This window comes from Spermophilus citellus (genome assembly GCF_964194105.1).
Source record: "Spermophilus citellus genome assembly, chromosome: 5".
In the NCBI taxonomy this organism is placed as follows: Eukaryota; Metazoa; Chordata; class Mammalia; order Rodentia; family Sciuridae; genus Spermophilus; species Spermophilus citellus.
In genome coordinates, this window is record NC_138186.1 from 161,319,430 (window position 1) to 161,391,518 (window position 72,089).

General features: G+C 40.0%; 2 protein-coding genes across 2 annotated transcripts; one reads left to right on the forward strand and one right to left on the reverse strand.

The window, feature by feature from the left end:
* Nucleotides 1-17,137: 17,137 nt before the first annotated feature.
* On the reverse strand, nucleotides 17,138-18,628 carry LOC308649532 (sperm motility kinase Z-like; the record flags this gene model as incomplete). Its single annotated transcript, XM_081295066.1, has 1 exon — nucleotides 17,138-18,628. The coding sequence occupies one exon, from the start codon at nucleotides 18,626-18,628 to the stop codon at nucleotides 17,138-17,140; it is 1,491 nt and encodes a 496-aa protein (XP_081151192.1).
* A 2,538-nt stretch (nucleotides 18,629-21,166) lies between these two features.
* Nucleotides 21,167-22,657, forward strand: LOC308649533 (sperm motility kinase Z-like; the record flags this gene model as incomplete). Its single annotated transcript, XM_081295067.1, has 1 exon — nucleotides 21,167-22,657. The coding sequence occupies one exon, from the start codon at nucleotides 21,167-21,169 to the stop codon at nucleotides 22,655-22,657; it is 1,491 nt and encodes a 496-aa protein (XP_081151193.1).
* Nucleotides 22,658-72,089: the final 49,432 nt, after the last annotated feature.

Sequence of the window (72,089 nt, forward strand, 5' to 3'; positions counted from 1 at the left end):
ACAGAGGGGAGAAAATTTCTGCAGAGACAGAAAATGGCTGCTCTTCTAAGTGGCTGCATTTATTTATATCAGTAGGTTACATTAGGCCACTAGTGCTTTAACTTCATTATTGTTTATCCTGTCACTAAGATCACTTATTCTGCAGTTATATTCTACAGTAACAATATGCAATGTTAGGAGCTTTGTGTAACTCTTAAGAAAGTCCATTGTTTGGAGTTGCTGTTAGGCAGGCAGGTCCAGGTGAAACATTGTAGTTATCTGGCAAGCAAGTTCCTTTACTCCCAGGAGCTATCAAGGTCATAAGACTCTAACACAAAGCCTCCTCATGGAGGACATTACTATAGCAGCTAGGCATTGCACACACATTAGTGATCTTACTAGTTCCTGGGAGAAACTGCAGAATATTCCAATTGTGGGAAACAAATCAGCTGTTATTCCCTGGGAGTTTGCTCACTAGAGGAAACTTGCTGTCTTATACATTTCCACAGTCAGAACCCTTACAAGTTTTGACACTCCTTCTCTTGCTTGCTTGTCAAGAATCCAATTTTCTAAAATATCACTGGGTTCTAACAGTGTTCTGAAATCCTGCTACTATTAACTGGAAAAAATCCTTAAAATGTCAGTGTCTCAAACCCTTTCACTTTAGTTTGACAGATATTTTTTTGCCATCTATTTAGACTTCCTGTTCCTTCTCCTGCAAATGCCCTGCCTCCCCACCATGTCTTTTCGGTCCCAATCTAATGAAGGGTAACCACCTCAGCCTGTGCTTTTCAGAAACAGACCCTGAGATGAAGCATTTGGGCACAGAATTTCTTAAAGTGCTCTCAGGAAAAAATAGTGAAGAGTCTGGAGGCATCCGAAAAAATGGAAGAGGCAAAAGCAAAGGAACCATGCCAGGTGCTGTGGCAGCTGCAGACAGTCTTCCGGGGAGCTCAGATAATACATAGTACTTAGGAATGTGTCCCTTCTGTAGCAAAGGAATCTCCTTTTTTTAGCAGTGTATTTCCAGCTCAAGTCACCAAAGGCCATTCTCTGCAGATTACAGAGGATCCCCAGGGATGGGCTTGGGATGGTGCTTTCATTCTGGTTGTGATGCAATGATGCAGGCTATGTAAGGTATCCACGGTCTGCCCGACAGCATTGACCTGTGACTGCAGCGACATCCGAACGGCACTTTATCTCCTGCCTCTCATCAGCTCTTTTCTATGTGTAAAGATATGCTCTGTGTTCTAAAAACGACCATGGCAGCCATTCTATCCTAGGCTCTTCATCGCTTGATATCACTAGGCTCCATCTCGACATCTTTAGTTATTCCTTAAATGCAGATCATTTGGTGTTCTCTGGATGAATGAAAAGAATAGGAGACAAAGTTATAAATTGGTAACAACAACAACAATGAAACCCTCAGATTTTATCTATTTCTATAATTTATTTCATCTGTGCAGTACAAATAATAATTGATCCTACTTAGTTTTAAGGGTGGTCTTGTTTTAGGATAGAATAAAAATAGAGATGTGGATATAAAATGAATATCCAATCCTGGTAAATTTCAGAAACATCCCAATTGGATATGGCACTCCCAAACCCCCTCATTTCCATCGTTAAATGCTTGTAAAACTTGGTAAAGAAAGTTTTTTTTTTCAGTAAAGAAAAATGAGAGCATGACAAACTAATTTGAGGGAGTGCTATCATGGAAACACATGATTGCTTTGATGTTTTCCCTTCTACAAAAGAGAGAGGCTTCCCTGACCTCCACAAAGGTTCCCAGTGCAGCAGCCCACGCTATGGTTACAGAGTAGATAATTTACCACAGCAGCCTGCATTGCTAATGTCATTTGTTAAAGATCAGTCATAAAGTAACATTCATTGAATTACATCTGAATTATAAGATCACTAAATGTCCTTTTGTTTATATCATTTTCCAGAAAGTGAAAGGGACAATCAAAAAAAGGAACAAAATTCATATAATTTGACTTCCCTTAGCCAATAATGGAATATGATGGCTGATTTAAAAATTAGGTCATATTTATTAAGCACCACATTATAAGTGGGGGTATATTAGCATCACTCCCAATGAAAACAAATACAGTGTAAATAGTGTTTGTTCATTTTGAGCTTCCTAATGATAACAATTGAGCAGAAGAAAATGTGCTTTTTCTAAAGGTTACTTAAAACGTTCTATGTCATAAGAAAAAAAATTATACGTGTTTTTGGCAAAACATAGGCAAAAAATAATTCTGTGATAGTCACATTTGATTAGTAGCATCTGGCCTCTGTGATAGTAGGGCTGGTGCATATCTAGCCATCAGCAATCTTCAAGCTGCTGAAGTCTGAGAACTCTTCGAAGCACCCTCCTCTTCCTTTCTACCATAAGATATTTGAAAATCTAAAGCAAATGATTCTCTAAGTGTCACAAACAAAAATTCCTTAATAGTAGAGTGACATTCTCTCCTAATCTTGTTTTCATAAGGCATAGTTACTCTCAGAAACACAGCTGCTTAAGATTTTTAGGATATAGTACCTAACCCTTGTACTGTTACCAAACCTCTCCTGGTAAATTTTCAAAAAACATAAAATAAAATAAAATATAACAAATTCTGGGAAGGATGTGGATAAAATGAACCCTTAATCACTGTAGTGGCAATATAATGGTTCATTCATTAGAGATAAGTATGGAGGTTCTTCAAAAAAGCTGAAATAGAAATAACTTATGATCCAGCTATCCCACTGCTGGGTAAATATTCATAGGAAATTAAATCAGTGTACCTAAAAGATATCTGTACACCCAGGTCTATTGTGGCTCCCTTGCCAATAGCTGAGGTATGGAATCTGCCTAGTTGCCTGTCAACAGATGAATGGATAAAGAAAATGTGATGTATACACACAATAGAGTATTATTCAGCCATAAAAAGGAATGAAATCCTGTCATTTGAAGCAAAATGGCTGGAAATCTCATCATTTGCAGCAAAATGTTTTAAGTGAGATAGATCAAACACAGAAAATGAGTACCTCATGTTTTCTCTCATATGGGGGAACTGAAAAAGTTTACCTCAAAGTAGAATAAAGATTAACAGAGATTGGGAAGGGTAATGGGGGTAGGAAGGGGGAATGGATTTGATCATATGAAAATATCATATTTGACCCAGTTGGTATGTACCATTAGCACAAGTTACTAAATTTGATTTTTAAAAGCTCTAAATGGGGTCTGGAGTAGTGGCTCAATGATAGAGCACTTACCTAGCATGTGTGAGGCACTGGATTCGATCCCTGGCACCACATAAAAATGAACAAATAAAATAAAAGTTATTGTGTCCATCTACAACTAAAAAAATTTTTTAAAAACCTCTGAATAAACAGTTAAAAAAACATGAAGTTGCATAATTTTTCTAGAGTGCCTGTAATTCTGGCTTTAAATGACTATGATCTAAATAAAAGTCAATCTTTTTACCTTTTGCACTTCTTTGCACAACTGAGATGTATCAATGAAAATTTTATATAGCTGCTTTTCTATAACTCAGCAGGATAAAGGAGTTGGATTTTCTTTGAAGCTAAAGTTAGTAGTAACATGTATAGATATGCTGGTTGTAAAAATATCTTTAGAAACACGTTCATGAATACCTGCTTCCTAGAAAGCTCCCGGGCTGGGGATGTGGCTCAAGCGGTGGCGCGCTCGCCTGGCATGCGTGCGGCCCGGGTTCGATCCTCAGCACCACATACAAAGATGTTGTGTCCGCCAAAAACTGAAAAATAAATATTAAAAAATTCTCATTCTCAAAAAAAACAAACTCAAGTTAAAAAAAAAAAAAAACCTAGAAAGCTCCCTACCCCATCTCCCAAGTATCAGATTCCTCATGGGTCTTGATTACCTGATGATCCTGCACCTTCCTCTAAAGTCACTAGGCCCTCTATCTTTCATCAACCAAAGGGCTACCAAAGCAAGATGCTTGCTGTAGCAGTGGTAGATGCCAGGATCCTGGATAAGTCTCATATAGGAAGATAAACTACTCGGGTTGGTATTCTAAAACGACATACATTTTTAAAAAATATTTTGTTAGTTGTAGATGGACAAATGCCTTCATTTGTTTTTATTTTTTCATGTGGTGCCGCAGATCGAACTTAGTTTCTCATGCATGCTAGGCAAGAGCTCTACCACTGAGCCGCAACCCGACCACAACATCCATTTTTAACCCCCTCATTAAATGTGGACTTTTGAACCAATATATTACAAATGTTCTGTTTTTTTATTTATTTTTTATTTTTTTGATAAATGGAAGTACAAATGCACTTTAGAAATTTTGGAGTACTTATGGTATTTATACTATATTTATTCTTCTTTTTTGAACCAGGGATTGAACTCAGGGACACTCAAACACTGAGTGTGTACAATCAGCAGCCCTATTTTGTATTTTATTTAGAGACAGGGTTTCACTGAGTTGCTTAGTTCCTTGTTGTTGCCGAGGTTGGCTCTGAATTCGTGACCCTCCTGTCTCAGCCGCCTGGTGATATATTTATTCTAAATTTGATTTGTGGTTCAATTTTAATTGGGCTGCCTTTTATGATTGTTTTGTAAGAATTCTTCATAACATTTTGAATATGAAATCTGTTTGAGATTTAGATATTGTGGCCACTTTTTTCCAGGATGAGGTTTGTCTCCTCATTTTTTAAATAATACATGATGATAACATAATTAATTTTGCTGGAATCCAATTAGTTAATTATTTGGAAGGTTAGTACTTCTTTTGTCCTGTATATGAAATCTTAACCAAAATTTTGTAATTGTAACGTGTATTGAGATAATTGTAGATTCACAGTTATTTAAAAAAAACACACACACACACACAATACAAGTAGATCTCTTGTACATTTTTCTATTTTTCTCTGAATGGCAATCTTGTGAAAGATAGTACAGCATCACAATCAGGCTCTGGCCCGAATGCTATCCACTGCTTTGCTCAGACTTCCCATTCCATCTGTGCTCATTGGTGCTGTGTACACGTGCACATCGAATGTGTGAAGTTCTACACGATCATGTCATCTGTGCAGGTTCTTGTGTTTACCACCATAGTGAAAGCCGAACAGTTCTATCAGTACAAGGATCCCATGTGTTACCAGTAATCTTTCTCCTTTTCTAAAATTCTGTCATTTCCAATACCATATTCCAGTGGAATAACACACTACGTTAGCTTTATCCCCAAGGAGCTAAGTCGCCCTGGAGATGTATCCAAGGCACTTCATGCATCAGGTTTGCTATTTTTTTATTGCCAACTGGAGTTCCAAAGTATAAATAGACCACAGGTCACCTAATCAGTCACTAGTGAAGGATATGTGGGCTGACTTCAATTTTAGATGCTAAAAACAAAAAAAAAAAAATGCTGCAAACATTTTTGCACAGATTTCTGTATGAACATTAGTGTTAATTTCTTAGTGATAAATGCCCAAAGATACAATTTGTGTGTTGTATAATAATTGTGTGTTTAATTAGATAAACTACCAATCTTTTTTTTTTCCCAAAGTGTCTGTACCACTCTTTATTCCCATGAGCAACATATCAATGATCCACTTCTCCACATCCTCACCACCATTTGCCGTTGTTCTCACTCTGGTCCAATATACAAATGACCTGTCATGATGGATGTACTTCTAGTGATCCATGGTTTCCTTGTTACAGATACTATTTTCCTATTTCTTTGCACAACTGAAGATTGGCTCTATTGAGTCTTATTCATTAGGTGTTTTACATGGTTGATTGCTTAATTTTGTTGTGTTCTTTTGAGTAGTGTTTCAGTTGGTCTTGGCAGGCAGTTAAGTTACTTGGTATCAGTTTAGTTCTTCTGAGACTTGAAGTGTACAACAGATCCAGATGATCATTTAATCTAAGGCTAATAGAGACCTACTCCCCTTTTGATGTCTGTTTCCACATCCCCTACCTCCGCCAGGTCTTTCTACTGAGGCTGATGAGAAGTGTCCTCTTATCTCCAGAGCTCCAGGCATTGTTTGGTCTGAGTTCTGGTAGCTCTTTTCAGCCTTCGGTATTTCCCTCTGACACAATAAGTAATCAGTGCTCAATTATACACCCAAGGGGACTCCTCTACAAAACTCTAGTTTCTTCTTTGTTCAGCTCCCTTCTGTCTAGTACTCTGCACCACAATTCCATCTCCTTGAGCTCGATGTACTATCACTGTCATCTCCTCAGATCAGCAGGACAACGAGTCCCTGAACCCAGGTAACTACTTCCCAGAAGAAACACAGGACAATTTCATAGCCTGTTATTTTGTTTCCCTTTTCTCAGAGTCCACAGCCCGCTTCAAACCTGACTCATGAAGATTGTTGCTTCATCAATTTTGTATAATTCTTAGTTAATTATACCATGCTAGTTAAACTGATTTCTTCTATTTTGTCATGATGGAATGATTGAAGTTTCATGTATTTCTTTTTAATTTATGATTACTGCTTTCTATGTTCTTAAGAACTCTGTTCACTCTCCAAAAACCATTCTCTCACATTTTCTTGAAAAGCTTCCTTCTCCTAGCTTTTCTGTCTGTAATAATAATCCATCTTCAAATAACTTCTGTATGGCATGAACTAGCCACTGAACCAACTTGCTATTGTCCCCTATGGAGAGCCATTGATTCCAGCAATGTGTTTTAAAAAGAAGCTCGTTTCTCTCACTTTATCGAATTCATGACCTAATGGAAAAACAAAAACTCCTGTGACCTCATCTCCTGTTTCACTTCATTCATCTATATGCTGATCCTTACACCCACGCAGCAGCACGAGAGTGAGTCTTTAATTTAGATAGGATATGTCATCCAAACATGTTCTTCTTTTACACTACTTGAATTTGCATGTAAATTTCAAAACTTACATTGTGATTTATCATGCATGAAAAGCTTACTTTGATTATAATTGGAAGCCCATTAAACCTTTACACTAACAAGAAGAGAGTTAAAATTTTAATAAGATTTGATCTTTGTGTCATTGTTGGAGAAAAGGAGGATGGTAAAACACCATGTTCCTGAAGTGCCCCTCTCCGTTTCCAAGAACCGAGCCAACTGGAGAGAACAGAGAGAGTGGGCTTAGGCCAGGATGTCCAGATAAACGGTTGAAGGACACTGGCTTCCTCTCATGAAAGCTGGAAATTAGGGCAACTTAGAGCTATCCGTAGAAAGCTGTTTTCTTGTTCCAAGTTCTTTGTCAGGCTGCTCATACAATGGGGACAAAGCAAGCTAATAAGCCAAAGCTGTCCTTGTAACCCAACCTGTAAAATGCCCTCCCTGTGTTAACTGGGACCCAAGAACCACAGAGAGGGAAGGCTCCAGCAGCCACTGGACAAAGCATTGTGGCAGGTGGGGGGTGCTATTTTTTTTTTTTTTTTTGCAGAGAGCACCAGAGGCGCTCTGTAAAAGAGAGGTGCACCTGTCTAGCCCATCCCAACTGCATCTTCCTTATAAGCGTTTTTCAATAAACCTGTGTCTCCCATCTCATCTCCTGGTGTCTCCCTTGGTCTCTTAGTACTGCCCTAGCACAAATGAGCTGGGGCAGATATGTCTTCATATACTCAGGACTTCCTTGATTTCTCTCAGACATATTTAATAATTTGGAGCAAAGAAGCTACTACACATTTCAATAGAACTGTCACCAATCATTTCATATTTCTTAATGTTATTTTTAATAAAATTTAAATTTTTTATTATTTGTGCTGCTTAATCTCTAAGTATATGTAGGTTTATTAGCTATCTGGTTGATCTCTAATCCAGTACACAAAATCTAAAAAGAATTCACCAATGAAACATCTATTTTGGTGATTTCGAATGAAGTTTCAATGCCTTTGTATATTACCTGTTGTGTACTCATTTTTCTGCATCAATTTTGTTCACTTGTGTTTTTCTGTAAATATTTCTATTTCAAGTGGAGCTACAGTTTTTTTGTCACAGAATGGTTTTTGAGAGCTCTTTGTGGTCTCTTCAACACCTGTAGGAATATTGGAGTACCCTCCTTTTTATTTATGAGTTGTTCTGTTATTAGTCTATTTTCTGATTTGCAATTTTAGTTATTTTTCCTCCACATACTCTTCAGTGTTTAATTTACTGATTTTTCCTAACTGCCTGAGGTGGATGCTCAAATGCCTGATTTTCTTTTACTTTTATCTAATGTTCACAGTTAATAGTATAAATCCAAACTTTGGTTTGAGATGAATCCAACAAGTTCTCATATGGAATAATTTCATTGTTATATAGCATAAACTATTTTATTTGTGGCTTCTTTGATCCAAGATATGTGGAAGTATATTATTTGAAAAACTGTGAAGATCTTATCATTAGGTTAATTTCATTGTGATTAGAATATATATATTGTTTCATTACTCAAAATACCATTGTGGGTCAGAATATGGCATTTAGTAAGTATTTTATGCTTACTTGGAAAAATATCTGTACCTTTGAGTGTTGTGTTTTTATATAGAAATTAGTTCTATTTTGTTGCTTGTTAAAAATTTCCTTATCCATGGTGATTTTTTGTCATAAAGGTACTGTAATATAATTTCACAAAATGTTTTAGGAATTATTTATTTTTCTGTTTAGTTTTTTTTTACATTTATAATCATGTATTTTGCATCTACATAGAAGCCAAAAATACATTTTTTTTCTGTATAGGTGCAGATAGTAACATTTTGTTCTTTCAGGACATATACTCTATGTTGTAACTATCCTATGTCATAAATCCATCTATAGATAATATATCAAGATGATAGGAGTGACTGAGTTTTATGCTGTAAATAAAACATTATTTACAAAAACAGGAATTGGAACATAGTTTAAAATTGCTGGTATATAGTATTGGGACATAGGCATTTTTTAATAAGACTTTTGACTTTAAAGTAAATTTTATGTGATATCATATAACCATACCACTCAGGGTCTGGGGGCATGATTGGGGTGAAATAGAGTATGCTTAGTGTATCTACTTTAATGTTGTTAGTCTCATTTCTCTTTTTCATTACTTTAAGGTATCTTTCTAATAATTTGTATATAGTGGCCTTTGCATTGTTCAACATTTATGCAAATTTTTTACTTTAACTTGATACATTTATTCCAATATATTTTAAAAATTGCTAAAATAATTGATGTATAATAATACATCTATCATATTATATTTGCCTTCTACTTTTCCTACCTGTCCGCTGCTTTCTTTTCTCTCTTATCTAGCTTTCTTTGGGAATAATCAAATTAAATTTTATTATTAAGTTTTCTTTCTTATTAACTTGGGAATTGTACATTTTATTATTCTTTAGTTGTTTTACTAAAAATTACAACGTGAAATCTTGACTTAAAGCTCTTAATATAAACTAGTACTTCTCTTACTTCTCTGACAATATGAGGTTTGAAAAATATGTTCAGTATCCTACCCTATGCTCACATCTGCACCATATTTGAAGTGTATTTTAATTTTATATCACAATAGATATTTAATTATTATTCTGCTGAGTCAAAACTTATTTACATTTACCTATTTATTTACCATTAATTATCTTTATTTGTGAATTTTTATTTATTTCTGGGATGAGTTACATTTCCTCAAAAACTCCCTTAAGCAATTATTTTAATCCAGCTCTGCTTATTATAAATAAGCAATTTTTATTTGTATTAAAACATTTTAATTCCACCTTCCTCTTTGGAGAATATTTTTGCTGGTTTTCTAAAATGATGTCAACAGCTATTTTCGTTCATCATTTTGAATATGTGATTCAAATTTTCCCCTGTATTTTGTTGTTTTTTATTTCATAATAATTAATATGAAACCTAATTAATATGAACCCTGTATTTTGTTGTTTTTTATTCCATAATAATTAATATGAAACCTTCAGCTTATCAAGAGTAGTAAGATCTTCCAAACAAAAGCTGAATAAAGAAAATCTAGAATTCAATAACACAATCAATAACTTAGACTTAACTGACATATATAGAATATTTTATCCTTCAGTGAGTGAATACAGATTCTTCTCAGCAGCACATGGATTCTTTTCTAAAATAGACTATATGTTATGCCACAAAGAAACCTCTTAACAAATACAAAAAAGTAGAGATACTATCCTGTATTCTATCAGATCATAATGTAATGAAACTAGGAAACAATGATAAAATAAAGATAAAAACTACTCCAACACCCAGAGACTAAATAATATTCTACTGAATGAATAGTGGGTTGCTAAAGACATCCAGAAGGAGATTAAAAAATTCTTACAGGTAAATTAGAACACTGATACAACATATCTCTGGTAAACTATTAAGGCATTTCTAAGAGGAAAGTTCATTGCATGGAGTTCATTCCTTAACAGAAGAAAAAGTCAAAAAATAAATGACTTAATATTACATGTCAAAGTCCTAGAGAAAAAAGAACAAACCAACATCAAATGCAGTAGAAGACAGGAAATAATTAAAATCAGAGCTGAAATCAATGAAATTGAAACAAAAGAAGCATTTGAAAAAATTGACAAAAAATTGATTCTTTGAAAAAGTAAACAAAATTGACATACCCTTAGCCATGCTAATAAAGAAAAGCAAAGAGAAAGTTGAAATTACTAACATACTTGATGAAAAAGAAAATATCACAACAGACACTACAGAAACACAGAAGATAATTAGAAACTATTTTCAAAACTTGTACTCCAATAAAATAGAAAATATTGAAGGCATTGACAAATTTCTAGATTGCTATGATTTTCCAAAATTGAATCAGGATTATATACACAATTTAAACATATGTTTCAAGAAATGAAATAGAAGATGCCATCAGAAGCCCATCAACCAAGAAAAGCCAGGAATAGATGGATACACAGCTGAGTTCTTCAAGACCTTTAATGAAGAACTAATACCAATACTTATCAAATTATTTCATGAAATAGAAAAAAGAGAGATCACTTCCAAATTCATTTTATGAAGCCAATATCACCATGATTCCAAAACCAGGCAAGGAAACATCAAAGAAAGAAAACATCAGACCAATATCTCTAATAAACATAGATGCAAAAATTCTCAATAAAATTCTGAAAAGTTGAATACAAAACATATCAAAAAGATAGAGCACCACAATCAAGTGGGGTTCATCCAAGGGATGTAAGGTTGGTTCAAGATATGGAAATCAGTAAATGTAATTTGTCACATCAGTAGACTTAAAGATAAGAATCACATGATCATCTCAATAGATGCAGAAAAAGCATTTGACAAAATACAGCACCCTTTTATGTTCAAAACACTAGAAAAACTGGAGATAACAGAACCATATCTCAACATCGTAAAAGCTATCTATGCTAAGCCCCAGGCCAACATCATTCGAAATGGATAAAAATTGAAAGTATTTCCCCTAAAAATTGGAACAAGACAGGGATGCCCTCTCTCACCATTTCTATTTAACATAGTTCTTGAAACATTGGCCAAAGAAATTATTGGATGAAAAGAAATTAAAGGGATACAGATAGGAAAAGAAGAACTCAAATATCACTATTTACTGATGATATGATTCTGTATCTAGAAGACCCAAAAAATTCCACCAGAAAACTTCAATAACTAATAACTGAATTGAGCAGAGTAGCACAATAAAAAAAATCCACACTCATAAATCAAAAGCATTTCTGTATATCAGTGACAAATCATATGAAAGGGAAATGAGGAAAACTACCCCATTTACAATAGTCTCTAAATAAATACTTGGGAATCATATTAATGAAAGACTTCTACAATGAAAACTACAGAACACTAAAGGAAGAAATCAAAGAAGGCCTTAGAAGATGGAAAGGTCTACCTTGTTCTTGGATAGGCATTATTAATATTGTCAAAATGATCATACGACTAAAAGTGTTCTATAGATTGAATGCAATTCTAATCAAAGTCCCAATGACATTCCACACAGAAATAGAAAAGGCAGTAATGAAATTTATCTGGAAAAATAAGAGACCCAGAATAGCTAAAGCAATCCTTAGCAAGAAGAGTGAAGCAGGTGGTATAGTGATGCCTTAAACTATACTACAGAGCAATAGTAACAATATCAGCATGGTATTGTCAGCAAAATAGACTGGTAGACCAATGGTACAGAATAGAGTACACAGACACTAACCCACACAACTACAGTAATTTTAAATTAGACAAAGGCACCAAAAACATACATTAGAGAAAAATAGCCTCTTCAAAAAATGGCTCTGGGAATACTGAAAATCCATATGCAATAAAACAAAATGAAACCCCTATCTCTCACCATGCACAAACCTACACTCAAAATGGACCTAGGAATTAAACCGGAGACACTGTGTCTAATAGAAAAAAAAGTAGGCCCAAATCTCCATCATGTCATATTAGGCCCCAACTTCTTTAATAAGATTCCTATAGCACAATAATTAAAATAAAGAATCAATAAATGGGATGCATTCAAACTAAAAATCTTCTTCTCAGCAAAAGAAAGAATCAGTGAGGTGAATAGAGAGCCTATATTTTGGGAGCAAATTTTTACCACATGCACATCAGATAATGCACTAATCTCTAGGATATATAAAGAACTCAAAAACCTTAAAACCAAAAAAAAAAAAAAAAAAAAAAAACCACACAAATAACCCAATCGATAAATGGGCCAAAGAAATGAAGAGTCACTTCTCAGAAGAAGATATACAATTAATCAACAAATATATGAAAAAATGTTCAACATCTCTAGCAATTAGAGAAATGAAAATCAAAACTATTCTAAGATTTCATCTCACTCCAGTCAGAATGGTAGCTATCAATACAAACAACAATAAGCACTGATGAGGGTGTGTGTGTGTATGGGGGGGGAAAGGCACACTCATACATTGCTGTGGGACTACAAATTGATGCAGCCAATATGGAAAGAAGTATGGAGATTCCTTGGAACACTGGGAATGGAACCACCATTTAACCCAGTTATCCCACTCCTTGGTCTATACCCAAAGGACTTAAGAACAGAATACTAAAGGGACACAACCAGTGTTTATAGCAGCACAATTCACAATAGCTAAACTGTGGAACCAACCTACGTGCCCTTCAGTTGATGAATGGATAGCAAAAATGTTGTATGTATATACAGTGGAATATTATTCAGCATTAAAAGGGAATAAAATCATGGCATTTGCAGGTAAATGGATGGAATTGGATAATATAATGCTAAGTGAAGCTAGCCAACCCCAGAAAACTAAATGCTAAATGTTTTCTCTGATATAAGGATGCTGATTCAAATTGGTGTTTGTGTGGGGAGCATAGGTGGGTTAGAGGAACTCTAGATATAGCAATGGGGAAGAAGGGGAAGGGAGGGGATAAGGGGGTAGAAAATATGGTGGAATGAGATGGTCATCATTACGCTAAGTACATGTATGAAGATACAAATCGTGTGACTCTACTTTGTGTTCAACCAGAGATAAAAAAAATTGTGCTCTATATATGTACTATGAATCATAATGCATTCTGTTGTCATAACAAATTAGAATAAAAAAAGAACACATTATTTCAAAAAATTGAGCAAACCATGAAAGAAACAGAAAATATTTCATTTATTCCTCCTACAAATATTCATTGTGATCTACAATGTTCTAGATGCCTGGGGTTCTTCCATGACTGAAACAGACAACATCTCTGGTTTTTTGGAATTATACACTATAACAAGTATTTTGTTGGAAAATAAGCATGAGAAGAAAATAGATCCATGTGAAGAGATAAGGACTGCAGGGGGAGCTGAAACTTGAAAAGGGCTCCACTGGGAGTTGTAGAAATGCAATGCTCTGGTTTGGACATATATGGTATAAGGATGTTCCTCAAGAGCTCCTGGGCCAGAAGCTTGGTTCTCAGTGTCACAGTGTTAATAGGTGGTGGGTCTCCTGAGAGATAGGGTCCAAAATGAAGTTCTAAGGTCATTGGGGGCACTGTCTTGAGAGGTTGAAATTGTCCTCAGGACACTTCAGGTCGCCCCCATTTCTTTGTATGTCTGCCTTCCTGTCTCACCACATGAATCCTAACTCTCACACACTCTGCCATTTTGATGTCATTTTCGAGATCTGATGAATTTGGGGGCAGACCCTTGCTAGAGATAGCACTATACTGTTTGGACTTTCAACCTCTAACTTATGAGATAAATGGATCCATTTTTTTATAAGGCATCCAGTCTCAGATATTTCATTATAGCCATTAAAAACATACCTAGGCACACATATAGTAGATTTCTCAATATAGTCAGTTTCATCTTGGATTGTCTTGTGAAAGGGAATTGTAGTGACTCTAAAAAAGAAAAAAAAAAGGAATATTACAGGAAAAAGAAATTTGGGAGCATATGTGTGTATGTTATCAGTATGAAATTTTGATTTTTAAAGAAATAATACACTGCTGAAAGCCCAGCATAGCCTTTCTCCAAAGAAGAGTTTTCTAGTTAAAAGTTTGTGCAAATGTCCTTAGGCAAGAATATTCAAGAAATATTTTATTTAATTTAAAATGGCTGATATTGTCTTAGCAGAGTGTAGGTGTAGAAGTGGAGCTAGTCAGGAATAGAACATTTGAACATGTCTAAGATTAATTGAGGAGTACTCAAGTGACCAAGGACACTTCATCCCAGCACCACTGCCAGAACACTATTTGAAATCTTCCAGCAGAATTTCAGAGCAGCCTATATACAGATGCAAAGAAACTAGGTTTGTGTGTGACTTCCCCAAAATAAATTGGGTAGACAATTAAATATGGCCTACCACAAGAACTGCCACTAAACCCAGGTCCAAGCTGTAGGGGTGAAAAGTCCCTGTGGGCCATGCTACAGGGTCATCCAATTTCCCCAAATTCCATTTCCATCTTCTTTCTCTGATCTGTGATCAACCAGAAAGCCATATGCTTGAATTTTCTTATAATTCCAATTTTATTTCACCTCATGTCATCTCCATTACAGTTTAATGTTAATCTAAACCCCACTGAAGCCTCCATTCTTAGTACTCAGAAATTAAAAAAAAAAAACAAAAAAACAATATCCAGAGAGCACAGGCACCAACAGCCAACCACCAAATGTTCTAATGAAATTAGGAGTCTGAGGGGTCTCCACCAAAAGCTTCCTGTACTTATGGACAAAAAACTCAGCCATCTACAGGCACCTACTGTTTGAGATTTTCCCACAATGCTTTGTTGTGAGGTCAGAGCTAGAAATGGCTCAATCATGCCTGGACATAGCCCCAGTGGTCCTCTCTCTCTGGGGCCATTTTCCATTTTCAGAATAAGAATAGAAAAGGACTCAAGAAGTTATTTGCTTCAGTGGGGTGTAGAGACTGATATTCACTTGTTTAGAAATTACCGTTTCTAAGTGGTAGCGCACTTGCCTACAATGCATGAGGCACTGGGTTTGATTCTCAGCGCCATGTAAAAATAAAGGTATTGGGTCCACCTAAAACTAAAAATAAATATTAAAAAAAGAAACTATTATTTGTGCACTAGTTCAAAGGACTTGTCATTTCAAGTCTCAAAATTTCTACTTATTTTGGGCTTTGGAAGACCCTACCTACCTGCACTCAAGGCATTCAATTCCTTTTTTATTCAAAGAGTTATCAGAAGTATGGTAACCCCTCACCAAACTTATGATGGTACAACGGAATGCTCTTCACTGAGAAAATGTACAGCACAGTTTTCAAAACTATAGGTTGAGAGGGAAGCGGCATCATCATTTCCACTAGGGTCCTCATCGATTTCTCCTTAGAAGCTCTGGAATGCAAAAAACAGTGGGTTGGTAGATTCAAAGTGATAAAGGAAAAAACATGGAACCCCAGGCAAAGGGGGAGTCATTCCAAATAATTGGGAGCCTTCATGCTGCTATAGCAAAACACTTCTCTCTGGGTAATTTATTAGCAGGACTTAACTTCTCCAGGCCTGTAGACAGAATGCAACACCCACCATAAAACCAGGGGAGCTCAGCATTTACTCACTTTTTTGGGGGCTGGCATCTGTCGGCCAGTGTAGTGAGGGCAGGTGGCCACTGAGGCCTCTCTCTGAGCTTGCAGATGGACTCGCTGCATGATCCTCATAGTGGTAATTCTGGGAGTCTGTGACTGGATTTCCTCTGCCAGACAAAAGACATGGCTCACATCTGATTAGGGCCCTCCAGATGCCTCACTGAACTTAATCCCTTTGAGCTCCTGGGTTAGGACTTCAAAACAAGGACTGTGAGGGGCTAGGAGTTGGCCCATCAAACAGATGGGGCGGATTCCTCCCCAAACATCAGTCCATTGTGAGAAGATATGGGATCCCAGCCCTTATCTTCCAGAGGCCCTTGAGTCACTAAGGAAGTGACCAGGCATGCCATGGACCACTGGGGTCACCAAGAACGCTTCCCAATGGGGCAGTGACAGAGGACCCCGCCATGCCAGGGGGGCACACGCGTGCCTGGGTGCGCCTTCCCTCGAGTCTCTCCTTCCCGGCACTGGCAATGCTTTCCACTGTTCTCTTAACACCGTCCTCCTTTGTCCCTGTGCTGAGTCCCTTCACCCTGCCCAGGACCCCTCAGGCAGGCCCGCCCTGCCCGCTGTCCCATAGAACACTGGGGTCGCCCAGGCCTTCGCAGAGGTGATTCTCCAACAGTTGCCACCCACCCTATGGACAATGCTCAGGTAGGGACTCCTCCTGGCCAAGGTCACCAAGTAAAAGTCATGTCTACACTGGCTCCAAGGGAGAGCCAGTGTAGAACAAATCTGTCTGAACCAGCTCACAGCAACCAAATGCTCCATGATGGCTCAAGGGCAGTGAGTCTCTACCTGCACTGAAGAGGGAGGCACAGAGGTCAGGCCTGGGAGAGGATGGCAGGTTGGACCCTGTGGGTCCTGCCCTCAGCCTGAGGACTCGCCTTTCTTTTCATCAGCCTACACTTTAATCTTTGGAACAAAATGTTAGGATCCAATTTGAAACCAATTTTATTAAGAAACATCTGAGAAGAATGGGGGAGAGGAGAGAGGGGCAGGGCGAAGTGTCCCAGCAGGGCGAAGTGTCCCAGGCAGAACAGTCTCTGAGGTCTTCCGCAGGTGGGGGCAGAGGAGAGATGGCCGTCCGCTGGCGCTGTCTGTCTGTCTGGCTGGCTCTCCACTTCCGTGAAGGCAGGCAGTCTATGGGTGTGGCACGTCTCTTCTCTATGACATTGGAGCCACTTTATTGCTGACACGTGGCACACAGCAGCAGCACAGGGCTCGGACACAGGCAGCGATCCTGCTCCTCACCCGTTTCCAGCCATTGGTGTGGCCAGGGCCTTGCCTCGGGGCTGTGTCCTGGGAGGAGGAGCTGCTGTGTGCCCTGGACCACCAGACGAGGACCCTGGAGGGCTCGGGCCTGGGGAAGCCAGAGTCGGACCGGGAGCAGCTGCGGAGAGTGGGGGCCCCTGCAGGCGGGCAGCGCAGAGGAATGGCAGGCAGGCTGCCACCCCTGATGTCCCTGTGCCCTGGCTGTTGGGCGTCCTCGGGCAGCGGGTTCTCAGAGGGCAAGGGGAAGGTGCGCAGGGCAGGCTGGCTGGCGCTCCTCTGTGGGGGGACAGGCACATGGGAGAGATTCTCGGGGCGCTGGCGAGGCCTAAGCCACTGAGGCACAGGCTGCCCCTGGAAGGCGCTCCCTACCCCCTGGCCTTGCTGGTGCTTCAGGATGAGGTACGTCGCCATCACCACATCAAACTTCCTCTTGGCCAGAGACACCCAGGTTTGGTAGGGATCAAAACCCATGTCGAACAGCATGGTCAGGATGGCAGGGTCTGGGCGTGTGGGGAGGGCCTGGCTAGAAGGATGGGGTGCACACTGCTCACCCTGCCGCAGCCATGGGTGCTTCAGGATCTGCTTCAATGTGGGTCGCTTCTTGGGGTTCAAGACCAGGATCTGGCGGATGAGCCTTCGTGCTTTGACGGGAACAGAGCTGGGCACCTGGAATCTTGCCAGAAGGATCCTCAACAGCGTCTCCTGAGGGGTGTGCCCCCTGAATGGGTGGCTCCCCGTCAACATAAAATAGAGAATGACGCCCAGCCTCCAGATGTCCGCTGGGGGGCCCTCATATTCCTGCTTCAGGACAATTTCTGGGGCGATGTAAGCCAGAGTACCCCATAAGTCATCCAGCTTCTGCCCGGCCGTGAACCTGGCGCTGAGGCCGAAGTCGATCAGTTTCACGTGTCCTCTGGCATCCAGCATGATGTTCTCTGGCTTCAGGTCTCGGTGCACGATGCCCTTGTCGTGGCAGTGGCCCAGGGCACACACGATCTGCCTGAAGAGTCTGCAGGCCTCCTCCTGCGGCATGCCACCAGGTGGGATGCGCTCAAGTAGCTGTCCCCCCCCTGCATGCTCCATCACCATGTACAGGTTTTCCCTGGTCCTGATCACCTGAAAGAGCTGGATCACGTTGGGGTGCTCCAGGCTCTTCAACATTAGAGGTTCGGAGAGGTCCGAGATGTCCTGCGTCTCCGTCTTCAGGACTTTCACTGCCACCTCTGCCCCCGTGAGGCGATGTCGGGCCAGGTGGACCTGGCCAAACTCGCCATGCCCAATGGCCCTCAGGACCTCATACTGGTCCAGGAAGCCTGGCTCCTCGCAGGAGCCCGGCCCCCACAACGCTACTCTAGACTGACTACTCTTGCTAACCATGGACATCCTGAGCAGGAACACCCACTAAGGATGCTAGCTGAAAAAAAAAAAATAACAAACCAAAACAACAAATCAAAATCAAAAACCAAAACCAGACAAAACAAAAAACCCAAATCAAAAAACCAATATCCACAGACCACAACCACCGACCGCCAACCACCAAACGCACTAACTATCTGGGAGTCCGACAGGTCACCACCAAGAGCTTCCTGTACTTGTGGACAAAGCCCAGCCTCAGCCACCCACTTATATACCGGCTGTTTGAGATTCCTCACAATGGCTCCTTGTGAGGTCAGAGCTAGAAATGGCCCAGTCATGGCTGGACACAGCCCCAGTGGTCCTCTCCCTCTGGGGCCTCCAGAACTTTTTCCATTTTCAGAATAAGAATAGAAAAGGACTCCAGATGTTTTTTGCTTCAGTGGGGTGTGGAGACTGATGTTTGCTTGTTTAGAAATCAACATTTGTACACTAGCGCAATGGACTTGTCATTTCAAGTCTCCACATTTCTAATGACTTTGGGCTTTGGAAGACCTTGTCCTATCTGCACTCAAGGCATTCAATTCCTCTCTCTTCGTAGAATTACCATCAAAAGTGTGGTAGCCCCTCATCCACCTTGTGATACCACAACTGAATGCTCTGTCCCCTGAGACACTGGAGCGCTCAGTCTTCACACCTATGGGGTTGGGAGGGAGGAAGGCGTCCTCATCCTTTCCCCAGATGGTCCTCATAAGACCTCCTCTTAGAAGCCCTGGAATGCAAGAGACTTGATAGATTCAGAGTGAGAAAGGACAAAACGTGGAAGCCAAAAATCCTAAAACAGGCTGAAGTGTCCTTCCCAAAGAGGGAAGAAATGGAGGCGTTCCTGAGGACTGGGATCCCTCATGCTGCTGGAGCAAAATACCTTAGACTGGGCAATTTATGAACAGCACTTACTTCTGCTGGTTCTGTAGACTGGCAAGTTCAAGAACAAAGCACTTTGTTGATGACTCCACACATGATGGGAGGGCGGAGGATTTAACTGGATCCCTCAATCACCTTTCTTTTACTTTTGGTAGGGGGGACATCCTGGTGATTGAAATCAGGGCCTCACACTTATCAGATAAGTGCTGTACCACGGAGGTACATGCCCACCGCCCCAGAGAAGCGACGGTTTGGGGCTCAAGTAGAAAACAAACCTGGAGGTCACACATTATAATCACTCTTACTCCTGGTTTTTCAGTTAGAAAATATGCAGTGCTGCCCCTTTGTCCAAGGAAACCTGGCCAAATGTGTCCTATGGTCTTCACAGTCACATAAATTCATGTATGGATGTCGACTCCGGAATTCCTGATGTCTACCTTGCTGAGCACAAGTGGAACATGGTAAGTGCCAAGCTCGGCACCTTGCTTTGTCTCTATATCACTGATCTTGGTGGCTTCTTCCACCTTGGGATATAGAGCTCCATCTTTATCCCCCATAGTGCATCGTGACCCCTGTGATGGCGTCCGCTCTATTTAGACAGTTTCCACCAAAGTCTTTTCGATGCCATGATACTGTGCCCCTCCGCCCCCCCATCATGTGTGGAGTCATCAACAAAGTGCTTTGTTCTTGAACTTGCCAGTCTACAGAACCAGCAGAAGTAAGTGCTGTTCATAAATTGCCCAGTCTAAGGTATTTTGCTCCAGCAGCATGAGGGATCCCAGTCCTCAGGAACGCCTCCATTTCTTCCCTCTTTGGGAAGGACACTTCAGCCTGTTTTAGGATTTTTGGCTTCCACGTTTTGTCCTTTCTCACTCTGAATCTATCAAGTCTCTTGCATTCCAGGGCTTCTAAGAGGAGGTCTTATGAGGACCATCTGGGGAAAGGATGAGGACGCCTTCCTCCCTCCCAACCCCATAGGTGTGAAGACTGAGCGCTCCAGTGTCTCAGGGGACAGAGCATTCAGTTGTGGTATCACAAGGTGGATGAGGGGCTACCACACTTTTGATGGTAATTCTACGAAGAGAGAGGAATTGAATGCCTTGAGTGCAGATAGGACAAGGTCTTCCAAAGCCCAAAGTCATTAGAAATGTGGAGACTTGAAATGACAAGTCCATTGCGCTAGTGTACAAATGTTGATTTCTAAACAAGCAAACATCAGTCTCCACACCCCACTGAAGCAAAAAACATCTGGAGTCCTTTTCTATTCTTATTCTGAAAATGGAAAAAGTTCTGGAGGCCCCAGAGGGAGAGGACCACTGGGGCTGTGTCCAGCCATGACTGGGCCATTTCTAGCTCTGACCTCACAAGAAGCCATTGTGAGGAATCTCAAACAGCCGGTATATAAGTGGGTGGCTGAGGCTGGGCTTTGTCCACAAGTACAGGAAGCTCTTGGTGGTGACCTGTCGGACTCCCAGATAGTTAGTGCGTTTGGTGGTTGGCGGTCGGTGGTTGTGGTCTGTGGATATTGGTTTTTTGATTTGGGTTTTTTGTTTTGTCTGGTTTTGGTTTTTGATTTTGATTTGTTGTTTTGGTTTGTTATTTTTTTTTTTCAGCTAGCATCCTTAGTGGGTGTTCCTGCTCAGGATGTCCATGGTTAGCAAGAGTAGTCAGTCTAGAGTAGCGTTGTGGGGGCCGGGCTCCTGCCAGGAGCCAGGCTTCCTGGACCAGTATGAGGTCCTGAGGGCCATTGGGCATGGCGAGTTTGGCCAGGTCCACCTGGCCCGACATCGCCTCACGGGGGCAGAGGTGGCAGTGAAAGTCCTGAAGACGGAGACGCAGGACATCTCGGACCTCTCCGAACCTCTAATGTTGAAGAGCCTGGAGCACCCCAACGTGATCCAGCTCTTTCAGGTGATCAGGACCAGGGAAAACCTGTACATGGTGATGGAGCATGCAGGTGGGGGGCAGCTACTTGAGCGCATCCCACCTGGTGGCATGCCGCAGGAGGAGGCCTGCAGACTCTTCAGGCAGATCGTGTGTGCCCTGGGCCACTGCCACGACAAGGGCATCGTGCACCGAGACCTGAAGCCAGAGAACATCATGCTGGATGCCAGAGGACACGTGAAACTGATCGACTTCGGCCTCAGCGCCAGGTTCACGGCCGGGCAGAAGCTGGATGACTTATGGGGTACTCTGGCTTACATCGCCCCAGAAATTGTCCTGAAGCAGGAATATGAGGGCCCCCCAGCGGACATCTGGAGGCTGGGCGTCATTCTCTATTTTATGTTGACGGGGAGCCACCCATTCAGGGGGCACACCCCTCAGGAGACGCTGTTGAGGATCCTTCTGGCAAGATTCCAGGTGCCCAGCTCTGTTCCCGTCAAAGCACGAAGGCTCATCCGCCAGATCCTGGTCTTGAACCCCAAGAAGCGACCCACATTGAAGCAGATCCTGAAGCACCCATGGCTGCGGCAGGGTGAGCAGTGTGCACCCCATCCTTCTAGCCAGGCCCTCCCCACACGCCCAGACCCCGCCATCCTGACCATGCTGTTCGACATGGGTTTTGATCCCTACCAAACCTGGGTGTCTCTGGCCAAGAGGAAGTTTGATGTGGTGATGGCGACGTACCTCATCCTGAAGCACCAGCAAGGCCAGGGGGTAGGGAGCGCCTTCCAGGGGCAGCCTGTGCCTCAGTGGCTTAGGCCTCGCCAGCGCCCCGAGAATCTCTCCCATGTGCCTGTCCCCCCACAGAGGAGCGCCAGCCAGCCTGCCCTGCGCACCTTCCCCTTGCCCTCTGAGAACCCGCTGCCCGAGGACGCCCAACAGCCAGGGCACAGGGACATCAGGGGTGGCAGCCTGCCTGCCATTCCTCTGCGCTGCCCGCCTGCAGGGGCCCCCACTCTCCGCAGCTGCTCCCGGTCCGACTCTGGCTTCCCCAGGCCCGAGCCCTCCAGGGTCCTCGTCTGGTGGTCCAGGGCACACAGCAGCTCCTCCTCCCAGGACACAGCCCCGAGGCAAGGCCCTGGCCACACCAATGGCTGGAAACGGGTGAGGAGCAGGATCGCTGCCTGTGTCCGAGCCCTGTGCTGCTGCTGTGTGCCACGTGTCAGCAATAAAGTGGCTCCAATGTCATAGAGAAGAGACGTGCCACACCCATAGACTGCCTGCCTCCACGGAAGTGGAGAGCCAGCCAGACAGACAGACAGCGCCAGCGGACGGCCATCTCTCCTCTGCCCCCACCTGCGGAAGACCTCAGAGACTGTTCTGCCTGGGACACTTCGCCCTGCTGGGACACTTCGCCCTGCCCCTCTCTCCTCTCCCCCATTCTTCTCAGATGTTTCTTAATAAAATTGGTTTCAAATTGGATCCTAACATTTTGTTCCAAAGATTAAAGTGTAGGCTGATGAAAAGAAAGGCGAGTCCTCAGGCTGAGGGCAGGACCCACAGGGTCCAACCTGCCATCCTCTCCCAGGCCTGACCTCTGTGCCTCCCTCTTCAGTGCAGGTAGAGACTCACTGCCCTTGAGCCATCATGGAGCATTTGGTTGCTGTGAGCTGGTTCAGACAGATTTGTTCTACACTGGCTCTCCCTTGGAGCCAGTGTAGACATGACTTTTACTTGGTGACCTTGGCCAGGAGGAGTCCCTACCTGAGCATTGTCCATAGGGTGGGTGGCAACTGTTGGAGAATCACCTCTGCGAAGGCCTGGGCGACCCCAGTGTTCTATGGGACGGCGGGCAGGGCGGGCCTGCCTGAGGGGTCCTGGGCAGGGTGAAGGGACTCAGCACAGGGACAAAGGAGGACGGTGTTAAGAGAACAGTGGAAAGCATTGCCAGTGCCAGGAAGGAGAGACTCGAGGGAAGGCGCACCCAGGCACGCGTGTGCCCCCCTGGCATGGCGGGGTCCTCTGTCACTGCCCCATTGGGAAGCGTTCTTGGTGACCCCAGTGGTCCATGGCATGCCTGGTCACTTCCTTAGTGACTCAAGGGCCTCTGGAAGATAAGGGCTGGGATCCCATATCTTCTCACAATGGACTGATGTTTGGGGAGGAATCCGCCCCATCTGTTTGATGGGCCAACTCCTAGCCCCTCACAGTCCTTGTTTTGAAGTCCTAACCCAGGAGCTCAAAGGGATTAAGTTCAGTGAGGCATCTGGAGGGCCCTAATCAGATGTGAGCCATGTCTTTTGTCTGGCAGAGGAAATCCAGTCACAGACTCCCAGAATTACCACTATGAGGATCATGCAGCGAGTCCATCTGCAAGCTCAGAGAGAGGCCTCAGTGGCCACCTGCCCTCACTACACTGGCCGACAGATGCCAGCCCAAAAAAATGTGAGTAAATGCTGAGCTCCCCTGGTTTTATGGTGGGTGTTGCATTCTGTCTACAGGCCTGGAGAAGTTAAGTCCTGCTAATAAATTACCCAGAGAGAAGTGTTTTGCTATAGCAGCATGAAGGCTCCCAATTATTTGGAATGACTCCCCCTTTGGGAAGGACACTTTTGCCTGGGGTTCCATGTTTTTTCCTTTATCACTTTGAATCTACCAACCCACTGTTTTTTGCATTCCAGAGCTTCTAAGGAGAAATCGATGAGGACCCTAGTGGAAATGATGATGCCGCTTCCCTCTCAACCTATAGTTTTGAAAACTGTGCTGTACATTTTCTCAGTGAAGAGCATTCTGTTGTACCATCATAAGTTTGGTGAGGGGTTACCATACTTTTGATAACTCTTTGAATAAAAAAGGAATTGAATGCCTTGAGTGCAGGTAGGTAGGGTCTTCCAAAGCCCAAAATAAGTAGAAATTTTGAGACTTGAAATGACAAGTCCTTTGAACTAGTGCACAAATAATAGTTTCTTTTTTTAATATTTATTTTTAGTTTTAGGTGGACCCAATACCTTTATTTTTACATGGCGCTGAGAATCAAACCCAGTGCCTCATGCATTGTAGGCAAGTGCGCTACCACTTAGAAACGGTAATTTCTAAACAAGTGAATATCAGTCTCTACACCCCACTGAAGCAAATAACTTCTTGAGTCCTTTTCTATTCTTATTCTGAAAATGGAAAATGGCCCCAGAGAGAGAGGACCACTGGGGCTATGTCCAGGCATGATTGAGCCATTTCTAGCTCTGACCTCACAACAAAGCATTGTGGGAAAATCTCAAACAGTAGGTGCCTGTAGATGGCTGAGTTTTTTGTCCATAAGTACAGGAAGCTTTTGGTGGAGACCCCTCAGACTCCTAATTTCATTAGAACATTTGGTGGTTGGCTGTTGGTGCCTGTGCTCTCTGGATATTGTTTTTTTGTTTTTTTTTTTTAATTTCTGAGTACTAAGAATGGAGGCTTCAGTGGGGTTTAGATTAACATTAAACTGTAATGGAGATGACATGAGGTGAAATAAAATTGGAATTATAAGAAAATTCAAGCATATGGCTTTCTGGTTGATCACAGATCAGAGAAAGAAGATGGAAATGGAATTTGGGGAAATTGGATGACCCTGTAGCATGGCCCACAGGGACTTTTCACCCCTACAGCTTGGACCTGGGTTTAGTGGCAGTTCTTGTGGTAGGCCATACTTAATTGTCTACCCAATTTATTTTGGGGGAGTCACACACAAACCTAGTTTCTTTGCATCTGTATATAGGCTGCTCTGAAATTCTGCTGGAAGATTTCAAATAGTGTTCTGGCAGTGGTGCTGGGATGAAGTGTCCTTGGTCACTTGAGTACTCCTCAATTAATCTTAGACATGTTCAAATGTTCTATTCCTGACTAGCTCCACTTCTACACCTACACTCTGCTAAGACAATATCAGCCATTTTAAATTAAATAAAATATTTCTTGAATATTCTTGCCTAAGGACATTTGCACAAACTTTTAACTTAACTAGAAAACTCTTCTTTGGAGAAAGGCTATGCTGGGCTTTCAGCAGTGTATTATTTCTTTAAAAATCAAAATTTCATACTGATAACATACACACATATGCTCCCAAATTTCTTTTTCCTCTAATATTCCTTTTTTTTTTCTTTTTTAGAGTCACTACAATTCCCTTTCACAAGACAATCCAAGATGAAACTGACTATATTGAGAAATCTACTATATGTGTGCCTAGGTATGTTTTTAATGGCTATAATGAAATATCTGAGACTGGATGCCTTATAAAAAAAATGGATCCATTTATCTCATAAGTTAGAGGTTGAAAGTCCAAACAGTATAGTGCTATCTCTAGCAAGGGTCTGCCCCCAAATTCATCAGATCTCGAAAATGACATCAAAATGGCAGAGTGTGTGAGAGTTGGGATTCATGTGGTGAGACAGGAAGGCAGACATACAAAGAAATGGGGGCGACCTGAAGTGTCCTGAGGACAATTTCAACCTCTCAAGACAGTGCCCCCAATGACCTTAGAACCTCATTTTGGACCCTATCTCTCAGGAGACCCACCACCTATTAACACTGTGACACTGAGAACCAAGCTTCTGGCCCAGGAGCTCTTGAGGAACATCCTTATACCATATATGTCCAAACCAGAGCATTGCATTTCTACAACTCCCAGTGGAGCCCTTTTCAAGTTTCAGCTCCCCCTGCAGTCCTTATCTCTTCACATGGATCTATTTTCTTCTCATGCTTATTTTCCAACAAAATACTTGTTATAGTTTATAATTCCAAAAAACCAGAGATGTTGTCTGTTTCAGTCATGGAAGAACCCCAGGCATCTAGAACATTGTAGATCACAATGAATATTTGTAGGAGGAATAAATGAAATATTTTCTGTTTCTTTCATGGTTTGCTCAATTCTTTGAAATAATGTGTTCTTTTTTATTCTAATTTGTTATGACAACAGAATGCATTATGATTCATAGTAAATATATAGAGCACAATTTTTTTTATCTCTGGTTGAACACAAAGTAGAGTCACACGATTTGTATCTTCATACATGTACTTAGCGTAATGATGGCCATCTCATTCCACCATATTTTCTACCCCCTTATCCCCTCCCTTCCCCTTCTTCCCCATTGCTATATCTAGAGTTCCTCTAACCCACCTATGCTCCCCACACAAACACCAATTTGAATCAGCATCCTTATATCAGAGAAAACATTTAGCATTTAGTTTTCTGGGGTTGGCTAGCTTCACTTAGCATTATATTATCCAATTCCATCCATTTACCTGCAAATGCCATGATTTTATTCCCTTTTAATGCTGAATAATATTCCACTGTATATACATACAACATTTTTGCTATCCATTCATCAACTGAAGGGCACGTAGGTTGGTTCCACAGTTTAGCTATTGTGAATTGTGCTGCTATAAACATTGGTTGTGTCCCTGTAGTATTCTGTTCTTAAGTCCTTTGGGTATAGACCAAGGAGTGGGATAACTGGGTTAAATGGTGGTTCCATTCCCAGTTTTCCAAGGAATCTCCATACTTCTTTCCATATTGGCTGCATCAATTTGTAGTCCCACAGCAATGTATGAGTGTGCCTTTCCCCCCACACACACACACCCTCATCAGTGCTTATTGTTGTTTGTATTGATAGCTGCCATTCTGACTGGAGTGAGATGAAATCTTAGAATAGTTTTGATTTTCATTTCTCTAATTGCTAGAGATGTTGAACATTTTTTCATATATTTGTTGATTAATTGTATATCTTCTTCTGAGAAGTGACTCTTCATTTCTTTGGCCCATTTATCGATTGGGTTATTTGTGTGTGTTTTTTTTTTTTTTGGTTTTAAGGTTTTTGAGTTTTTTATATATATCCTAGAGATTAGTGCTTTATCTGATGTGCATGTGGTAAAAATTTGCTCCCAAAATGTAGGCTCTCTATTCACCTCACTGATTCTTTCTTTTGCTGAGAAGAAGATTTTTAGTTTGAATGCATCCCATTTATTGATTCTTTATTTTAATTATTGTGCTATAGGAATCTTATTAAAGAAGTTGGGGCCTAATATGACATGATGGAGATTTGGGCCTACTTTTTCTTCTATTAGACACAGTGTCTCCGGTTTAATTCCTAGGTCCATTTTGAGTGTAGGTTTGTGCATGGTGAGAGATAGGGGTTTCATTTTGTTTTATTGCATATGGATTTTCAGTATTCCCAGAGCCATTTTTTGAAGAGGCTATTTTTCTCTAATGTATGTTTTTGGTGCCTTTGTCTAATTTAAAATTACTGTAGTTGTGTGGGTTGGTGTCTGTGTCCTCTATTCTGTACCATTGGTCTACCAATCTATTCTGCTGAGAATACCTTGCTGATTTTGTTACTATTGGTCTGTAGTATAGTTTGAGGTCTGTTATAGTGATGCCACCTGCTTCACTCTTCTTGCTAAGGATTGCTTTAGCTATTCTGGGTCTCTTGTTTTTCCAGATGAATTTCATGACTGCTTTTTCTATTTCTGTGAGGAATATCATTGGGACTTTGATTGGAATTGCACTAAATCTATAGAATGCTTTTGTTAGTATGGTCATTTTGACAATATTAATTCAGCCTATCCAAGAACAAGGGAGACCTTTCCATCTATTAAGGTCTTTTTTAATTTCTTCCTTTAGTGTTCTGTAGTTTTCATTGTAGAAGTCTTTCACCTCTTTCATTAAGTTGATACCCAAAGTATATTTTTGAGACTATTATAAATGGGGTAGTTTTCCTCATCTCCCTTTCAGATGATTTGTCACTGATATACAGAAATGCTTTTGATTTATGGGTGTTGAATTTTTATAGTGCTACATTGCTGAATTCACTTATTAGTTCTAGAAGTTTTCTGGTGGATTTTTTTTTTGGGTATTCTAGGTATAGAATCATATCATCAGCAAATAGTGAAATTTGAGTTCTTCTTTTCCCTTTAATTTCTTTTCATCTGTCTAATTGCTCTGGCCAGTGTTTCAAGAACTATGTTAAATAGAAATGGTGAGAGAGGGCATCCCTGTCTTGTTCCAGTTTTTAGAGGGAGTGCTTTCAATTTTTCTCCATTTAGAATGATGTTGGCCTGGGGCTTATCATAGATTGCTTTTATGATTTTGATTTATGGTCTTGTTATCCCTAGTTTTTCTAGTGTTTTGAACAGAAAGGGGTGCTGTATTTTGTCCAATGCTTTTTCTGCATATTTTGAGATATCTTATGATTCTTATCTTTAAGTCTCCTGATGTGACAAATTACATTTATTGATTTCCATATGTTGAACCAACCTCACATCCCTTGGATAAACCCCATTTGATCATGGTGCACTATCTTTTTGATATGTTTTTTATTCAATTTTCCAGAATTTTATTGAGAATTTTTGCATCTGTGTTTATTAGAGATATTGGTCTGAAGTTTTCTTTCTTTGATGTGTCTTTGCCTGGTTTTGGAATCATGGTGATACTGGCTTCATAAAATGAGTTTGGAAGTGATCTCTCTTTTTCTATTTCATGAAATAATTTGATAAGTATTGGTATTAGTTCTTCATTAAAGGTCTTCTAGAACTCAGCTGTGTATCCATCTATTCTTGGCTTTTCTTGGTTGGTGGGCTTCTGATGGCATCTTCTATTTTATTTCTTGAAACTGATTTGTTTAAACACAATTTAAAGAAAATATCACAACAGACACTACAGAAACATACAAGTTTTCAAAATAGTTTCTAATTATCTTCTATGTTTCTGTAGTGTCTGTTGTGATATTTTCTTTTTCATCATGTATGTTAGTAATTTGAGTTTTCTCTCTCATTCTCTTTATTAGCATGGCTAAGGGTGTATCAATTTTATTTATTTTTTCAAAAAAACATTTTTTGTCAATTTTTTCAAATGTTTCTTTTGCTTTAATTTCATTGATTTCAGCTCTGATTTTAATTATACAAAAGAAGAATTCAACCCACAGGTGCAGGTCAAAGCCCTCCCCACCGGCTTTGCTGGGACTGTCCTCACAGGACTGGAGTTGATGAAAAGGCTGCGCAGGATTGGGAGAGATAACGCAGCAGTGCTGGATTCCTACAGGTTCAAGTGACCTTACTGGATTGGCCTGACTGGATCCATAATGATTAAACTGTCCTCTCAGGATTGGTATAGGTCACAATGGCCTCACTACATGGGTATTGAGTGAGCTCTCTTCACAGGGCTGGGATCCCATATCTTCTCACAGTGCCCTGATGTTTGGGGAGGAATCCGCCCCATCTGTGTGATGGGCCAACTCCTAGCCTCTCACAGTCCTTGTTTTGAAATCCTAACCAGGAGCTCAAAGTGTGCCCATATGGAGAGACCAGGTCTACGCAGGGGTTATTAAGTTCAATGAGGCATCTGGATGGCCCTATTCAGATATGAGCCATGTCTTTTGTCTGGCAGAGGAAATCCGGGCACAGTCTCCCAGAATTACCACTATGAGGATCAGGCAGGGAGTCCATCTGCAAGCTCAGAGAGAGGCCTCAGTGGCCACCCGCCCTCATCACACTGGCTGACAGATGCCAGCCCCCAGAAATGCGAATGAATTCTGAGCTCCCCTGCCTCTATGGTGGGTTTTGCTGCTGTTGCAACTTGTGTAATCTTATAAATGCTTTTAGATGAAAGTAAATCACTTAGCTTCCTGTTCTTCTTGGTGTGCGTTTTATCAGGGCTTGATGATATCTTCTAGAATCCCCATCTCTGGACAGGACTGAGGGATAGGTGTGTCTGGGAAGTCCATCTTAGAAAGATCACACGCTCATTCATAAGGAACTTCTAGCATCTCTAGGTCACTGTGCCAGTTCTGGCCAGTCTGGTGCTTCTCCCACCATCACACCCTCTACACAGTGACCACCCTTACCCCTGAACTGCCTCTTCAGATCCTTCTCAGGGATCATTCATGAGGCCATCCTGACAGCTTTGACCACTCCTCCCCTCCTCCTACACACAAACCTATACTAGTCTCTCCTGCAGTCCTGTCCCCCTCTCTCCTTGCACCTCATGATTTCTTGATAAGTCTAAGCAGAGGGGAGGACCCATCAGCACGGGGAAGTTGGGTCTTCCCAAGCCCTTTGACAACATGTTGCTAAGTGTGGAGGTTGACCTCAAGCTTACTATCCTCCTTCCTCAGCCTCCTGAGTTGCTGGGTTTACAGCTGTGGGCCACCTCCAGTGTGGGGCTGTGCCTTCTACTGCAGTGCGAAGGCAAGGGAGCTCAGTGGAGCCAGCAGCATTGATCCAGAGTGAAACGACACTCCTGGTTCAGACAACTAACTACAGAATTCTTTTGAGAGCATCAGTAAGTTCTATTTGCTGTCTCTCCAAAAGAAATCACCAAGTACATGAGAACTATTTCCCCCCAGATATTTTGTCTTAGGAAACAATGATGTACCCCTATATGGACAAAATTCAGAAGTTATTTCCTTTTATAATATCCCTTATCCAAGGTTCCTCATTCTAGCCACTCCTGGGACTTCATTATTTGTTATGCATTGGCCCTGAGCTAACTTTGCCCAATTTTGAGAAAGACTTTGTATGCCAGAGAGTAATTTTTATGTCATTATAAACAAGGTATCTAAAGCAAATTGTTCCTGTATCTCAGGGAGAAAGAAAACCAAACTTTTTCACTGCAATCATGTTGAACATCTAGAGAGCGACTGTATGGACTATTGTGGGGGCTACTTAGCCCACTTGGAGTGCATACATACTTTTGAAGGTTCTCCTGCCAGCTGTGGTGGTAGATACCTCTAATTCTAGCAGCTCAGAAGACTTAAATGGGCAGATTGTAGGTTCAAAGACAGCCTCAGCAACTTAGAGAGGTTGTGAGCAATCAACTGAGACCCTATCTCAAAATAAAAATTTAAAAAGGGCTGGGTAGACATGGCTCAGAGTTTAAACACCCTTGGGTTCAATCCCTGTTACCAAAAAGAAAGAAATAACAATCTAGAGAGATTGAGAAGTCAGTTTACATTCTAGGTTTGCATTTGCAGTGCTCATGAACATGCTGGGACTTCAGACCAGTTCTCTCTTTCTGGGCAAGGTGTCTAGGGTGCCTATGTGACACCCTGTGCCATGAGCCTGTCATCCTGAACTGTTGAGAAGAGCCAAAGTGACTTTCCAATGGTTTCCCTCTGGACAGACCATTCGTCTTCTGAAACCAGTTGTAGCCAGGTCTACAAATAGTTCCAGGCCATCCATCCAAGCTTGGCCTTGACCCAGACCAACCAGATTATGTCACCAAGCCAAACACATTTGTCTCTGTGGTCCAGGTTTCACCAATGCCACTCCCTCCACTGAGGCCATAGGGAGGGTCAGGAGACCAGCTCCCTGGTCCAGGCGCTGGGCTTGATCTCAGCAGCTTTGCCAACTGCCATGTGAACAGGCAGCTCATTCAGATCATGGGAGCTGCCCTGGGAGTCAAGTCCAGGATCTGTGGGGACTGTGCACTTTTTATACCAGGTGTAGGGAGAAAGCCCTCCCCTGCCTGGCACACTAGTATGGAGCTGGTTTGTGGATTTTCTTTATCAAATTTCTAATTCTTGAGTGTCTCCTGGGTAAGGGTGGAATGGTGCCATCTCAAGGGAAGAGTGGCTTTTCTGTGCTATGTCTCTCTGAGGGGACCTGTAATCATATCACTGAAGGTCTGCCAGACACTGTGCTGGTCTGCTCAGCTTGGACACCCTCCTTCTCTGGGGTTTGTAAGAAATGCAAGCCAGCAAGTTCCCTGCCCTTTCCACCACCAAGATGCACACCCCTGCTCTCACATGTGCCAGCTTCCCGGTGCCCCTAGGCCCTCCCTCAAAGCCTGTTCACCTCTCTCTTGCAGGAAGCTCAGCCATCCAGCCACCACAGAGACCCGCATTGCTGCCCATTGCTGCTAACTCCCTGGGAGCCACTGGGTTGCCACTGTGTGGCCAGTCCTCATGCCCACTTTGTGCTGGTCCCCTCTCCCCACTGCAGAACCTGGGATGGGCTACTTACCCTGCACATAGCTGGCTCGCTTGCCTATGTACTGAGAGATCCTCCCATACAACAGGAATCAGAGCATAGAGGCCACAGACAAGCAGGACATCATGTAGCCAACAAACTGGATGCCCAGGTCCAGGGGGTGAAGGAACCCAGGGAAGCACAAGGTGCTGTCAGCAGTACCTGCAATCTCTGGTGCTCCAGTCCAAAGCTGTCCTGTGATGCTGAGAACAACATGCCCTGTGACAGCAGGCACACTCCTTTGGCCTGAACCCTCTCTTCAGGCCCAACACAGGAGAACAACATTTGTGTTTATAGGGAAATCCTCTTCGGGTTCAGAACTGAAAAGAGTGTGTAGACAGACTTGTGCATGAGTCCTCCCTGCGTACTGTGCCCTGAGTTACCATCTGTGCCTTGCTTCACAGCACTAGGAGGGACAATCGTCCACCAACCCCACCACTTCCTACCAGTACTAAAAACCGAAGACTTCAACTCAGCCTTTGTCTCCATCACAAGATGCAGAAAGTACTGGAAGTCACAGATTGTATAGGTTCTACAGTGGTTGATGGCAACACAAAGCCAGACTGTGAATATAAGGTATGTTCTCAGGTTCAGCAGACACTGTAGATAAATTGGGACGATGAGTAACATTATCACCTATTTAAAGTTTAATTCCACACTTAGTCTATCAAAGCAAATATTGTAGCAGGGAAAGAAAATTAAACAGTTAAAGGAGACTTGATTCATTTATTTTTGAGGGTACCAAGGATTGAACTCAGGAGCACTCAACCACTGAGCCACACCCCCAACCCTATTTTGTATTTCATTTGGAGCACAGGTCCCACAGAATTGCTTAGCGCCTCCTCATTGCTGAGGCTGGTTTTGAACTCTCAATCCTCCTTCCTCAACCTCCTGAGCCACTGGGATTACAGGAGGAAGGATATTGCAAAAGGGAATTTAAGGATATTGCAAAAGGGAATCTTTTTGTAGTGAGAGGAGGATCTGTGTTTGCTACTTGGATTTTCCCAAAGGAAAAGTCCACTTTTCCTCCCCTGATGACTGGGGTAGTTTTACACTCTGGAGCAATTTGCTCACTGAAGTTAGGCTCCAATATTCTCAAAGAGATTGGGAAGTAGAGGACAATCCTTAACATGATGGCTCCCAGGTCCTCTCAAAAGACATTCTTGGGTTATAAAATGAAAGGGAGGATTTTAAAAAGATTTACATCACACAGAGTATTTGTGAAGAGCAATAAGCTCCGATCATTGGCTGATCCTGTGGCATTGGCAAAAGTCAACCTGGGAAACATTCCTGGCCAGAGAGGATATTATCAGCCTTGACTCTTGGCTCTGATGCTAACAGACCTCCCATGACACTATGTTTCCTGAGTGCAAGAGAATGTTCCTAGCACTGAGACAACAGGATAGTTTGCAAAACCTGTTTCTAGCTCTGTAACTTTTTAGTGCACAAAGAATCCTCTGACAACTTGAAAGCCTTAAACAATTTACAATGCCCATATATTTTAACTTCCTGATTATGAGACCCTATATAATGAAATTGCAGAGCTAGTTCTGGGTCATTGTTCCTTCATTAGAGTACAGTGCCCCACCTGCCCCCCACTTTATTTGGTAATGTCTCTGTGCTTTCTTTGTCTCTGTGTTTTACTCTAAATCCAGTCACCCCTACTCAAGAATCCTTGTGATGCTGCATGGGTCATGGCAAGAAATAACTTGTAATTACATGTTTTCTAAAGAAATGTTCTGAGAAAAGGGAGGTTAGAGACCTAAGCTCAGGCAGAAATCTGTCTAAAACTTAGTTGAGTTGAGGGCAACATTCAAATCATCTTGGCCAATCCCATCTCTTTGTACTCTGGTTTTTTAAACATGAGTTTCTAGAATATGTTGGATTTTCTGTATTCATAATATCCTCCAATGGCCTCCAAATTTACATCAAATTATTTGCAGAAACTTGTTATGACATTTAGTATACTTGTCACTTACCTCAATCTATTTGTTTTTGTATACCTTATTCTTCAAGCAAATAGAACTTACTGATGCTCTCAAAAGAATTTTCCCAACTCTGAGAATTTTCACATGCTCTTCTCTCCACAGAGAATGCTTTTCTTTGAGTCTTTCAAAATTGTGGCTCATACTTCAATGTGTGTCCCTCCTAAAAAATTTGCTATTTCTGCTCAATGGTCATGCTTTCTTCCCCTCTCACTATCAACACCTTAGGTAGCTGGTGTACTCCTTTTATTGAGTTGCTTTTATACTTACTTGCTTCATTGTTCTGCTTAAGTGTAAGCTCCTTGAAGGCCAGAACAGTGCCTCACCTGCTTTTGTGCTACTGAGCTCTAAGCCACTAACAGAATGCCTTGAGTGCATTTCCAAACTAAGAGCATAGTTTGTGTTCATTGAATTGTATTAAATGCAATTGCAAAGTAGAGGAGAAAAAAATGGTACTATAGTAAGCCCCAGAATCTCAGTCCCTTAACAACAAAAGTCCCTCACACAAATCCAATGCATGGTATCTTATTGTCCTGCACAGTTTCACCCTGGGCTGCAGTTCTGCTCTTCTATGATGCCATGAGCCTCAGCCCAGCCTATGTGGTCAGGGTGGCAGGAGGAGAGAGACAGTGGAAGATCAGACAGGGATTTCTTTTTATGCTCTGGCCAGTATTTCACTTTCACTTACCTCCTCTTCATGAGCCCCTAAGTCATCTCAGACAAGCTATAAGAATGTCTCAAAAATGTGCTGTTCTTCCATGCCAAGAAGGAGGCAATAAATATTGAGCATCAGGCCAATTATTTCTAATCTTTTAGGTTCCTGTCTGTAGGGACCTTGACACTTGAGTTACACTCAGCTTTTCAAATTTTATCAAGCAGGATTGACATTCTTTGTCTGCAGAGGTCCAGCTAGCAAATACCTTAAGTATTAGCACCAGGTAGTGTCTGTGATCTCTGTGTGATTGCATTATCTCTGCCAATGTAGTGAGAAAGTAGCCACAGGCAATACATTACTATTGGGTATGTCTTGGCAAAATAAACTGTTATTTATTTACAAAATTGGATGGAAGGTTGAATTTGCCCCATAGGCAGTAATTGGTTGAGTTCTCCTAGGAAACCCTGAATTTCTGGCATTTCTCTATTCTATTTATTTTTGCTTGGAAACTAATAAATTATTTCATTACCTTACCTCTTTTCTGTCAAGCTTGGACATTGTATGCCTCTATTTCTCTTATGTTTTCTATCTTCTTTCCTTGGAGTGAATATTCTCTCTGCACACTCTATCCACACTGCATCGGATAATATTTATCATCACAGAACTCCAGCTTTTCAGATTCTGCTGTTAGTTTTCTGACCACCAAACACTAAACTAAAACCATGAACTTTGAGTTCTATTATGGCAGCACCTACCTAAACATCTCATTATTTTTACAACTGAAAATAGATTAGTTTGTCATAAAAACAAAGATCAAAATCTTGGTGCTTACCACAATGAAAGTTTCTCAATGGAAGGTAATGTTTAAATTTTTAATTGGAACATACATCTAGCAGAGAAACAGACAGCTTTCCTGTGACTTAGAAATGCAGACTGTTTTCATTACTTTTATCTTCATTTGTCCTATTGCTCTATTGTTCTCTTGAAAATGCATCAGTTTTTTTCCTTACATTCTGTTGGGCTTCATATTTTACATTTTATTTTATAATCTTCAAATTGAGAAATAGACACAGTACACTTTTAGCAACTGTTCCAATAATTTCTTTCTTAACAAAAAGTTTAGAAGCTCAATGCAGTCATGCATTGAGCCCTGTTGGTGGAACGGCTTTCCAGTCTCTCCTTGCCTGTAAGGACCTCGACACTTGAGTTATAGGCCAGTTGTTATGGTTTAGATATTAGGTGTTCCCCCAAAAAACTCATGTGTGATACAATGCAAGAAAATTCAGAGGTGAAATGATTGGGTTATGAGAGTCTTAACTAATGAGTGCCTTAAATCCCCTGTGTGCAGGTAACGTGTGGCTGGAGGAGGTGGGTCATCGAGGCATGACTTTGAAGTATGCACTTTCTCCTTGGGGAGAGGAGAAGTCTCTCTCTTTGCTTTCAGGCACCAACTTCCCAGCTGCTTTCTCCCACTCTACTTTTCCACCATGATGTTCTGCCTCTTATCAGGATCTGAGCAATGGAGCCAGCTGTCTATAGACCGAGACCTCCGAAACATTCCCTCCCCTAAAATCGTTCTTGTCAGGTCTTTTGGTCACAACCACAAGACAGCTGACTGAAACACCAGTCATCTTAGTGAATGTTCCTCACTGCTTTTTGTTTGTTTGTTTTTAATTTCTTTCTTCTTGATTGAATGCAGGCAATGCAGGGCCTGTGCTTAGCCCCGCATCCTGCTGCCCCCAGGGGCTGCATTCATTCCTCCCTGAGCACAAGCTGCCTTCTTCCTCTTCTACACATTCATCACAGGAAACAAACAGGTAAACCATGTTTGTAAATAATTCCTATTAAGAAAATCAAGTCGTAAATAAGGAATATGTTGAAAAGAAAACATTTGTTACAAAAGTGCTTTAATGTGATTATTACATATATAATGTAAAAAGTAAATAATTATCTTCTTTCCATCATGCAGCACTACCATAATTAGTGTGCTTAGTCCTTATTCTTTTCCACAGACAACAAAACATATTAGTTCAATTAATTATTAGTAGTAATAATAGTAAAAATTTTCTGTATACAAACCAAGATCATACACATTTGCTATTTTTACATCTTATTTTTAACTTAATAATGCATATTTTTACATAGAGACTTATTACGTCTCAGTATTCAACAGGTTATGTAGTTATGTAGTTTTCTATTGTATGGATAAATTATAGTTTCCTGCTTTATTTTTCAGATGATTGGTACCACTTTTATTGCTTCCAATTCATCTAATTTTTTTAAATGATATTTCAATATTTAATGTTATACCTGTTTTTTTTCCATGAACATTAGTCTATTTCGTTTCACTGAATTTGATGGGGCTATAAATAAAAATATGAAATAGCACCAACTACCTAGCATAACTCTTATTAAGGAATTTCCTTAAATATATAATTCTAAAGCACATAAGTAAAATTGGTAAATACACTTGTATTTTGTATATTTGGTATAAGCTTTATCTGAGATAAGATCAACCTATAATTCAAAAATATGTTTATAGTGAATAGTAAATTTTTAAACCCATATAATCATTGAATATACTACTTGTTTAAATGGCTATTACAGAAAAGCCTTGATTTTTTTCTTCTTTTTGATGAAATTTTCCAAAGGAAAACATATAGAATTGAACAAGTTATTCTCTTGGGGTGTAGATGCAATAGTTTGGATCTTGAATGTCTTCAAAGGCCCGTGTGTTAAAGGCTTGGCCGGTCCATGGTCCTCTTGGGAGGGTGGTAGGACCTTCAGTAGGTAGGGTTTAATGGATGAAAAGTTAGTGGGAACATGGCCTTAAGGGTTACTGAGACTCTGGCCTGTTCCTGATTCTCTCTTTAGTTTCTGCTCACCATGAAGTGAACAAACAGACCTCCTCTACTATATGCTTCTACCATAATGTACTATGCTGCTACAGGCCTGATGCAACAAGGCCAAGTGACCCACGGACTGAAGCCTCTGAAAGAAACCATTGGCCAGAAAAACCTTTCTTCTTCTTGACTTACTGTGGTATTTGTTACAGTCACAGTAAGCTAACTCACTATATATATATATATATATATATATATATATATATATATATATATATACACACACACACACACACACACACAGACACACACACCAGTGTACCTAAGAGAAGAAGCAGAATGTTCTTCAACTTCAACTAAGGCAAAGGAACTAAAGAAAACTAGATTGTCTTTTAGCTCAAATTTGGCATAATTTAGAATTATGGCCTGGCTGAGACCAATTAAAGTAGTATTTCCCCAAGTTAGAAAATATTCTTTCCCATGAGTTTCTTTTGTAAATAAAAGGTGTTCATGGCCAAATAAGTTTTGAGACATTGTAGACTGTTTTTCCCTCAGAGATTAGATATGCATTTTTACTTATTAAAGATTCCACAAAGTCATATAGTAAAGAAATCTTTTCAACTTTGTTTCAACCAGTATTTCCTATTTTTTTTAACAAATGAGTTTTCATACATCTTTACATCAGAGTTAATATTAACATCACATTGCACTGTTGCTCTGTAAAGAATATTCTTTCTGAGGGCAGAGTCCCAGAAGGGAAGATTTAATCTTGCCTGAATCTCGGAAGTGAAGTGCCAATTTCAACACCACCATCATCAATCTCATCATTATCAAAATTTACTACTTCCAAGCTCTTAAAAATCTACCATCAGCTGCAATAGCAGCATTTATTGTGAAAAGCAGCTGCTTATTTTAAAAGAAAAGAAAGCTTTAAGCCTAAGTCAAAAAATGGAATGTTAATTGAAATTTCCACAGGAAAATATGCCTGTAGGTAATTTGATTTGGCACAATAATGATTTAGGGAATTGAGAAAATTTGGTTATTTCTATCTCTACTACTTACATGCTATGATATACTAGAAATAGTTCTGAAAGTTTATAGCTGTATAACCAAGAAAATATTTCCTGTCAATGATGCAAAAGTGTCAAGAAATCCTCATTATTTCCCATGAGCATTAAACATTTCTAAAGATAAAAGAAAGCAACAGATTAAAATTATTTTATTTTATCGTAGCATTTCATAATAGAAAATCCTACTTGTTTAAGTGTATTTTTAATTATTTTATTATTTAAATGTCTTATTATAAAGAATGCTGTTTCTGATTGAATTCTAGTGGTAGAGTACTGATTTTTATCTCTGAGATTTAAATATGTCCCCCTTCTTGAAGAACTACATAGAGAAATCCAGATGATAATTGATTTCATAATTCATTTTTATCTTCCACATTTTATATTTATCTTCTAAAATTCTACTTTCCTTGGAAAAGACTTTTTCTGCAACAAGTCCATTTCTTTTAAACACAACATAAATTAAACAATTCCCTTAATTATTGATTTTAATAATTTGCAACAGCATTTTTTTTTAAAGTGCTTGCTTCCCATGGAGGGGAAATTAGAGTCAATAAATGAGAAATGAAGGAGTCTTTATGAAATATTCAGTGCACTCAAATTCTGAGGAATTCATGGAAAGAAAAATATTTTATTCCTCATGGGTACTTTGTATGGGTTCCCTAAAAGATGCCCAACTTTTGCTTTTTCCATAAGACCTTGAACTTTGCAACAGCAAGAAAGCTAGAACCTATAAAGTATACCTAAGTGATTTTCACATTTCTCTTATATGCTGGCTTTTAGAACTTATCTGTCACTGAGTGAGTGATCTGGACAGCACAGAAGGAAATAAAAACGCTCTTAAATTATAACCACCGTGTTTCAAACGTTGTCACAGTGTTCACAAAATGCTATCCCTACAACTTTCCTCCATCTGTGATACAGGACCTCTTCCCCTCGTGGGCACCTTTGTCACACAGCTCTCAGTGAGGCCCCAGATCATCATCTCTTGGGTAACAAGCTCCCAGGACACTTCAATGATTCTTTCTGCTTATGCTTGCACAGATTTGAATTCTCTCTCCTAGATAAACTTTGCATGGGACCGACACAAAACAGGATTGTTCTATGCTTTCAATTATTTACCAAATGAGAGTATACCTTTAACAACAACAACAAAAAGCAACTAAGAACTCAGGGCCTGTTCTGTGCCCAATACTGCAATAGGAACAGGGCATGCTTTACTTAAATTATTATCTAAATATTCTCTAAAACACTGGAGATTAAACTACACAAATGTGAACATATCATTTAGTATAAAATTTTCTTCCTTTGCCTTTTAGATATTTTCATAACTCTTCCCACTTTAAGATTTTGAATAGTATGCAGTTAATACATAAATTCCAAAAAAAAAAATCATTCCAGTCGGTATTTTCTTTTATTTGAACTCTATATTCACATATTCATATGATAATTATCTTCATTTTAATGTCACAATATTTCAAATATAATATGCACCAACAATGAACCTCTAATCCTTATTTCAAAATGAGTCTGTGGTTCCTATATCCATGCCCATTATAATAAGGGACCAAATCCTACAATCCTCTGAGGCCAAGAACATAGGAGTGCTTCTGAATTCCACGTTCATTCAATTAGACAATCCTATGAGCTCCATGTTCACAGAAAACAATTTCTCATCTCTTCTTGTCATGTTCTTTGTTGCTACTTTGGTCCAAGGCATTATTAACACTAGCTGGCATTCTAACACTTGTCTGCTCTGAGTCCATCTTCCTGATTCTGTGTTGGTCTCCTGTCAGAATATTCTCAACAGAAAAATCAAGATGACCTGCCATATCAGTTCATTGTACTTCTCCCTTCAAACCTCTCTGGTGTGTTCCTGGTTCTCTCTTTCTACACTGGTCTTCTGGCCATCCTGCAAGGTATGCTTTTATGTCAAGGGTTTGCACTTGCCATTTCTTCTTACTGAAATTTTCCTCTTCAGGTACCTGAAAAGTTTAATCACTCTTTCAGGCCTTTCCTGAGATGCCACATTTTCATTTATGAACTTCCATAACCATCAGCTACAATTGCAATGACCTTTCCTCAATCTACTCTCCTTTCTCCCCTTCTTAGTTTCTTTTCTTTGATACCATTTACCATGGAAAACATATTTGGATTGTTCAACATATTGATTGCAACTTCAGTAGATTATCAGGTCCAGGATGGTTGGACTGTCCCTTCATTTCCCCTTCTTTAAGCATTACACCTAATTGTTAAGTAAGTGAATGCATGAACCGTTAATCCTAGATGAAGACCATGCATCCTAATGATCTTTCTTCCTAGTATTAATTCCCACTTTGAAGTTCTTTACCAACCAAGATATAGTTTGGAAACCTACCTGATGATTTCTGCTTTTTGAAACCATAGTGCCAGAGGATAGTTATCTACTGACTTTTCTTCTTAAAAATCCCTGACCTCTTATGCACAGAATCACTACCCTGCCCTCCACAAGGCTGCTCACATACAATGTGCATGGGCACATGCATATGGGACAATGTGTACATTCTTGATAACACTGAAAGAATATTTATGCATGCCAGCACTTCATGAAATTATATTGAATGCAAGGCTTATGACATGTCCCTGATATGCTTAAAACAATACTAGCTTTTGCTTCTCTTTCTTGGCCTTTTTTTTCAATCCTTGGTACTGCACAGAAGAATCCCTCTGATTTTTAATGCTGACCCCTAACACCAAACCAGTAGTGGAAGGGACAAAGCATGTATCAACAGTCTTTGTTAAGATCCTGGAAGCTAATTTGTACTCTCCAGGTCCTGGTTCCATTGGCCTTTGAAAGAAACATAAATTTTTATATATGAAATGTCATTTTTACAGATCTTCAAATGAGTAGCCACGTAAGAATCATCTTATTTAATGTAGAATGAATATTGCTTCTTTTTAAAGCTATGGGGGAAACCTCTTCATGTCTAATGAAGGCCCCACATTGCTTGGGGTGACAAATCCAACAGCAGCATATATATATTTGTAGAAAATCCATTTGACCCTACAAGCTAAGTAATCTTTTCAAATAATGAGCTTTTAAAATGAATATTGCTATTATGAGTATTTATGTTAAGTGTCAGAAAAACTTAAGGAATAATTATTTCCTCATGTGCTTCTTCAAGCTTTATTAAGTTCAGTATCAACACTGCACATCTATTAATGTCACTATAGAAAAGAGCACATCTTTCAAAGCCACCTGAAAAGGATCTAATGAGTTTGTTATAAAATGAGGTTTAGAAATGTTCTGCTTCTCTCCATGGTGCTAGTAGCAAAAATTAATCCCCAGAGACCTTAGGATAAAATCATGGGCTAGAAATAGATTAGTACAGAAGATCATGTTCTTAACAAAAGAAAACTGAGAGATCAATAAGAATAGGGCAAAGATGAGGATGGTAAACCTAAAAGTAGAATGAACATCTTTTTATACACATTTTTGGCAAGCCACCACAGGACAAGAAGGCAAAGTTGTATCTTTTAACAGAGAGTCAACATAAACATAAGTAATACAAATTCAAATTGAATTTACCACAAGCAATTAAAGAACACATTACTTTTGTGCATTCAAGATACAGAGCATTAAACAAGCACAAAGCTAAGAGGCAGCCTTCCAGGGAAATTGGCATCCCTCAAATATTGCTTTTGAGGCAATGTTTAGGATGCCAATCTTTCCTTGGCTTCTGCCATTTCTCCATATGGTTAGTTTTTCATGGATTGTAAAATTAAGGAATTGTTACTGTACCCGGTATAATTTCACTGACTCTGAGCAAGCACTTTCCTAAGATCCTGCTTTTTTTAGTGGCTAACTCATGTTCAGAAAGCCTCATTCATCCCCCTCTTCCATTATTTGGACCAATGGCAGTGACTTCTCTGTTATTTTGCAATGTGAGCATCTTTTACTCTGCTTATTAACTCAAGAATTTTAAACTACATTATATAAACTTTAGTATAGATTATTCATGTAAAGAACTCCCTTTGATCAATTTGCTTCTTTGTTCAGGTTCCAAAGAGAGCAGTGGCGCATGTAGTAGACACTGGGGTCCTTGCCCCAGATCATTCAAAGCCCTCTTCTCCTGTGCACTTTTCTACTCTGTGGGGAGAAAAACTCAGATGTCTAAATGGTTTTACTTCCAGGAGTTGGCAGGAAATAAACATTTGAAACATTTGAACATTTGAAAAGATTATTAAAAGATCATGTCAATGAAATGTAGGAGGAAGATGTACCACATTTTGCTATAATGGCACTTTAGTGTTTGTCCTTTGTCTTCTCTTTTTTTCCTGCTTGGTGAATGCATAGGAGGTTGCAGAAGCAACATCTTCTTAGACATAGCTGTTATGCTGGCCCCAGACTGTCTAAAACCTAGATTTTATTCCGTAAAACTACTATCTAAATTATGTTAACTGATCATAAGCAGTTAAATTAGAAAACTAATTTCTAACTTAAAGCTCAGAAGTTTCCCCATATTCACTTGAATTTTATAAAATTAATATCCTGGGTAAATTCTTCTTCCATATACATTTTTCAATAAATCGATTGGTTTATTTACTGACATCTGATTTTGCCAAGTATAACTTTTCCCATCTTCAGGTTCCTTTTATGAGAAATTTCCCAGGTAGAATTTTCAACTATGTAAAGTTTTAGGCATATGCTCTTTTACTTTTCCTTCATTTTGATTAAGTCTAAATGTCTATGGGCTCATTATTATTATATTTATCTTTAAAAATAAGAGGGCTTCATTAGTTATACCGTTTGAAGTTTCATCATTGTTGTTTTCTATTAGATCAATTATTATGAACATTGATGTTTAGTATGGTCTCCACAAGTATGGAACTAATATGCATAATTATGCATTTTCAAAATTCAGTTAGCAATCCATATGTGAAAACTAGATGTGATTATTTTCTCTCATCTTTTATTTCATCAGTTCTTCACCATTTCATGCATAGATTAGCTATTATATCAATGATATGAACAAAAGAACACACCTCATTTTACTAATGAGTGTACTTAAAAAGAACCTATGAGAGCAAAAATTTCCAGTTTCTCTTCTAAAAATGAAAACAATGAATTCTTTCTCTTTGGAGAGAAAGCTTAGGAAGGACTTTATTACAATAAATAGAAAATTATATAAAATAACAGAAAATACATTATGTTAAAACTATTATAAAATGTTTTAATTTCAAGATTCAATTATCATCAATCATTTGAAAATACTACCATATATTATTTTTCTTAGGTTTTTGCCTCAAGCAATGTAAATATTGAACAATGACTTCCGCTATGATAAGGCACTGACTGCAGCCACATGAAATAGAGGGGGAGACTCTCACACATGCATGCTGAGCAAAGCAGCCCGACATGACAGCCCACACTGGAGTCTGATTCTGGTGAAGTTCAGTAACAGACAAAACTAACTTGTGGCCACAGCAGTGAAAATGGAGTCCCCACTGCAAGTGGGGGAAGACCTTTGGGGTGCTACAAGGCTTTCCCATTAACACCTGGATTATTGAAAAATGAATGCACACATAAAAAATTTACCAAACTATAATTATGCTTAGTGCTATTTATATTCTCTATTATATAGAAGTTATACTTATTTCTGACAAATAAAAGAAATATCAAACCACTGTTTTTTTTTTGTTTGTTTGTTTTTTGCAGTGCTAGAGATTGAACCCAGGGGCTTTTGTACATGCTAAGCTAGCACTGTACCACTGAGCTATATCCACAGCCCTGAATCATCATATTTGAAATTATTTTGTTCATATCTCTCTATCAAGACAGAGTTTTAACTCTAACCTTTGATTTTATTGCAAAATTAAGGGTGTCTTGTCTATGTCCGTGTTTAAAAAATCTCTAGTGAATCACATAGAAAATCAAAAGTTGTGGACATTGTGCAGGTAGTCCAAATCAGGTGACAAAACAATTTTGTAGAGTTTTATTCTATGTTCTATATGCCTCATGATTTTATAATATCAGTAATAAGGGTCATGAAATCAAAAATAAATGCTACACTTAAATAATTCTGGAGTTATGAAGAATCAAGTCAAGGTATATATCACAGACACACACACACAAATATAAAATCATTGATCAATTCAAGATACATATATAATCATGTATACTTCAGAATCTAAGAATGATTCTTTTAAAAGGCAGATCAGAACACATTAAAGAAGAAACAACTGAGATACAAGACACTTTAATAAATAAAGAAAAAGTTTAAAAAAAGATAAACTGAAGCATATTAAAATATTAAAGAGTTCATTTAAGTAGACATTGATTAATTAATTGTTCTGTTACTGACCATAAGAAGCTCATGGCTCCACCCACCCAAGGGGAAAAGGGAAGAGACTTTTAAAGGGCAAATGCAGAGCAAGGCAACCTGAAGATTTTATTGGTTCAAGTGGAACCTTATTTGGATTATGCCAATGCAAAATCCTTGGTTAGAGGCTGGTGGTTTCTGATTGGACAAAAATATGGGTTTTGATTTGTTTTGAAGTTGCCTCTAGCTAATGGGCTCCCAATTTTTCTTTTGTTTTTAAGAGAAACCTCAATTTGAGAGAAAATAGATATAATATGGAGAAAATAAAATATTTAGAGGTCTGAAAACATAACAGGCAGGAAATCCATGTTTCAGTTAAAGTTCAAAGTAAACACAGGAGACTAATGGTTAATAACCATCTAAGCATTTGTTTTGGTATTAACACACATTTTAATTGTGATATTTTATGTGACATTTTATACTTTGACAATGAAACTTAGAAGTATAGTTGTTTCTTTTCTCTCCGAAACAAACATGATCTAAAACAAAAGATGGAAAACAACAATGTTCTTTGCATTCTCTTCACCTCTGCTTGGTACATGGAACTAACAAAATGCGGATGGAGGTGGCCGCCCAAGCTCCAGGCTTCAGTGTGGAGGACAAGGGCTGCCTTCATCCCCTCCCTCTTCAAGACCAGAGCTGAAGCAACACAATGGAGCCACAGGGCAGCGGGAGGTTGGGTACACTACATATAGTAGTGGTCTTTGCACATCCGAAGCATTAGATTATCATAAAATAGAATGTTACCCAAGGAAACAGTATCACGGGAGGTAGATATGGATTGGTTTCAAGATCAGTCATACAAGGATAAATAAAATGTCTATGGGAATTTTAGAGGAAAATATAATCAAATGAAATACTAAGTGAAATTTTATTTAAAAAAAAATTACAGTTAGTGGTATTATCCATGCTTCTCTCAGGGTTGTAAATTCAGAACTATCTCAATAACTCCACACCCCAGATCATCAGTATTGTTCACCAACTTGACACTGAAATAACAGATATATAAAGTAAAAAGAGCACTTTGTATTGATGCGATGATGCAAATTCTTTTTTCAAAGGAAATGATTATAAGTGTAAAAAACATGTCTTTTAAATTTCCTTAAACAGTCAGCATTTCTATCAATTGGTTGAATTTTTAAACAAATTTGTAATCATGTCAAACCTTACATATTGTTTCATGATAGTGATGTTATTTTTGCCTGTATTTTGAATTAATTTGAATGATTTATACACTTGTAAATGCAATTTAGAACTTGTGCACAGAAGTGGCATTATGCTGATTTAACTATATTTTATAATTATTTTAATACAATTTAATCATAGCTTATCAAAATATAAATGTATGCTATTCTCCCCATTTTCAGGATACATTACTTAGAGACAAAGATTACTGTTGCCTGAGAGGAATTGTTTCTGACCATTATATTCACTGCTACTTGTCATTTTGTGCTATGGGTGCTTCGGGTTGATTTTTTATTAAACTGATTGTTTTGCAGAAATATAAAAAGTGACAAATTGGTTTCTGATTCGCAATCACTGTCCCATTTATTATGTATGAAAAGACAACCAGCCATAGTTCTTTCCTCTAGCATGAAGATACCATTTATGGATCATTACTTTGTTTTTTTTTTTTATTGTTGGTCGTTCAAAACATTACATAGTTCTTAATATATCATATTTCACAGTTTGATTCAAGTGGGTTATGAACTCCCATTTTTACCCCGTGTGATACAGATTGCTGTATCACATCAGTTACACTTCCATTGATTTACATATTGCCATTCTAGTGTCTGATGTATTCTGCTGTCTATCCTATTCTCTACTATCCCCCCTCCCCTCCCCTCCCCTCCCCTCTCCTCTTCTCTCTCTACCCCCTCTACTGTAAATCATTTCTTCCACTTGTATTATTCTTCTCTTACCCCTCATTTCCTCTTATATGTAATTTTGTAAAACCCTGAGGATCACCTTCCATTTTCATGCAATTTCACTTCTCACTCCGTTTCCCTCCCACCTCTCATCCCTGTTTAATGTTAATCTTCTTCTCATGCTCTTCTTCCCTACTCTGTTCATAGTTACTCTCCTTATATCAAAGCAGTCATTTGGCATTTGTTTTTTAAGGATTAGCTAGCTTCACTTAGCATAATCTGCTCTAATGCCATCCATTTCCCTACAAATTCTATGATTTTGTCATTTTTAATGCAGAGTAATACTCCATTGTGTATAAATGCCACATTTTTTTTTATCCATTCATCTATTGAAGGGCATCTAGGTTGGTTCCACAATCTTGCTATCGTAAATTGTGCTGCTATGAACATCCATGTAGCAGTGTCCCTGTAGCATGCTCTTATTAGGTCTTTAGGGAATAGACCGAGAAGGGGAATAGCTAGGTCAAATGGTGGTTCCATTCCCAGCTTTCCAAGAAATCTCCATACTGCTTTCCAAATTGGCTGCACCAATTTGCAGTCCCACCAACAATGAACAAGTGTACCCTTTTCCCCGCATCCTCTCCAGCACTTGTTGTTGTTGGACTTCATAATGGCTGCCAATCTTACTGGAGTGAGATGGTATCTTAGGGTGGTTTTGATTTGCATTTCTCTGACTGGTAGCAATGGTGAGCATTTTTTTCATGTACTTGTTGATTGATTGTATGTCCTCCTCTGAGAAGTGTCTGTTTAGCTCCTTGGCCCATTTGATGATTGGGTTATTTGTTATCTTATTGTCTAATTTTTTGAGTTCTTTGTATACTCTGGATATTAGGGCTCTATCTGAAGTGTGTGGAGTAAAGATTTGTTCCCAGGATGTAGGCTCCCTGTTTACCTCTCTTATTGTTTCTTTTGCTGAAAAAAACTTTTTAGTTTGAGTAAGTCCCATTTGTTGATTCTAGTTGTTAACTCTTGTGCTATGGGTGTCCTATTGAGGAATTTGGAGCCCGACCCCACAGTATGTAGATCATAGCCAACTTTTTCTTCTATCAGACGCCGTGTCTCTGATTTAATATCAAGCTCCTTGATCCATTTTGAGTTAACTTTTGTGCATGGTGAGAGAAAGGGATTCAGTTTCATTTTGATGCAAATGGATTTCCAGTTTTCCCAGCACCATTTGTTGAAGATGCTATCCTTCCTCCATTGCATGCTTTTAGCGCCTTTATCAAATATAAGATGGTTGTAGTTTTGTGGATTGGTTACTATGTCCTCTATTCTGTACCATTGGTCCACCCGCCTGTTTTGGTACCAGTACCATGCTGTTTTTGTTACTATTGCTCTGTAGTATAGTTTGAAGTCTGGTATCGCTATACCACCTGATTCACACTTCCTGCTTAGCATTGTTTTTGATATTCTAGGTCTTTTATTATTCCATATGAATTTCATGATTGCTTTATCTATTTCTACAAGAAATGCTGCTGGGATTTTGATTGGCATTGCATTGAACTTATAGAGAACTTTTGGTAATATCGCCATTTTGATGATGTTAGTTCTGCCTATCCATGAACAGGGTATATTTTTCCATCTTCTAAGGTCGTCTTCTATATCTCTCTTTAGGGTTCTGTAGTTTTCATTGTATAAGTCTTTCACCTCTTTTGTTAGGTTGATTCCCAAGTATTTTATTTTTTGGGGGGATATTGTGAATGGAGTAGTTGTCCTCATTTCCGTTTCAGAGGATTTGTCACTGATATACAGGAATGCATTTGATTTATGCGTGTTGATTTTATATCCTGCCACTTTGCTGAATTCATTTATTAGCTCTAATAGTTTCTTTGTAGACCCTTTTGGGTCTGCTAGGTATAGAATCATGTCATCTGCAAATAGTGATAATTTAAGTTCTTCATTTCCTATTTTTATGCCTTTAATTTCTTTCGTCTGTCTAATTGCTCTGGCCAGTGTTTCGAGGACTATGTTGAACAGAAGTGGTGAGAGAGGGCATCCCTGTCTTGTACCAGATCTTAGAGGGAATGCCTTCAATTTTTCTCCATTCAGAATGATGCTGGCCTGTGGCTTATCATAGATTGCTTTTACAATGTTGAGGTATGATCCTGTTATCCCTAATATTTCGAGAGTTTTGAACATAAAGGGATGCTGTACTTTGTCAAATGCTTTTTCTGCATCTATCGGGATGATCATATGGTTCTTATTTTTAAGTCTATTGATGTGGTGAATAACATTTATTGATTTCCGTATATTGAACCAGCCTTGCATCCCAGGGATGAATCCTACTTGATCATGGTGTATAATTTTTTTGATATGTTTTTGAATCCGATTCGCCAGAATTTTATTGAGGATTTTTGCATCTAGGTTCATTAGAGATATTGGTCTGTAGTTTTCTTTTTTGAAGTGTCTTTGTCTGGTTTAGGCATCAGGGTGATGTTGGCCTCGTAGAATGTATTTGGAAGTTCTCCCTCTTTTTCTATTTCCTGAAATAGCTTGAAAAGTATTGGTGTTAGTTCCTCTTTAAAGGTTTTGTAAAACTCTGCTGTATACCCATCCGGTCCTGGGCTTTTCTTAGTTGGTAGTCTTTTGATGGTTTCTTCTATTTCCTCTATTGTTATTGGTCTGTTTAGGTTGTCTATATCCTCCTAACTCAATCTGGGCAGATCATATGACTTAAGAAATTTATCTATGCCTTCACTATCTTCTATTTAATTGGAGTATAAGGATTCAAAATAATTTCTGATTATCTTCTGTATTTCTGAAGTGTCTGTTGTGATATTGCCTTTTTCATCCCGTATGCTAGTAATTTGAGTTCGCTCTCTTCTTCTCTTCGTTAGCATGGCTAAGGGTCTGTTGATTTTATTTATTTTTTCAAAGAACCAACTTTTAGTTTTGTCAATTTTTTCAATTGTTTCTTTTGTTTCGATTTCATTAATTTCAGCTCTGATTTTAATTATTTCTTGCCTTCTACTTCTTTTGCTGTTGTTTTGCTCTTCTTTTTCTAGGATTTTGAGATGAAGTATGAGATCATTTATTTGTTAGTTTTTTCTTTTTTTAAGGAATGAACTCCAAGCAATGAATTTTCCTCTTAGAACTGGTTTCAATGTGTCCCATAGATTCCGATATGTTGTGTCTGTGTTTTCATTTAACTCTAAGAAGTTTTTAATTTCCTCCTTGATGTCTTCTAAAACCCATTGATCATTCAGTAACCTATTATTCATTCTCCAAGTGATGCATGATTTTTCCTTCCTTCTTTTATCGTTGATTTTCAGTTTCATTCCATTATGATCAGATAAGACGCATGGTATTATCTCTACTCCTTTATATTGTCTAAGAGTTGCACTGTGAAATAATATATGATCTATTTTTGAGAAGGATCCATGTTCTGCTGAGAAAAAAGTGTATCTACTTGATGTTGGGTGGTATATTCTATATATGTCAATTAAGTCTAGGTTGTTAATTGTGTTATTGAGTTCTATAATTTCCTTATTCAACTTTTGTTTGGAAGATCTGTCCAGTGGGGAGAGAGGTGTGTTGAAGTCTCCCATGATTATTGTATGGTGGTCTATTAGACTCTTGAACTTGAGAAGAGTTTGCTTGACGAACATAGCTGCACCATTGTTTGGGGCATATATATTTATGATTGTTATGTCTTGTAGGTGTATGGTTCCCTTGAGCTGCATGTAGTGTCCCTCTTTATCCCTTTTGATTAACTTTGGCTTGAAATCTATTTTATTAGATATGAGTATGGACACTCCTGCTTGTTTCCACAGTCCATATGAGTGGTATGATTTTTCCCAACCTTTCACCTTCAGTCTATGTATATCTTTTCCTATCAAATGCATCTCCTGTAGGCAGCATATTGTTGGGTCTTGTTTTGTGATCCATTCAACTAACCTGTGTCTCTTAATTGGTGAGTTTAAGCCATTAACATTTAGGGTTATTATTGAGATATGCTTTGTTCTTCCAGCCATATTTGTTTATTAATGTTACTAAACCTGATTTGTTTTCCTCTTTGATTACTTTCCCCCCTTTACTGTCCTACCTCCCACTGTTGGTTTTCATTGTTATTTTCCATTTCCTCTTCCTGTAATGTTTTGCCAAGGATTTTTTGAAGAGATGGTTTTCTAGCTGCAAATTCTTTTAACTTGTGTTTATCGTGGAAGATTTTAATTTCATCTTCCATCCTGAAGCTTAAGTTCGCCGGATATACGATTCTTGGTTGGAACCCATTTTCTTTCAGTGTTTGAAATATGTTATTCCAGGATCTTCTAGCTTTCAGAGTCTGTGTTGAGAGATCAGCTGTTATCCTGATTGGTTTACCCCTAAATGTAATCTGCTTCCTTTCTCTTGTAGCTTTTAAAATTCTCTCCTTATTCTGTATGTTGGGCATCTTCATTATAATGTGTCTAGGTGTGGATCGCTTATGATTTTGCACATTCGGCATCCTGTAGGCTTCTAGGATTTGGGATTCTGTCTCATTCTTCAAGTCTGGGAAGTTTTCTCGTATTATTTCATTGAATAGATTGTTTATTCCTTTGGTTTGGAGCTCTGTGCCTTCCTGTATCCCAATGACTCTTAAGTTTGGTCTTTTAATGTTATCCCAAATTTCTTGGATGTTCTGCTCATGGTTTCTTAGCAGTCTTGCTGAGCTGTCTATGTTCTTTTCAAGTTGAAATACTTTGTCTTCATTGTCTGATGTTCTATCTTCTAAGTGATCTACTCTGCTGGTAGTATTCTGAATTGAGTATTTAAGTTGGTTTATTGCTTCCTGCATTTCTAGGATTTCTATTTGTTTGTTTTTTTATTACCTCTATCTCCCTGTGTAATTGATCTTTGACTTCCTGGATTTGTTTATGTAGTTCCTTGTCAAAGTAATCTTTCATTGTCTGATTTTGCTGTCTCATGTCTTCCTTGAGACTCCAGATCATCTGAAGCATGTATATCCTGAACTCTTTATCTGACATTCCATCTGTTGCAGCTATTACCTGTGCTAAAGTTCAGTTGACCTGCATTGCTTGTGGTCCTTTCTTTTTTTTTTTTTTTTAAGAGAGAGTGAGAGAATTTTTTTTTAATATTTATTTTTTAGTTCTTGGCAGACACAACATCTTTGTTGGTATGTGGTGCTTAGGATCGAACCCGGGCCGCACGCATGCCAGGCGAGCGCGCTACCGCTTGAGCCACATCCCCAGCCCGGTCCTTTCTTTCCTTGTCTTTTCATACTGCTCGCGTTTCTTTCTGCTTGGTGAAACTGTTGTGTTTTTGAAATTTCCCCCCTATTTATTTATATTGCTCTTGTATAGTTGGAAAATCTCCCTTGCAGGGCGGGTAGTGGCTGTGCTCCTCCTCTAATTAGGGTGATCTGTCTACCACGCTGGTCGGTCGCAGGTCTGCCCACCCTGCGGGCGCGGGTGGTGGCTCTACTCTGCCTGCACTCCAATTGTGGTGACGTAACTACCACGCCCTCGAGTCGTTGGTCCTGATCCGGATGTGGGCGGCGGCTCTGCTCGGCCCCTACTCCAATTGGTGTGACGTGTCTACCACGCTGGCAGGCCTCTAGTCCTGTTCCACTGGTGGGTCGCAGGTCTGCCTACCTTGCGGGCTCGGGCGGCAGTTCTGCTCAGCCCCCACTCCCAATGGGGCTACCTGACTGCCTCTCCAACGGGTCGCTGGGCCTTTTCCGGACACGGGCGGCGTCTCTGCTCCACCCCCACTCCAACCAGTGTGACGTGACTGCCTCAGTGCTACGTGTCCACCACGCTGGCAGGCTACCGGGCCTGTCCTGCCAGTGGGACGCAGGTCTGCCTACCTTGCAGGCTCAGACGGCGGCTCTGCACAGCCCCTACTCCAAACGGGGTGACTTGGCTACCCCGCCATCGGGTCGCTGGTCCTGTTCTAGGCATGGGCGGCTACTCTCTTCGGCCCCAGCTGCAGTTGGGGTGTCGTGATACCACACCGGCGGGTCACTTGGCCTGTTCTGGGCGCAGGCAGCAGCTCCACTCTGCCCCCCTGGCCCCCACAGCACCCAGCAGGACCCGGACCAGGAAGCAGTCACCGCAGGTTCCCCAACCCTGGGCCAAAGCAGCTTCGGGAGCCAGAACCCGGCCTCTCCAATCCCGGCTCACGCTCCGCTAGGAGCAGGCTCCAAGGAGCGACCCCCGCGGGTTCCCTTGCCCCAGGCCAAAGCAGCTCCGGGAGCCAGAGCCCGGCTGCTCCAAGCTCTCCGAGCTCGGTGCACGCTCCGCTGGGAGCAGGCTCAATGACGCAGTCCCCGCGGGCTCCCCAGCCCCGGGCCAAAACTGTTCCGGGAGTTAGAACCCAGCCGCCCCGAGCTCACCGCACGCTCCACTTGGAGCTGGATCATTACTTTGTAAGCATGATGAGTGTCTTTGATATTTCATTATTTCATTTCCTAAACACTCTAGGAAGTATTTGGCCAGAAGCTCTAAGGAAAAGTCCCTATATAGATGTTTTTATTCTGGTTGATATTTAATTTACTCATAATTTTCCATCCATCCTATTTTACTCTTCAGGTTGAAGAAACATGAGCATTTGTATTCAGTATGCCATACAAAATGTCATGGCCAACTGCTTTGGGAAAACTGTCAGACAAACATCAACTCATGGACTAATTTTATCCACAATAAAGTTAAAACATCCATCTCATACCTATGCTTTTATTAGTATTATACATTACATTTTGTTTGCTTTAATATACTTAATTGGCCAAATAAAATATAAGTAATCTTATATCATTTCCCTCAATTTTTTGTTAGTAGTAATTTTTTCTCAACCATTTAAAACTAAAAGTTTTGAAAATGCCAATCTAGACCTTAGTCTGTGTTTAAACCAATGTATTTCACCCACTGATCTGTGTGAGGAAAATCATAGCTTTAACTGTGCAATTAAAAGCCTTGGTACAGCCAGGTGCAGTGACACACTACTATCCCAGCAGCTCAGGAGGCTGAGACAGGAGGATCTAAGTTCATAGCCAGCCTCAGCAAAAAGCAGTGAGACACTATACAACTCAATGAGACTCTGTCTCTAAATAAAATACAGAAAATAGGGCTGAGGATGTGGCTCAGTGGTCAAGTGCCCTTGAGTTCAATCCCTAGTAAACCCCGCCCCCCTCCCCCCAAAAAAAGCCTTGGTACAATGCAAGATCCACTGAAGATTGAACAGGAAAGATAGTTTGAGGGACACAGCCCTTTCTGCTTCTTTCACAATCATGCAACACATATAGTGTGTGTTTTGGGGAGGATGATCATCTGCCAGCTCTTTAACCAGGGTCCTTTAGGGAATTTGACCCAGAAATCATTTCCTAGATCTATCACTGCTATTCTCAGGTCTTAGTTCCTGCCATCTCTCTTCATTTAGAGCACTTTATTGCTTTTTTTCCCCCCTAATTCTCTACAGGTTAAAGAATACTAAATATCCTCTTACCATACCCAGTTGCCCAGGAGACGTTTATACTCTCTTTAGGTCCAGGAATATCAAGTGCCACTTTACTAGTGTATTGGATTACTGACCTTTAAAGGTCAGCAGCCATGAAAAACATTGTTTGCTCTCTGTACCCATAAGTAGGCAGGGAGGTAGAAGCCACCTGCACAGGGTACACAAGATAAGGCTTCTTCTGCGCTTTGCACCACTTCCAAGCCTGCAGTCGGGATGTTCATCTGCCTAGTCAAGCATTGAACCGAGGGACTTAACGATATGATGAAAGTGGAATGGATCACTACAAACTTGATTCCTCATTTCTAATGGTCTTCACGGGATAATTTGGTAGTCTCTGGGAACTTGTCCAGATGTCAATAAAGTAGAATATTACTTCTCACGTGGCTATTGCTTCTTTTCTCAATAGTCTTTTTTGGAGGAAAATCATGGATGAGGAGAAATGAAGAAGGAATGGGATTTAGGCTCTCCTGAGTGAGCAGAAAAAAATATCAACAAACGACCTACAAAAACTTCATTCAGTATTTCCCAAAACATATTTTTAGCTACACATCATAATTTAAGTCTTTTCTTTTACTCTCTTTATCACTTAGAAACTACAGCAGAATTAATATTCTATGCAATCTGACAGAATCTATAACAAATATATCTAAACTAAATTCTTAATGCAATTTAAATTATGTAGGGGGTGCTAATTGTGTCAAAATTTATACAATTTTGACATTTCTTGTTATTTTATCAATTCCACTTAAACTTATGGATCTTGAAACCATCCTTGGCTTTTCTATCTTATCTTTTTCTATTGCCATTTTTTTTTGTTTGTTTGGTTTGGTTTGGTTTGTTACTGGGGATTGAACTCAAAGGCACTGAACTCAGGGGCACTCAACCACTGAGCCACATCCCCAGCCCTATTTTGTACTTTATTTAGAGACAGGGTCTCACTGATTTACTTAACACTTCACTTTTGCAGAGGCTGTCTCAAAATCCTCCTGCCTCAGCCTCCCAAACCACTGGGATTACAGGCTTGCGCCTCAGCTCCTGGCCGCTATTGCCCATTTTTAATACTTCTTAATTATTAGTTGTGTCCATTGGCTGTTGACCTTTCTGCATTCATCCCTGCAAATCAGTCTTAAGCCTTTTCCTATTGAATTGCTGATTTTCTTGATTTTTCTCCATTTCTCTCGGCTGTGGGCATTTTCTTTTCCTCTTCTTTAAACTTTTAACAACTTAAATCTTTCCCTTCTCTTCCCCTTTTTTGTTATTAGACAATTTTTGCTTCTTTGTATCATTAAGCGCTCAGATCTACTAAAAATACCAGGCATTCAATAAGGAACAGACCCTGTTTCTCTATTTGGCCTATAAATTCAGACTGTAGGAAACGACTGAAAATACAAAGTTAGCCTACATACAAAGCATGAATTTGAGACATTGAAAACACTGGATCATTTTGGTATGTGCTTGGTATACACAAGATGGAGCATATGCATATATATTTTAACTTAACCACTGCTATTTCTTTCTTTCCTGAAAAGGCCACGTGTTTCTCTGTGTGGGGGTGTGTAAGTGTGCAGTGGATGTGTAAGTATGTGTGAATGTGCCTGAAACCACCAAGACCACAGCTTAAGGGTCGTGAAAAGGAAATCCTGCTCTGAGGTATTCTGATAATCTATTCAAATAGAACTCCTTTTCCTATAAAAGAGAAAATGAGTAGATAGAAAAATGAGTTTTTGTTAGCTGAACCCTAAAATTGTAGGTTTCTTATTTAAAAATTAAACTTTATCATATCATTGGGATGGTCTCAAGTACAAGAAACTGTATACAAACTGTAAAGAAATTTGCAGAAGAAGAGGGTGTTCATAGACAGTCATCAGATTGTCAGAAAACATGAATAATCCAGAAAATATCCAACAACCAATGGAACCACAGACCACTAGAGGTGGGCAACGTCTTAGAAACAGACAATTCCAGGGTTTTCTTTTTACAAATAAAGAATGCTAAACAGATTCATACTGCAAAACCAAAAATTAAAACAAAACAAAAACCCTCAAAATCTTTGAACATAAAACCAGTTGTAATAATACATTGTAGAAAATGCAAATTAGTACAGGAAATACCAGAGGTCTACTAGAGACTCCTGGTGCAGAGCAAATTGAACATAACTTTTCCTTTTTAAATATTTCTACCCACCATTTTCCTATGCTGCAGCAATTTCTACCATGACATAGCTTAAAAGTACAAAACAAACACCAAAGCCTGACATTTAGCTCTGTTTCTTTGTTTTCTTACCTCTGAGAATTCAGTTTGAGTGCTTGCCCTTGAGCCTCTCAATCAGTTTACTTCCATCTGGCTCTTGCCAGATGCAGCACTACAACATTCCGGAAGGTTTGTCTCCTAATGGTCATGAGCCAAGCTGGCCAAATGCCTTCCAGTATTTATCAGTCTCCTTGTAGGTGGGAAGGAAATGGACTCCTGAGATGGTACTTCAGAATTAATTAGAAGTAGGAGGCAGGTTGGTAAGATAGATGAGAACAACTTGCAAACATTTTAAAGGCCAAAAGAACAGAGAGGGCATTCAGCACTGAACAATACTTTCCATGCCAGTCTTTCAACTGTCAGATATTCACATCTGGCTGACGACTTTGATCCTCCTTTAACAAATGCTTTGGGTGGCAGGGATTCTACACACCCACCACCAGTTTCTCAAAACTTGCAATCCTATTCTAGAATGATCTACCTGGTATTCATGCCACTTCTTCAGTGATCCATCTGGGAGGAAACTGTTTTTCTTCAGAAACTCTGAAAACTTACTATTCACTCTTCCTTCCTTTCTTACAGAAGTGCTACTTGGTGGATGGTAAATGGACTTGGTGAAAAATACCAGAAAGCTGGATTCATAAGTGCTGCTTTGACACGGTTGTACTCTCCATTAGCACCACACATGCTCATCTTAGAATCATTGTACAAGAAGCTCTTATAACCCTTATATGAAAAGAAATAGAATCAAAGGTCATGAAGGGACTACATAAAAGCAGGTATCTTCTTACAGGAATTTCATAAATTACAGAACTTTCTTGAACTGAAAATTTAAAAAAATAAATAAGACATGAGAGAAGATAATGGACATAAACAGGTCAATAAAGTAACAGAAAAGAAATTTTACAGTCACAAATATTTTTTTCTGAAACAGAAAGGACTAAAACTAATTTATCATATCTTTATCATATCTATCTATTAAAATTCTTACTAAAACTGCACAAAAGACATAACAACTATAAAGCACAGAACTTTCCATCCACAAGGTGGATCTTTGGTCCTGAAACAAAAAACTATTTGCATTACTTCATGTCTTTTCTGCAGGCTGATTCTTTCACTGAAGTGCCCTTCTCTCTCCTTTTATTCCTACTAAATCCCATTTATTATCCAAAGCTCAACCCAAATGTTCTCTTTCTATTTGATGCTTTTCTTGATCTCTGTTAGGTAAACCTTTCAAAGCTCTTCATACAAGTCACTGTTTGAGTACATAAAATGCTTGCACATACTAATTTGGTAATAAGGTTATATTCATAACTTTCATGAGAGCTAACTGATAACATGGAGCATGTTTTATTTTTTGTTAGGGTCTGTAAACAAGTCTGGATGGCGCCTGGCATTTTGCAGAGGGAGTGGTTTGTGAAGTAAGGCCAGCGAGCCCTTAAGTGTGGAGATTCCTTACTGGTTGACTGCTGTATCTAGTTTATGTTAATTAGATAAGCTGTGTGGAATGTATATATACCCCTCCTGTCCTACAGTAAACGGCTCCCACTCCTGGTGCTTCAATGTATACAAGTTCCTCGTCACCCCGTGCCCCCCCCCCCCCCCCCGTTATTTTGCTGCCTCCGGCCTGCGGCAGATGGTGGCCTGGGACACTGGGGTAAGTGACGGAAAAAAAAGCTGCCCATCCCTAGATAGGGTGGGAGCAAATCTGCTCGTCCATAGAGAGGGCGAGAGGAAAAATTATGGCCATTTTGAGAAAATGAAGAAGATTGATACAGTATGTTTGTGTCTTGTTTTGTCTTGGTGTATTGTATTGTCTTTGTGATGAAAATATGGAAGGGGTGAGAAGTAAATTACTAAGGGAAGGAGGCACCCCAGTGGGGCATGTTTTGATAAGAGCCCAGGAACTCTAGTCAGAAAGAAAAAGAAAGTTCAGAAGAAGAAGGATTATCAGGAAAAATGTTGCAGCAAAAGGCTATTACTGAATACTTTTCGTTACCGGATGGTGCGTGAATCGGTGCAGCGGCTGCCATGTGCGCAAGCAGGTCAAGGTGCAGCAAGGACTTTCCAAGCAGCGGCAGCCGGCTCTTCCCCGCCCTCCGCCCAGGGAGCAGGACGCCACTCTGAGAGCCCAAATCCAGACCTGACCCGGAGGCACAGTCTTGCAGCCTCTTGCTCCCTGTGCCCAATGGCAGTTTGAGTCCGGAACACTCCCCAGACTCTCCCCGGGCCATCAGGGCCATCTTGGTGCAGGCGAAGATGGCCTTCATCCCTAAAGTTTGATGTTTCCAAGGCCAGTAATTACAATGGTTCTCCCACACCTGGAAGCTAATGAGTAATGAGCACCATTAAGGCTTATTTCAAATGTAAAAAACCTTGAGATAATGTACTAAATTGTTCAGAAGGTTGTTTTCTTAGTGCCTACTGGAATACTACAGGATTTTCTTTAGCCATCCAGAGTTCCTGCCTTCGTCCCAGTGCCAATGAAGACGAAGGTGGAAGAATATCCAGTGTTGCTGAGAACCGGACAAGACTTCAGATCAAGCTAGCTGCCTGCAGAACTTACCTGGACTGTGACTTACCTGGACTGTGATTTAAACTAGCTGCCTGCAGAACTTACCTGGACTATAATTTACCTGGACTGTGAGTTAATCTATTGAGACACTGCTTTACCTGGACTGAGACAACAAACTGTAATCTACAACAAATTGTAACTTGGTATCTTTGCTAATGGTGTCATTGCTGGTATAATTTTTCCAAGGGCTTCTTGCATGGAACCATCAATTGGCTTGGTATTGTGGCATTTTGTATCCTCCCCTTCTGCTTGTAGCAGATTATTTATGGTGTTTATGTAAAACCCACTATGGTCATTATTTAAATTAAAAAGGGGAAATGTTAGGGTCTGTAAACAAGTCTGGATGGTGCCTGGCATTTTGCCAGAGGGAGTGGTTTGTGAAGTAAGGCCAGCGAGCCATTAAGTGTGGAGATTCCTAATTGGTTGACTGCTGCTGAGAGCCATTGCCAAGTAGGAATGACGCATCGAAATTTCTTTGCCAGCGTACCCCATGTTGCTTAGAGGAAGGACTCATGGAAATGGACTTGCCTTGGACATTCACTGTGACATTGCATGTATGCTTTAGTAAGGTGACCTTGCTCAAGGACCAGGGTGGATCCGGGTTTAGAGCTGATCAGGTTTTAGGGAGTATCCTGTCCTTGGGTTTAGGGCAGTTCCAGGTTTAAGGTGTACCCTGCCGGGAATAGGGCATATCCTGCTGCCTCAGGCACGCCCGATCCTTGAGTTCCCATTGAGTTCTCATTGGATAGAGAAAGTATTTGGGATTCAAGCCTGGTGGAGTATGTAAATTTGGTGGCAGAACTTGGATTTCCTGAGAACATGTTTGTGAGGGCCGGTGTGAGTTCGGGAATAAAGAATTGCTGTTTGAATCTACAAAGCTGTGAGTGGCTCGTGATTCTGACTGCGGCAGACTGCTGTATCTAGTTTATGTTAGTTAAGATAAGCTGTGTGGAATGTATATATACCGCTCCTGTCCTACAATAAATGGCTCCCACTCCTGCTGTATCAATGTACACAAGTTCCTCGTCACCCCCCCCCCCCCCCCCCCGTTATTTTGCTGCAGCTGGACTGTTTGCAGACTTTGGCCAGAGAAAACAATGCAGACTCTCAAATGAATGAACAAAGAAAGGAAGAAGATGAGATGGTGGTGGGCAGGGGGCATATTCATTACTTCCTTGGAGTTGTGCACTTTTGTTTCCTCTTCTGTGAGGAAGTTGACTGAAGGTCAAAGGGGTCGAGGAGAAGAAGCATGAATCATTAGAAATGGAGAATACTTCAGCTGGATGGTGACTCATTCAACCTCTGCGCTTTATAACTGGAAAAAAGTACTGAATAGAGAAGTGTCAATAAAAATCCTTCCAATGCTCCTCTGAGCTCTGTAACTGGTACTTCCTTAAGCTAAGAGATTCATTTATCCAAAGAAAAGCAGTGGAACTCAGTGGCTGTGGAACTCAGTGGCTCAGAGAAGGAGATATGGAGATGTATAAAATCAAGCCCTTCTAGAAGATTCACCGACTGAGGGCTGGGGTGGGGTGAAAGGACACAGTGTCCCAGCTCTTAGCATAGCACAGGCCAGAAAACTGAAGACCACTGTTCACAAAGGCAACCAAACCAGTGAAACAGGCATCTATAGGGGTTTGAATGATTGCTAAGCCCAAGCCCTAATGGAAGATGTGTTTGTTAGCTTCTCCTCATTACTTTTAACAAGGCATTATAAGAAAAAGAATATATCTATTCACAAGTTTAAGTCAAATGCTACAATTTTTAAGCAAAGATTATATAGAAGGGAAAGTGTCTGGAGATCTTAAGTCTAGAAAAGCCAACTGCATCTATAGTCCAAAACACAAAACCTAAGACTCAAAACTCCCCAAGCCTTCTCAATGAACCAAGTGATAGCCACGTAACAAAAAATTAGACTGAAGGATGTTCCCACTGATACAGAGGTGGGACCTTCTGGGAAACTGAGAATGAGCAAAGACCCCCCTCTTCAAACACTGATTCTTGGGATTAATCAGAAAGATTTCAGACACATCACTCAGAGTAACAGGAATGGTTTTATTAAGGGATAGGAAAAGGAAAATTCAACACTCTGAGGGGAGAGAGTGGGTCCTCTCCTGAACTCAATTTTATTGGGGATCCCAGGAGAAGTTTCCAGAGAGTCCTGTGCAGGCCCAACTCTTGACTTTTGACTAACAGCAGGGTGACATCAGACTTTCAAGTTCTCATTGCCATGACAACTCTTGTCACCTTGGCCCATGCCACTGGTTCTAATTTGATTCTTAATCATTTTTACAGATTTTATGGTGAGGAGGAATTATCCTTATCTTCTGGGATCTGCTTTATGAAAAGGGTCACGAGTTTCTCTCCCTCCAAATGGCTTCCTCGTATTAACTTTATTTCCTGCCTGCATTTCCTTGCAGATTACAGATTGTTTGCTGAGGAATGTAACATACCTTGTTCCCTTAGGCCAGGCAGGACTTCAGGTAAATTACTTTTAGTCAAAGAAAGCATGTGGGGTCAGCACGGTGAGCCCATTTTATAGAATTATTCTCTTCTTTTGGTGGGGTGGGGTACCAGGGATTGAACGCAGGGGCATTCAACCACTGAGCCACATCCCTAGCCCTTTTTGTATTTTATTTAGAGACAGAGTATCACTGAATTGCTTAGCACCTTGCTTTTGCTGAGGCTGGCATTGAACTCACAATCCTCCTGTCTCAGCCTCTGGAGCCACCGGGATTACAGGCATGCGCTACGGCTCCCAGGTTAAAATTATTCTTTAAACCTGGTTGTTCCCACCACTTCATCTGTCTGTCCCCTAACACCACCTACTACCTCAAATGGTCTCAATGTGGTCCCTAGTAAATTTAGAAGGAAAAAAATTTCAGAGGTGCTAAGAAACCAAAGAACTTCATCAGGTTTGAGAACCATGCCTAGGAAAGAATTCTGCCGATGTCTACTAGCGAGAGAACTTCAGGAAACTATAGATGGGGAGTGATACTGGGTTCTGGAAAAGTATATTATATTGGAAAGAACCCTTGTCCTAAACCAAAAAATGTTTCTCACTGTTCAGTCTTAAAGCAGTTCTCAGCTATTGACCTCCCAAACTATTGACCAAAGTAGGAAAGACCCCAATGTTCACTCAAACTAGAAACATAGAAGAGGTACCAAGAAAAAACTAAAAGAGAAACAGAAAAAGGAGTTTGACAACAGATACTAGATAAGGATTATTTAAAGCATCCAATAAGGTAGAATCAGGGTCTAATCAAGGAGTCTCCCAACCACGGAAGGGGACTCTACAAACTCTGGCCAGAGTTACTCATCACTGTCACAGTGTCACAGTGTCACGTTTAAGTATCTTTTCTTCTTCTTCTTCTTCTTCTTCTTCTTCTTCTTCTTCTTCTTCTTCTTCTTCTTCTTCTCTCTCTATCTCTCTCTCTCTCTCTCTCTCTCTCTCTCTCTCTCTCTCTCTTTAAAGTAAGTGCATTTTGTGTTTCCTGTCCCAGTGTCATAACTCTGTTTTAGGTTCTGATGGTAAGAATTGCATATCAGTCAGGAAACTGAGAAACTGAGCTAAATGAAATAATTGTATGGGGCTTTGAATGTTCTGTCCTGGAGCAGGGAAGAACATGTTCTAGTTATGGAAGGAAAAGAGTGGCACAAATTTAGTGACAGAAAGACAGCATCTGGCTGAGACTAGGAGCTGATTGCCAGACCTATTCACTTTTTTTCCTTTGCTCACAGCAGGAAGACATTTCCCAGCTTCTCTTGCTGATGTATATGGCCCTGTGACTGATTTCTAACCAATGAAATGTGAGAGGACATTGTAGGTACTGCGTCCAGGTCTGCCCATCAACATCTCCCACACACAGACCTCTACCCTTTCCCATTTCATCCTTGGTACAATGAGACCATCTGTGTTGGATGCCACATACAGAATATTGCAGAGTCACACATAAAAGTATAAAAGTATTGAATTCTGAATCTTTACTTGAAACAGAGTCTCCTGACAATAAGGAATATTCCTCCTGTACTTTCTTTAAGAGAGAAGTAAACTTCTATCTTTCTTGAGCTGTTAGTGTACACTGTTCCTTGTTACAACAGTTACCTGTCTCCAAATAACATAAGCCTCTAGGGTTCCTGGAGCTGCCCTTGGCCTTGGCCTGTCAGACACTTGTCTGATATGCAACCTGTATTTCATGGGCTACTTACATTAGCACACACATTTTCTGATTCTTGAAATTCTAGAAATCTAAGACAATAAGGTCTAGGCAAAGGAGAGATTGAACCTGACACAGTTGCATAAAATGGTGGGAAGAATTTCAAAACTATTTAGTGGAACATGAGTAGATGTGTGATGTGAGAGAAGGAAATCAGGGTAACTCCAGGTTTCTAGCTTGAATAACTGAATATTACCAATGTGGTGACTTTGAGAGGCCTTCAAAATAAATGAATGTCTCATGTATTTGGAATATCAAGATGGAGATATTCAGAGGTGGCTGCAGAGAAAAGTAAGAATCCAGTGATTATTAATTTCACTTCTCAACTGGACTGGGTAAAGGGATGCACAGGCAATTGGTGAAATAGTATTTCTGGGTGGGTCTGTGAGGGTGTTTCTGAGACAGCATTTAAATCACTGGATGAGAAGATATACCCTCACAAATATAAGCAGGTATTATCCAATTTATTGAGAGTCGGAACAGAACAAAAAGGCAGAGAAAAGACTAATTTTACTCTCTCTCTCTCTCTCTCTCTCTCTCTCTCTCTCTCTTTCTCTCTCTCCCCCCTCTCTCTTTCTCTCTCAGCTGAGGCATCCATATTTTTCTGCTCCTGAGCATTGTATATCCTAGTTCTTAGGCCTTTGAAGTTCAGAACATTAATAAACCTTATCTAGCTAGCTAGGTAGCTCAATCCTATTGGTTCTGTGTCTCTGAGGTACACTCACTAGTATAATCCAGGAGGGAAGAACTGCTCTAAACATTTCAGAGTCAGGAAGGTGGTAGTTAAACCAGTGAGAAGTATCTCTCAAGATCAACTTGCAGAATTAGAAGAACAGGGGCAAAAGCAGTATGTTTGGATTTATCTGCGGTTAAGGAATGGATAAAAACTCACAAAAGTATATAATTTTACCTGACTTCATGCTACAATGAATTTATTAAATACCTGTGTTAGTCATTAGTTAGCTTTTTGGCACTGTGGCCAATACACCTGACAAGAGCACCTTAAAGGTCGAAATGTTTATTTTGGTTCAGCCTGTAGTTGGTTAAGTCCATTGCTCTTGGCCTGAGGTGAGGTAGTACATCATGGCGGAGGACATGGTGGAGGACATGGCTGCCAAGAAGCAGAAAGAAAGGGAAAAGTGGCTATAGGAAACATTAACCCTTTCAGGGCACACCCCCAGTGACCCACCTCCACCCCACCTGTGAAAGTTACCACACAGTCAGTCCATTTAAACTGAGATGTACTGACTAGGTTATAGCTCTAATGGTCTAATCATTTCACTTTTGAATACTCCTGCATTTACACAGGAGCTTTTCAGAGACACCTCATATCTAAACCATAATAATACTTATAGAGATTAATTGGATAGGCTTGTGTCATACAACAGGGGAAAAATGTGATAACATATTGAGAGATAAGTAAAGTCAAAGAAAATGGAAATAAAAGAGAATAAAAACAAATCAGAACGTAAAGTAGTCCCTGGAGACAAACTGGAAAATTAGGAGGGGCAGTATCCAAGAAGAAATTCACGTAGAATGAAATAAAATTACTTCAAAAAGTAAAATAAGATGTGCCAGAATTTCAAAGAGAACTGAGCTATGAGTCAGTTGTATATCATCAATATTAGGTGCAAATCATGAGCAAAAGATAAATAATTTTAAAAAATGACTGTAGCCTTCCAGCATTCTGAATTGATATGATTCATTCATTTCTTGATATAATTTACACTATAAATGATTAGAAATCTTCAAATGAAAGCATTTCTATTAGAAAAAAACAATTTTCTTGATACTTCTTAACTGTAGAATAGTAATAATTTGCCGCAGTCCGGCTGCAACAAACTAATGGGGGGGAGTGGGGGGGTGACAAGCAACTTGTGTAGATTGATACAGCAGGAGTGGGAGCCGTTTATTGTAGGACAGGAGCAGTATATATACATTCCACACAGCTTATCTTAATTAACATAAACTAGATACAGCAGTCAACCATAAGAAATCTCCACACTTAATGGCTCGCTGGCCTTACTTCACAAACCACTCCCTCTGGCAAAATCCAGGCCCCATCCTGACTTGTTTACAGACTCTAATATTTCCCCCTTTTGTTTAATTTAAATAACAACCATAGTGGTTTTTACACAAACACCACAAACATTCTGCTACAAGCAGAAGGGGAGGATACAAAATGCCACAATACCAAGCCAATTGATGGCTCCATGCAAGAAGCCCTTGGAAAAATTATACCAGCAATGACACCATTAGCAAAGATACCGAGTTACAATTTGTTGTAGATTACAGTTTGTTGTCTCAGTCCAGGTAAAGCAGTGTCTCAATAGATTAACTCACAGTCCAGGTAAATTATAGTCCAGGTAAGTTCTGCAGGCAGCTAGTTTAAATCACAGTCCAGGTAAGTCACAGTCCAGGTAAGTTCTGCAGGCAGCTAGCTTGATCTGAAGTCTTGTCCGGTTCTCAGCAACACTGGAAGTTCTTCCACCCTTGTCCTCACTGGCACTGGGACGAAGGCAGATTCTCCAGATGGCTAAAGAAAATCCTGTAGTATTCCAGCAGGCACTAAGAAAACAACCTTCTGAACAATTTAGTACATTATCTCAAGGTTTTTTACATTTGAAATAGGCCTTAATGGTGTTCATTATTCATCAGCCTCCAGGTGTGGGAGAACCATTGTAGTTACTGGCCTTGGAAATGATCAAACTTCAGGGAAGCAGCGGTCTTCTGCCTGTAGCGTCCAGGGCAGCCCCAGATGGCCCCGGGGAGAGATTGGGGAGTGTTCCGGATTCAAACTGCCACTGGGCACAGGGAGCAAGAGCCTGCGGGACTGTGCCTCCAGTCAGGTCTAGATTTGGGCTCCTGGCAGTGGAAGAGCCGGCTGCCGCAACTTGGAAAGTCCTTACTGCACCATGACCGGCTCGTGCATGTGGCAGCCGCTGTTGCTGCCGCGCCGATTCATGCACCCTCCGGTAATAGCCTTTTGTTGCAACTTTTTTCCTGATAATCCTTCTTCTTTTGAACTTTCTTTTTCTTTCTGATTAGAGTTCCTGGGCATTTATCAACACATGCCCTAATTGCTCTTGGTTCCACTGGGTGCTTTCTTCCCTTAGTAATTTACTTCTCACCCCTTCCATATTTTCATCACAAAGACAATACAATACACCAAGACAAAACAAGACACAAACATACTGTATCAATCTTCTCCATTTTCTCAAAATGGCCATTTTTCCTCTTGCCCTATCTAGGGACGAGCAGATTTGCTCCCGTCCTATCTAGGGAGCTTTTTTTTTTTTTCATCCTTTTTCTACATTTCAATATATTAAATAAATATTAATTTTTAAAAACCAGTTGAAACACTCAGAGTTACAGAGTGTTTATTAAACAGTAAGCATTCTTTTGATAGACTTCATTGTCCCTTCTTTTGTAAACTACCTGAAACAACATTCTACTAAAGGAAAAGATGTTTAACAAGTTCTGTGAGAATGGTGAAGTTGCATGAAGGAAGTAAGACAGCATTTTGGATATTCATAAGAAGCCCAGGAAATGTGCTACAACTATTACCAAAAAAGAAATTACCCAACAAAAACAATTCCTACAATTATGCATCCTGTGCTCACTTGATGGGTAAAAATAAATTTTAATATTTTGATTGCAGCATTCATTACTTTGCAAAAGTCTAAAGAGTCGGAAAAAAATATTAAAACCATCTTGGTAGCAAAGATATGTATGAGGGCCATTAGATGGAACGGTTCTTTTCTGGACAGACTACCACTTCCTATTCCTCTGAAGTTTCTGTTAAATAAAAATGATTGCAGCAGAACTCTGGTCAAGTTGAGGCATTATCGAATAGTCTCACCAAAAAAGAAAAGCAAATAAATTTGAGTCAGTAGCTCAGCCAATTGACTGACAGTGCTGTATTTCATTGTCATTCCTGAGGTATCAGCTCTTTAAAAACCTAACAACTTCCACAAAAATCCATGTAAAAATACTGCTAGACACTTTGTCTTCAGATGAAGTAGTCCTTCAGATTTTTAAAAAGAGAAGGATATGCTGAAACTGAGTGCAGATGACACATATTGGTGCAGATTTACTACTCAGAAGGCACTCTGAAAACCAGAGATAGGGCCATCTATCCTGATTCTCTTATCAGCGGCACTTCTTTCAGACAGCCAGTGGGTCTGGTTTGTATTCAGGTCTCAGACTGAGTCAGCACAGACTACGTGGTAGGAAAAATCAAAAGGCTCCCTTTCTTGCTGCATTCCACACTTCTTAATGCACTCTAGACCCACCACTATAGGGATCTTCAAGGTTTTCTGTCTTCCTCTAAGTATCAAAGAGCTGAAAAATAGGTCATTTATTAACATGTGCATTTAGCAAGGAATGATGTCCTTTCTCCGTTGCTCTAATAAATGCACCTGAAACATGAACCTCTTTTGGAAGAAGCCAAGTACCTGAGACACAGTGCAGGTTTGATTTTGAAATCCTAGATCCTCAAACTAGAAGACCTACAAGACTTGCAAGCCCCAACATATCTCATGTTACTCTTCTGACTTTAATCACCAGGAGATTGATCTAGAAATATAATTAGGTACTGGAACTCTGGAAAAAATCATTAAATTTTTCTGTCCGGTTCCCTCATTACTAAATATCAGTGGACAAGGGCAATACCTACTAATAGTTTGTTGTAAAGATTCAATGAATTAACATGTTATGTACTCAGACATTATAATAGATGGCACAGTGCTACTTCAGATTATGAGTTAAATCTGATGAAGCAGAAAACACTATTTAGGAGATACAAGTCTAACAATAGGAGCAGAGTCTTGGAAAAAAATTGTTCTTACCTCCCCTGACATGGAAGGCAGTCACCTGCCCTTAGTGGTTCTTCCTCCCACCACTGAATCCCAACCAGATTCAGGAGCTCACAGGCCAGGGCTAGAGGCCCCAAATCCCAGCACTTTCTACACTCCCTGCATGTATCTTGGGCATGTGTCTGTTGTCCCTTTACCTAACACTGAATTATGCTTTGAATTCCAGCCCAGTGCTCAAGTAGCTTCCGTCAGGCCTTGAAGTTAAGGGGCTGGAGTCCTGCCATTGGCTTGACCTTCCGAACAAACATCAGCCTCTCCCTGGTTCCCAAGTGCCTCAAGCTAAGCTAAATTACCACTGCACCCACACAGAGAGAAATGAACAGCTCATTAAGCAAGCTCGTGAATCTGTGGAGGGTGCCTTTCTGGATCTTTCAAGTATAAAATCTGCAAGGCCATATATTCTGACTATAAATTATATATTTCCTGCCTTTTCATTTGCTGCTCCCTTTGCCTCTGTAATTCCTACTTTTAATTTTAAGAGTTATCTTAAAATCAGAGTTTACACTCACTTCCTCCATGACGCCCTTTGTGTGTTACTACAGCACTAGGCAAATCTTCCATCATCCCTCTGATCATGGACCATGCAGAAAAATGCACACAACTCCACTGAGCTGTGGTCTGGAAAACAGCCATAAAGCAAGCCCACCCTTTGTGGTCTGGGAAATAGCCAGCTGTAAAGAACCACCTTCCAACAGGACATGAGACTCATGGATAATCCACTTGTTTGCCTGGGACTAGGCCACCCATAGGCCCTTCACACTCCCGTTCTTTGTCTCATAAATAATGGGCTCACCAGTTGGTACATTCTGATGGATCAGATTCAAATGCCCACTAATTTGACTCCATCAGACCCTAGTCATGCTTCTCTCCTTCCTCTCTGAACTCTGTGGGAACTTCCCCTCCAGCTTGGGAACACAGAATAGTCCTTTCTTACAGGAAGTCAGCTACCTACAGAGAGTCAGCCACCCTGGGGAAGACCCTCGACTTTGCAGTCCCATCAGCTCATCCCACTTCCCTGTACCTGGTATTTTCTAGCTGTGACGCCTCATCTCAATGAAAGAAAAGCCCTCACTGCTGGACCTTTGAGATGGTTTCAGATCTTGCAGAGACCCTTCCCCATTGCAGTGATCCCTCTTCCATTACCATAGTGCTGCGCCTCTTCCTTTATTACAATAATTCTTCTGAGTGAAGACTTTCCTTACCGGAGAGTCATTTTTTAATTCCCCTTTATTTTGATTATCTATTTGATTTTCTGTATTCTTCCTTAGAATAAAGTTTCTCTGAGTATATGGAGGTCTGTCATAGTGCTTCACATAGAATTCAATAATCTCCTTATTATTGAGCATTTCTCACTTTGACCTCAAAGATCAAAGTCTTTAATGGTAACTTTTTGATCCTAAAATAGAGAAACAACAACTTGGAACAGCAACCAGAGAGAGAAAGAATAATTAATTTTAAAATGTCAAAAATGTATGATATTATTATATGGTTGCTTCTTATAGTACCATGATCAACTGAAGTTGTGTATAAAAAATACTTCTAGAGCTAAAATTGAAAATAATTTTTGGTTAATTACATATGAGAGGAACAGTAATTAAACCCTCAAAAATGTTCTTATTAAGTACATCTGTCAACCTGATGAGATATTTGTTTTCCATGTAGCAGTACTTATTAGGATAAACTTGTAAAATGAAAATGATGATATTTTACATGGTCAAAGAAATTTCACACAATGTATGTGAGCTATATTATGAGTCATATTTTAAGTGTCACTTAAGATAAGATTCTATAATTCAACAGCTAACAATTTTTTCATGGTTTCTTATGAACATATTCTGAGAGACATATATAACTTAGGTAAGGCTGATTACCCTGAAGAGACAGCTCAGTAAATTCTCAACTTCTCTTACCTTAACTATTTTTCTACATCCTGACCCACGCTTACCTTTACAGCTCTGTATTTAGTATCATCTTTTTACAGTAGTAAAACATACAGCATCTTCAAATTGAGTCTTGATAATATATCTAAGGTGCCACCTATACCTCTGATCCTCTCATCTCATTAAGTTCTATGCAACTTGTGGTTTTCCAAGACACTACATTAATACACAAGTTGACCTTGAATGACAAGGAACTTTGACACTTGTGATCTAGGATGCATTTTAGAACCTTGAAGCAAGATGCTAAGATCATTTTATTAAAAATAAGGCATTGGTTAGAACATATAATTGCTTAAATATTTAAATCAAGTTTAACACCTTGAGATGCCTTTGTATTCAGACACCTTCACAAATTTGATGATTTCTCTCTAGGGTTTTAAATTTTAATATATAAATAGTAGCATAGTCATTAATCATGATGGCAAATAAGTTTCATATACTGTGACAGCTATAATTAATTAGCAGAGACTGCCCAGTGTACCATGTAAGAAGGTTTTTAAGGCCATGTCTAAACTGAGACAGTGAATTGTCGTGACTGATAATCATAAATGTGATGTCCATGAGATGTCAAAGTGGAAAGATACGTGTGTGTGTTAGTGGTCCATTCCTGGGACACAGTGCCTGAGAAAAACATCTTAGAGGAGAAAAGTGTTATTTTGACTTAAGATCCTAGAGGTTTCAGTCCATGGTAAGCTGGCTCTGCAACGAAATATCATGGCATAAGGGTGTGATGGAGGAAAGTTTCTCACCTCATAGCAGCCATGAAGCAAAAAGGGAGAGAGAAAGGAAGGACCCTTCTAGGGCACAACCCCAGTGACCTACTTCCTCCGACTAAGCCCCACCCACTGTAGTTTCCTCCACCTGCCAATGCATTATTGCCATCACATTATTAATCTATCAATGGATGAATCCCCTGGTGAGGTCAGAGCCCTCAGGATGCAATCACTTCCCAGTAGCCCCACCCCTGGACCACAAGAATTTTAGGGGAACATTTCAGATTCAAAGCATAACAATGTATGTCATGAATTTTATGCTGGACTAGACTAATATCTAAAAGTACCACGTAATGTTTACCAGACAAAAAAGGTAAATTTTCAAAAAAGTATGCTGCTAAGTTATGTATATGCACACACACATGAATAATAGTGGGCAACATTTGAATCTCTGATGAAGATTGCTTTAGATCAGTCATTGCATCTTTCTACAACAGATAAGTCAAGGTGGTCCCCTTCTTACACAGTTGATTTTCATATTAGGATTGTAGTACATAATTATATGTAAGGGAAAACTCTTGATATTTTTTAAATGGAAGTGGGAATACAAATACAGTTCATTATCACTGGATTGTTCTTCAGGTCATGTTCCTTTGCCAACAGAGCTGCAAAACATGAACACAGGAAGAATAGAAAAAAATCCCACTGAAAATATAATCTAGGGACTTTGATATTAAAGAGCTTGTTTGTTTGTGTTTGTTTGTTTCTGTTTTTTGCCTTTACTGAAGGTTTTCAGACAGAAATTCTTGGAGCATTACAGT